This window comes from Rutidosis leptorrhynchoides, chromosome 2 (genome assembly GCF_046630445.1).
Source record: "Rutidosis leptorrhynchoides isolate AG116_Rl617_1_P2 chromosome 2, CSIRO_AGI_Rlap_v1, whole genome shotgun sequence".
Lineage (NCBI taxonomy): Eukaryota > Viridiplantae > Streptophyta > Magnoliopsida > Asterales > Asteraceae > Rutidosis > Rutidosis leptorrhynchoides.
The window spans coordinates 698,084,066-698,156,154 of NC_092334.1; the positions used below are offsets into that span (position 1 = coordinate 698,084,066).

The following is a 72,089-nucleotide window of genomic DNA, read 5'->3' on the forward strand; positions in this document are numbered from 1 at the left end:
CAGATCCCCAGAAAGGATAATCTCCTTAAAGATTAAAAATCAGCTTTTAAGACTGATATTACTCAATCCTTGAGATTGACCTTAAAGATTGAGAATTCAAACTCATGGAATTCAATGATATCTAAACTCGAGCTTGAACGAGAAAATATTTTGATCAAAATTATAAACCGATTGGTTTTCTGAAAACCCATTTTCAATGCGTTCATTACCATTGAACGTAAAATCCTAGGAATTCACCTGGAATTCATTAGGTCACCTGAACCAAATCGGGTGTCAACCGTAAGAACGGTGGTTGCATAGCATGGTCGAAGACATGACCTTGTGCCAGACCGAAAAATTCCTAGGGTGAGCTTTACTATTGCTCCTACAAAGGATAGTAATTGCGTCCGACACGTTATAGACCATAATTAAAAGCATGTCAGGGGACATTGCCTTAACAGTTGCTTGTTCAACGCTTTCCTTTACAACCGGACGGTAGTTTATCGAAAGGTAATATACGGAGCAAGTATACTGGACGTGTTGCTTTCCTAATACAAGGTTAGCAAGTGGGTGACACAAAACCACAAGTGTTGAGCTAAAATTTTCAAATCTGAAACCCACACAACCCACAAAAATATTTTGCAAACACCGGTGAAGGGTTATTCCGAAAAACGTGTCTAGGGTAAAAGCTAGATTGAATTTTTAAAAGATCAAATGTTTTCATAAAGATCCAATTTCCTAACGGATCTAAATTTTCATAGTCATGTGGGACTGTAAACCGCCTTTCAAATGTGCACTTTGCTTTGGGAACCGAAAGTAAATCGGCTATTTGATTGCAAGTGTCGTTGACCTAAACCCGAGGCAACTGTGGATGACACACCCACCTTTAACCATGGTTCTATCGTTACTATCATTGTTTATACCACCATATCAAAATCACTGATGTACAAAGTGTGATGAATAAAAAAGTGATTCATGTATGTTTTTATTTCAAATTCTGTATTGCTTGAGGACAAGCAACGCTCAAGTGTGGGGATGTTTGATAAGGCTAAAAAGGAACATATATTTCATAGCAATATCCCTCCTAAATAATAGGTTTTCATATGTAATTGTATTATATTTTCATTGTAATTGTTTAAATAAATAAGTGCGAAGACAAAAGGCGAAAACGAAGATTTGAAGACACAAACGTCCAAAAAGCTCAAATGTTCAATATACAATTCAAAAGGTTCAATTTATTGATGAAAAACGTCTAAAAATGACAAGAGTACAAGTTACAAAACGCAAAGTACAAGATATTAAATTGTACGCAAGGACGTTCGAAAATCCGGAACCGGGACATGAGTCAACTATCAACGCCCGACGCAACGGACCAAAAATTACAAGTCAACTATGCACAAGAATATAATATAATATTTAAATAATTATATAAATTATTTATATATTATATATATTTAAAAATTATGTCGACAAGCTATGAGACAAATGATCCTGAGCTGGATTTTCAAACTTCGCGACTCGCGGAGTTTGAAGGCTAAAAACTCCACGACTCGCGGAGCTGTCAGAAATCAAAACTCCTATAAAAGGTCACGAATTCAACGAGTAAAAATAACATAATAATAATAATACTCCGTAGTATAATATAAATAAATATATATATAATATATATATATATATATATATATATATATATATATATATATATATATATATATATATATATATATATATATATATATATAGTATAGATTAGTGTTATATTAGATTAGTTAGGGTTATGTAAAAGTTATTTTTACGGGTTTTGAAGTCGAAGTTCTGTCCGTGTAAACACTACGCGATAAATACTCAATGTAAGTTATGTTCTTTTTTTTTAAAATTAATGTCTCGTAACTAAGTTATTATTATGCTTATTTGAGCCGAAGTAATCATGATGTTAAGCTAAATATTAAAGACGGGGTAATTGGGTTTTGTACCATAATTGGGGTTTGGACAAAAGAACGACACTTGTGGAAATTAGACTATGGGCTATTAATGGGCTTTATATTAAATTAACGATACCTCGTTAATTTAATATAAAGGTTATGATTTGACGTATCTATATATAACCACATACGTTTAATCGGACAAGATGGGCGGGATATTTATAAGTACGAATTATTGTTCATTTGACCGGACACGGGGATGGATTAATAGTCAATGGACTCATTAAAACAGGGGTGGATTACATTCAAGGGTAATTGGTGTAATTGTTAACAAAGTATTAAAACCTTGGTTTACACACAGTCGATAACCTGGTGTATTCATTAAGCAAAGTATTAAGACCTTGTTACAGTTCGAATCCCCAGTTAGTTGGAATATTTGACTTCGGGTATAAGGTTAAATATGCCGAGCAGTTTATAATTATGACCGATGAACTATTATGGGCAAAAACCAGCTAGGTTTCAAATACATCCAGGACAAAGGACAATTAACCCAGGACAATAAATTAAAATCAAAACGTCAAACATCATGGTTACGGAAGCTTAAATAAGCATAATATATTTTATTTCATATTTCCTCGTACTTTTATTTATTGTCATTTTAATTATTGTTATTTATTTTATATTGTTATTTAAATATCGTCATTTACTATACGCTTCGCTTAAAATATAAATCGACAAACCGGTCATTAAACGGTAAACCCCCTTTTATATATTATTATATATAATTATATATATTTTGTACAAATATAGTTGTTTAAAAATATAGTGTGCAATAAGCCCGCTCCCTGTGGAACGAACCGGACTTACTAAAAACTATACTACTCTACGATTAGGTACACTGCCTATAGTGTTGTAGCAAGGTTTAGGTATATCCCATTTGTAAATAAATAATTAAAACTTGTGTAATTTGTATCGCTTTTCGTATCAAAAATATATAGTATTTCACGTACACCTCGCACGACATCACCACTTATCATCCATTTAGATAATCCATATCAACTTAAATGGATCGGATCAGATGGATAGCCGGTAAATCGGATATCCATTGCCATCCTACCCCATAGCGGATAAACCTCGTGTAATCAAGCCCCCGAGCGAGACCTGGTACCGAGTGAATTGCGTATTACGCGCCCTCTTGTCACACTCCCTATTCTGAACGATGTTGCATAGCCAGAAATCGAACCGGGGGTGGTGTGCTTCATTGGGCAACTCCTGGCCACTCAGGCAAGCTTGTATGGTTCCATTTTTTATTTTTATTTTTGACAAAAATAACGAGAACTATATAACTAAAGTCCTTCATCGAAAGATGAAAGAGACAAACAAGAATACTAATTAAACGACTAAGCTCGGAACGGAAATAGTAAAGCCACCCTAACGAATAAGCTAACACTGTCGACTATCGAGCCCATTCATCCAAACATACACAAGAAAGCAACTAAAACACCGCTCATATGCTACACAAAACAACACCTAACATGGAAACCAAGAGCACCAAACAAACACTACAACAACACTAAACACACAAGAGGCTACCGAACTCTACATATTCTTGTCAATGACGTTCTTACATTTCCGAGTCTTGATAACCAATTTAACCACATACCATCAACTGTATGTCGATTTATATTTTTACCCGAACGATTTCCAAATTTATTGGACAACGCGTTTAACGAAACATATCTAATAACTGAATTTCCCATTTCTCATATATACTATCTCTAGACACTTCACGAATAGCAACTACGTATTTAATTATATATCGTACATGTTAAGATGGATACAATAAATTGTACATTGTACAAATATACTATTTCTAAACACTTGATGAACTATAAAATGATAGATGTTGCGATGGCATCATTATGGCATCATCATCCATAACTTTTTTAGAAAGAAAAATTATGAATATAACGACTGGTTATTATTTTTGATGGAAAATTTACATGTTACTTATGTCAAATTGTTCAGCAAGGGAGTGTGACTAGAAGGTGAGCGTTATGCGCAATTAATCTAATACCAGGTTTCGTGCTCTGGAGGCTTGATTATCTAAGGTTTTTTCTTCATGAGAGAGCCAGTGTGTTTGTTCATAGGAGAGTTTCTTTGCTAATCTAAAAAAATTTACATGTTACAAATGATTATTACTGATAAGAGTTTTTTTTTTTTAAATCAGTTTATCCATAATTCTATCTGTACCGATAATAATAATATGCATGTCATTTTATTTTCTTGTGTTCATTAACATGAAACCATTAATAAGTTTTATGTCATATTGATGATATGTGTTAGTTATCATGTTTCTAATTATTAAACTGGATTTTTTTTTATAAAGATTAATTAACGTAAAAAAGAAGAAGGTAAAACCGACCCTCTGGCAGCCCCACACCGACCGGTCCCACTGCCAACGTGTGAGAGGAAAATCACGTAACTCATGCTTAAAAGGACATGGGGCAGGGATTGAACCCATGACCACCGCTTTATGCTGCATGTCCCTCAACCACTAAGCTACCATCGCGAAAACAATTAACGTAAGTTAGCGTATACTCTGATTGGTCATTTGATAATAATGTTAGTCAATGTACACTCTGATTGGTCATTTGATAGTGAATTATTGTATTATTAAGTCTATTTGTCGATTTATATATCATCATTTTATCTTAAAAGTTACAAAAAAAAGTTGATTTCGTTTTGTTTTGCGGCTTGTATTGTTTCATGGTCTATTGATGTAATAGTTGGTTTCGTTCTTAGTTTTCGCTTTACATCCATAGGTGTATATATGTCGAGTTAGTTGTGAGTTGTATATGGAGCTTCATAGGCTTCATTGTATGTAATCTTTGAGTTGTTAATAAAATTTGTTTGCCTTAAAAAAAAAAAAAAAAAAAAAAAGTTGATTACTAGTTCACCATAGGTAATATGATCTTGTTGATGTATAAATTTGCCAAAATAGTAAAACAAGGTATCCATTTTGTTACGATTTTTCATTGAGAATCTGACCAAATTAAAAGTGAAAGGGACATATTGGAAGTAAGGTAATATTGTAGGGGGCCAGTTATAATTTACTCGAACTAAAGAATATACTCCTGGTGTTCTTAAATTCCCTAAATCATGCGCTTTCCTCGTGTCCCTTTGTTATCGCTCTAGTTACGCGCTTTCCTTGTGTTGACTTGACAGGGTCTTCTCCTTTAACACAGTCTAGGCTTTCTGACTTTGTCCCTGGACGTGCTGTGGTTGATGCGGCTCGTCGGAAGCGGGTCAAGTACGAATCTAGCTGTCAGGCGATTGGTTATGGTTTCATTCCTTTCTCATTTTCTTCCCTTGGGGAATTAGAAAAGGATTCTGTTTCTTTGCTAAAGCGGGTTCAGAAGAGTTCGATGGCGCAAGATATTGGTGCCGGTGCTGCTGCTCATATTTTTACTAGGATAGGTTTTGCTATTGCTAGAGGTGTGGGGGCCCAGATTGTCTCTAGGCTTCCCACTAATTTTTTGTAAGTTTTAATACTTTTAAGTTTATAATAATAATAATAATAATAATAATAATAATAATAATAATAATTCTCATTTAATATGTGATAACAAAAATCGTCCTAAAGAATTTGTTTATTTGGTTCATGTTCTTATTCTTATGGTAATGGGTAGATGAATATAAGGGTGTTGACGTGTTGTATAATCGAACTTATATTAATATGAATAAGACAAATTTAGTATATGTACAACTAATAAATTTCCTTATTATTTAGGCTGAAAAAAATTAAAGATAAATGAGAGTTGATGACTTGAGCTACTAGTTAGGGTTCAGACAATCATAAAATAATTTTTGTAAATCGTAATATGCAAATTAGCTAATTACGAGTACAATTTAAAATTCCCTCTTCCAACAATATTTCGCTACCGTAATTAAATACATGCATTAATATTTTCCAAATTTCTGAGCTTCTCTAAAATATCGAATCTTGTTCGAAAGGACCTCAATTCTCATTAGGAGGTCCTTCTTTGCCCGTGTCCTTCCTGCTACTACAATAGAGATTGTACGTTTTACACATGTACCAAATACGTTTCTGAGTCCTACTTTAAGTAACTACATTTTCATTTGGAATGTTCAAAATCAAGTGTTCATTTTGCTTTTCAACCTATGAAAAAGTCTACAAGAGTAGTTTGTTAAGCGGCAAATACAACATGTAGGCTATGGGATCTAATGATCCGGATTTTTTTTTTATCATAAAGGTCGACAACAATTGTATAAAATACCAGTAAATTTAAATATAGGATCCTTTATTACAATAATTATATCAGCCCAAGACCGCATTGTCGTTCGCTGTTTACTCTTTTGCCGTTTTTAAATAAGGAATAGGGTTGGACCAATTGTGGCAGCTTCCTATTTGTTATTATAGCATCGGAATTACTGTTCCTTCCTTACCTACTGCTTACTTAATTATTTTACTCCGTATAACATCCACCTCACCGCTTCTTCTCTCTTTGTTCATGCGATTAGGGTTTTCCTTTTTTGGGTATGAGCGACGATTGGGGTTTTTTTCGTTTGGGGCACCGATTAGAAAGATATATTAGGGTTAAATCCTTATATTTTACCCTTTTCGTATCACATACGTTTTTTGTTTCTTCGATTATCATTACAAGTTAGGGTTTTCGGACTCTTGCGGCTGCTGTCGTGGCCGCTATGACATCCATCCACGTTATTGTTTTCATCTATTTGCGATGGTTTTGGGAACTCATTGAGATTGTTTTGATGCGGTCATGGCTCCATCCGTTCAGGTATGTTCTTTTTGGAATTGGTAATTATTAAAAAAAATGTTAGCTTTTTGATTTACTATTTAAAATTTGCAAATTTGTTTCGAATTCATGTCCTGGTAGTTGTATTTATTTTTATTAAGTTATTTGTTAGTATATGCTGAATTGTAGAGGTTGAATACAAGAATAGAAGAAGAGAATGTTGTAGCCTGTGTTTTTTGATGCCACGACTGTTGTGAAAGCAAGTTTTTAAGGAAAAAAATTGTATTTGCATCTCGCTAATTATTCTGTAGTTCGTAGCTATCATGAACCGTCTTTTAACCTGACTTTATGCATATACGGTAAAAAAAATGTGGCAATGATGATCAATTTGTATGTGTTGGGTGGTATAGTTAACAAAACTGAAACGCATACTGGCGAGGATACGATTTCATATTTTCTCAGTTGAGTTTTTATATTGATCTGAGCTTCAGTTTGTTTACTAATTGTTTTGCTTCGGTGCTGTGATCAAATGTGTTGTATGAAAAGTTAATCAAAAGAGGCGATGATGATCAATATGTATGTCACAGCCATAACTTTTAACAAAAAGAAAAACTTACACTGCGAGGCAATCTATGGATTGCAGCCATGTACTTCTATGGTTTCTTAATTGATTTTATACATTGTTATAAATAATGAGCAATTGTGATTTTGTATCTTGGCGCGACAATCTACGGATTGCAGCCATGACAATTCATGCCCTCTTGCTCGATTTTAAACGTATATTTGAGCCTCATTTCATGATGTATACTTTTTCTAATATTGGTATAAAAAGAAGGCTGCTAAACAGTTTCATGGAATTGATTCATATTTTGGCGACACAACATGCCGGTTGCAGCCATTATGTTTCATGTAGTGTAAACTTTTGCGTTTGTCGTTTGGTGGTTGGTCGTTGGCATGTTGTTGAATGTGCAGGTGACGGTCATGGTTTTATCGATGGTCACTATGATGATCGCTATCATTCATGGAATAGGGCCACACTATGGCAAGACAACCTATCAGTTGCAGCCATTATGACTCATATAATGTTGTTTAGAACTACATATGTATACGAACCTCACAACTGTATAGGTGACGGTCAATATGTGTTTGTTCTTTTTATATACCATATGTATTGCTTAACAACTTGACCTATGGTATCTTAACAACCTAGCTGTAGTCATTGGGCGTCTTAGTCTTCAACAACTGTATGCTTTGCCATGATTACCATTTTTGTTATCCACAATTTCAATGTTTTAAAAAGTTTTAAAATGAGAGGTTGTGATGATGCATATCTAGAACCTTGATTGAGTAATGAAAAAAATGCAGACAAAACTTGGCGGGGCAACCTATAAGTTGTAGCCATGGTGTTTCACATTTTCTTCTTGATTGAGAAATGAGAAACATGGATACATATCCTGGCGAGGCAACGTATAAATTGCAGCCATGTCAGTCCATGACCTCTTGCTTAAACATATATACACACCTGAGCCTTATTTTTCTTCATTACGTATGCATTAAGTTTTTTCGTGTTGCAACCGCCTAAATCTTGGATAACTTAGCTCAAGTGCAGTCTATTTCAGGTCTCTAGATCGATATACAACTGCTTTACCACGAGAATTTGCTACTCATATAAAAAAGGTACCATTTTTACTGTTACCAACCCGTCTACCTGTAGCTATATATGTGTATTTTGTGTATATGCAGTCGGGGATTGTGAATCTTTAAAAAGGCGACCACAATTGCTAATGTTTATTTTATTTAGTGTTGATTGTTTTACTTTTTTTTTTTTTATTAAATTGTGATTTATAACAGTATGCATATGTATATATATATATATATATATATATATATATATATATATATGCGTGTGTGTACATATATACATCCATTGTATTCTTATGCAAATGCCATCCATCAGCATTCGGTGGTTTGGACCTTCATCTTTTCAGTTCTTATACGCAACCATACTTCAATTCATCATTTCCCTTTGTGACTATGTATATATATGTATATGTATATACATATACATATACATATATATGTATATATATGTACATATAAATATATGTGCATATATATATATATATATATATATATATATATATACAAAACAGTATGTGTATATGTGTACATATATATACATAACAGTATGCATATATATGTATATACAAGTGTTTTCTTAATTTGCTATACTTTTGGAGATGAATTCATAAAATGAAGAGAAATCTGGGTTAGAACTATTTGAACACTTTGGCCCGGTTAGGCTAAAAAGGTGTCAACATTTGGTAACAATCAATGTTCATTTAAGCGAATTTACAAGTTGTGGCCTCTTGAAATGAATCTTGGGTACATGTTGATTGAAATAGGAAACTATGACCAAAATGGAGAAAAGTGTTGGTTGAAACTATTTGAACAGTTCATTCGTTTGGGCCAAAAGTGTCAAAGTAAATCAATAGCTTTTATACATTTTGAAAAAATTGTTTCTATAAAGTTAGAAAGAACATTTAATAAAAGAAAATGTGCATATACACTGTTATAATATTTTAGTGTCTTTTTATTTTATTTTATTACGGAATGCTATGTTGTAAAGATATTAATCATATCGTTTCTTTTGGTATAGGTATAAGTAGATATTATCGAGTTACATCTCAACATATGAGGAATCGATCTCAACATATGAGGAATCGTTTGCTGCGGCAGGTGTAATTTTTGTGGGTTCTTGCACGCGTTAGCGATGGTATGGCAGCTGAAACGGAAATTGGACAGCAGGCACCCTACTGTAACTTTCAAATTGATAGAACATTGTTATGAAGTTACCTTGCCTCTACGCCATTTTTATCTAATGACAATGTTGACTAGAATAAAAAAGCTAAGAAAAAGTCTACAACTACTCGCAATACGGTGTGTAGGTTGGGATGAAATTTGAAGAAAACTTCAGCGCATTGATTATTTATAAATTATATTGTGCCTCTCTATACATTTTTGAAAGTTGATCTAACAACGTTTAACGTAAACTCAAAACCAAATGCATTACTTTTGTTATGTAACTGGTGAAAACGAGTTTATGTATATATTTCGTCTATTAAAAAGTTCCCAAATACGCAGCAACGCGCGTACCGGACCTCCTACTAGTTTTTTTAGAAATGCATGGGTTTATGGATGTAAACGTGGGTGGACGTAAGTGGGTGCAAGTGGAGTTAGCTGACCACTATGACCCAAATATTGAGCTTTTTCTGAACCTGCCCTCTGTCCCAAGACTTAAATGACCCCATTGATAGGACTCCTCCATGTAAAAAAGAAAAAAGAAAAAAGAAAAAAGAAAAAAGAAAAAAAAGACTAATCTTTACCGAGCTTGGAGTTTTAACTTATAATTATTCTCTTCTATCTAACAGTTTATATCTCAAGGATGTAGGAAGTGGTCAAGTAGGTATAGAATATAAATTCTTATACTCCATTATTTATGGCTCTCTACCTAAATACTGTATTACTGTGTATAATTTTATTAAAATATAATATAAGTATACAAGAAAACTGGATGAAATTTTATATTTATACTCCTTTAATTAACTTGCAAATAAAAATAATATCAAAGTTTTAATGTTTGAATATTTTAAACTAGAGCTATATTCTTTAATACAAAAATGCTACACGTTTAAAGTCACTGGTTTAAATATGTGTCTAACCACATAATGTTAAGGTGATTGGTGAATATACAGAAAAAAAATTCGTATAGTTTATATGTAATACGAGTAGTGTGTTGTTTTTTTAGGTCGTTTTTCTTGTGTTGTTCGTGTTGTTTTTTTTAGGTCGTTTTTCTTGTGTTGTTCGTGTATTATCTAGTTTCTTGTTAGTTTTTTTTTTATATAAAATTCTTGCCTTCAAAAAAAAAAAAAAAAAAAAAAAAAAAAGTAAATGAATTATACATAATTTTGAATCGAAACCTTTAGTACATATATGGCAATAATCATAACGTCAACTTAGGGTAAAACATTATTCATTTAGTTGTCTTTTTATACTATAATCATTTAGTTGACATAATAAATGATACTATATTACTATGAATATCCATCATTTTTGTAAGAAAATATAACTAAAATATTCAAATTGAACGACTCTGACTTTGAAATCTTCGACGTACATAATCTAGCAATTTGTCTAAATAATGAGCAATAGTTTTACGGGTCCATGTAACCCGACCCGTTTTGCCTCATGCCGTAAAATAGTAGTGATCGGCAAATTTTTGTCCCTAGTGATAAGATCTTATGGATCTGCCACTGGATATAAACAATAGGAAAAACTTTGTATACGTGACAATTTTAAAATATCATCCCGTCAACTTGTTATTTCAATTGTAATGTTGACTTGTTGAGTGTAGACCAACATATGGATCTTTTACTTCATTTTATCATCGATTGATTTAAAAGAAACTTTTGGATTCGAGAACACGGTCATTGTCTTTTGGTGGACGATTAGTACTCATCAAGTCGGTTCTCTCTATCTCACATTCTACTATTTTTCGATGTTTCGTGCCCCTCCATGTGTGATTAAATTATTAGAGCGTGTGAGACATTTTTTTTGGGATGAGTCGGGTTCGGGTTGAAATCTCTTGGGTAAAATGGGAAATTGTCTTCTCTCCATATGAAAAGGGTGGGTTAAATATTGGGTCATTAAAAGAAAAAAGTCTTGCACGGACAAATGGTGGTGGAGGTTCAAAACCGAAACCAAATCTTTACGGGTAAATGTAATACAAAGTTTATATGGTTCGAATGGTGGTTTGGATCCAAACTCTAATCCACCATCCGGTGGAGTGTGGAACAATATTATTCGTGGAGGGATGGAAATCGAAGAGCTAGGGATCAACTACATGTCATCATTCGAAAGAGTAATTGGTGATGGCAAAGAAACAGCTTTTTGGACGGATCAATGGATTGCTGGAGATAAACTTTGTAATCTTTATAATCGCTTATTCAAGTTAGAGACGAATCAAGAAGCACGCATCTGTGTGACCGAGTGGATATATCTGAAGGTGCACCTATCGTGAAGTGGAGCTGGTGCGGGTCGCCAATGGGTCGTGCTGTTGGGGAAGAGCAGGAGATTACTAACCTTATTCATTCGTTTATGTTTTGACAACAGGAAAAACGACACGTGGAAATGGTCTCCCTCCAACGATGGAATCTTGACTGTAAAAAAACTTGCTTCAATTATTGATGAAAAGAAAATGGAATTCGGAAGTTCGCAAAGTCAAACTAATCGAAACAATTTAGTTCCAAAAAAGAATGAACTGTTTGTCTGGAGAGCATCGAAGAAAAGGCTACTGATTAGAATCGAGCTTGATAAGAGAGGAATTGATCTTGATAGTGTCCGATGTCCTATTTGCGACGATGGTTTGGAATCAATCGAGCATGTTTTGATCTTCTGTAAACATACGTTTAATGTTTGGACGCAAGTGTTCAAGTGGTGGAATTTTGGGACATTCACAAATTTTAGCATGAATGAAATTCTCCGTGGAAATGCCCCGAAACAGTTATCGAAACAAGGAATAAAGATTTGGAGTGCGGTGAAATGGTCATGTGCTTATATGTTGTACAAAAACCGTAATAACAAAGTATTTCGTGGGAAATCTTGGACGGCCCTGATGATCGTCAGTGAGATTCAAACCATCTCGTATGACTGGATCTCGAGAAGATTAAAGTCCAAAAAACTCAACTGGCAAGTTTGGATATCGAAACCGAGGGAATACTATTTTTGACTCGTGTAAAATTACTTACGAACATGATCAGTGACCTGGGTTGTTATATCTGCAACTCTTGTAACTTGATCCATTCTTGTAGGCATTTTCTGTAATTGTTCGTGTATCTTGTATCAATCCCAGACATCTACGGGTTCAACCTTGTAGGATTTTTGTGGATATTTTATAAAATCTTATTGCTTAAAAAAAAAAAAAAAAGAAAGAAAGAAAGAACAAAACGTGATGGTGAAATGTTTCTATTTGGGCTGATACGATATCTGAGTATAAATAAAAAAATTTAAGCAAAACAAACCGAAAACTTAAAATTCTTATTTTATAGTTTTAAATCTCGCAATACTCATTTTAAAAAATACAAACAGTTAAATGCATGTACTGCTTGCACAATCTTGTTTACATAGTTAAGTAGATTCCTCCTTTAACCACATCAAACTATAATGTTAACTTCCCAAAATATTTCAAGTATACGGTTAACCAATATAACTAAAATAAAATCTAACCCATCGTCCCATCGTACCACATTGGATTAGCAACTAATTTCCCACAAGAAATCTTGCAGCAATTTCAACCCCATTTCGTTATAATGAGTTCGCCCGGGTCTTATTTCATCAAAACAAGATAATTAGCTGAATTAGAAAACAATATAGACGTGCAGTATGGGTTAACACCGGTACAAGAATCGCCCAAAGTGTACTTTTATTTTATTTATTTTTTTGAAAGGCAAATTTTCGCATCGAATACTCTCATTTACGACACACACGCTAGGTAGGAAACTCCAAGGATTGACCCGGGTTGCTTGGCAACTAATGGGGGTTCCGGGTTGCTTGGCAACTAATCGCGGAAAAATCCTGGAGAAAACCTCCCCCTTTATCGGAATTGAACCCGGGTTACTTGGCAACTAATCGCGGGTCCCCCTACTAGGGCTTGAAAACCACTCAGGCAATGCCTCGGTGGTCCAAAGTGGACTTTTATGAATATACTTTTAGGAATATACACCGGTTTCACTATTCTACATTTGTTTGAACACGTTTTCTTTTCGAAAATGTTTTTTGTTTTTATATAGGCTTTCGTTATTTTTGCCAAAAAAATAATCGGAAAAGCTACAATCAAAAAAGTATTCAAGACAACTGGACAAGTGTTCAAAACGAACTTATTCCGACCCGCACCAATTATCACCCGTTTAGAGCCATAACCCAACCCTCTATATACAGGCACAACACAATTAAGTAATAGCAAAAGCCACGAATATCCCACTTCATCAGAGTTATGGCATTATAGGAACAATGAAGGGCTATGATCATGTAAGCCTTTTAGAGACCATATGGCCGATATCAAAAACAGAGTTATGGCATCATATTTCAGTTTCCTTACATGTAGATACATACCCTATCCCTAACCCCTTTCAATCTATCTGTTACTTTGCATATATGTATATTATATCCGAAAAAACCCACCAAAAATAGGGTTAGAGATGAGACCTAATTTTCACCAATGGCACAAGGAATGCAAGGAGGCTCTTTCGCCTGGTCTTGAGGAGTGATATTCTGCAAGCATTGATCATGAAATGTATGACCGCAAGGAAGAACAGCGACAGGTGGCGGTACAGTAGGTTGGTACACGTCGCCTTCTGAAGTTAAAGCAAGATCCCTCTTACACAGTAAACATTTGTATCCGCTCAATTTAGGAGTCGCATCAGGATCTGTGTATAATCAAAGTCATTATATACATGTTTCCTTTATGGTAAAATAAAAACCAATCAAACTGCACTAAATAATATAACAAGCATATATCATTGTAAAAGAATCAATCAAAGATTCAGATTATTAATATTATTATATAACAATTTTCCAATAACCACTAACACATTAACCATTACCCACTGCACCCATCTTGACAGCTCAGCACATGGTGCATTTCTTGATATTATAGCATCTGTTGTGTAGATAGGTGCTAATAGTTATAACAACATATCATATATGTGTTATAATATATAAATATATAAATATATATATAAATGGATAGTTAATTATTGATACACAAAAGTAATATTATTGTATTACCTAAACTTGTGATATTTTTGCTATAAATAGCCATGAATGCAAGCATTAAACTTGCACCATTTCTCACACTTACAAAGTATTTCTTTCTTTCTCTCCATTATCATCTTTGTTCTTACACTTCATTATTAGCATTCTTAATCAAGAATCAAACCACTAAAGGTAGTTATAAGCCTACTGAATTATAACATCAAGAATCAAACCACTAAAGGTAGTTATAAGCCTACTGAATTATAACACGTTATCAGCACGATAATCTTAATACTAATTATGGTTGGCTCTGCCACCTAAATGATATATGGTCGGTTATAACACCTGAATAATATATGGTCGACACTGTCGCCTAATTATCATTTATGTTACTAACATTTATATTTCTATTATCTAACATTTATATGGTCGACACTGTCACCTAATTATCATTTATGTTATATAACATTTATTTATGATTGCTTACATATGGTCGACACTGTCGCCTACTTATCATTTATGTTATATTAAATTTATGTTTAATGTTTATATACTTATGAATATAAATTGACTCTAATTTATCATGTTGTTTGTTTTAATTTTTGATAATAGAAAATGTCGAATCTGGAAAAGCTTAAATTTACTCCTTTAGAATCAACGGGAAACAACTACATGCCATGGGTTATAAAAGTAAAAATGCATCTTAAATCAATGGGCATTCTTGAAACCATAAATGAAAACAACACTTGTTCTGAAAAAGAACAAGCAACGGCATGTTGCTTTATTCATCAACATATTGATGAATGCTTACAAAATAATTATGTGACTGTAGAAGATCCCCATGTTTTATGGGAAGGTCTCAAAAGCAGATTCAATAATCAAAGAGAAATTTTACTTCCAGCTGCTATGGATCAATGGAGAACATTAAGGTTCCAAGACTTTAAGAAAGTAAATGAATAAAGCTCAGCTCTGTATAATACAGTCTCACAACTTAAATTCTGTGGACATGAAATAAGTGATGCAGACATGTTGGAGAAAACTTTCTCCACAATGAATGCTGCCAACATCCAAGGTTGTAAAACTCGCGACTCGGGGAGTACTCGGCCGGAGGTTTTTGAGGAGTAATCGGCGACTCGGGGAGTACTCGGAGGAGTACTCGGATGTTGACTTTTGTTGACTTTTCTAATATAACTAAATATTTTCAATATATTATAGATATATAATATATATATTAGCTATAAACAAACATTTTTAAGAATATATATATGTTAAATATATAAAATTTATAAATATATATGTTAAATATGTAAAGTTTAGTTACATATAAATATTTATTTTAATTGGAGGGGTTAGATTTGTATATATTTAATAATGAAGTTGAAAGAAAAACTAAACTTGAGGTGTTAAAATAAATAACAGTTAAACTTTAGGGGGTTTGAATGTAAGTTAAAAAATAATAAAATGACTCAGAAACCCTAGCAGTAGCAGTCACGCTACCCACTTCTTCTTCTTCAACCGCTCAGTCACCAAACCCTAAATTGTTTGTTCTCTTCATGGATGGAAATCGAGACATTACAGGTATGTTCCTTCAATTTGTTCTATCTAAACAAACAAACACATCAAATCGATTCAGAACTCTTAATTTCAATTCTGAAAAAAGTTGGACGAGAAAGTTGTTGGAGAAATTAGGGAGTTGGACGTCGATCAAAACCTTATTGAACTCAGATTAATCGTCTCCTGTTTTCCTTCATCTTTTCACTGAGTTTTCCGACGCCGTTGACCGGCATTGACCGGTGTTGACCGGTGTTGACCGAGTAAATGGACGAGTTAGACATCGATTACTCGTTTTGTTCTTCCAGAGGAGTAATCGCCGATTACTCGGCCGAGTTGGCCGAGTTTTGCAACCATGCCAACATCACAGTGCAAAGAAATTTGAGAATGCTAAAGTTCAACACATATCCTGAACTTAATTCATATCTCTTGGTTGCAGAGCAAAATGATGAGCTATTAATGAAAAATCAGCAATCCCGTCCTACTGGTACACTTGCAATCCCTGAAGCAAATACTGCAAATAATTATAAACAGGGACAAGGACGCGGGCAAGGTCGTGGTTATAATAACCATCGCCATCATCATGCCAAAAGCCATAACTATGGTAGAAACCATCCTTATGGTAATGGGAATGGGCGTGGACGTGGCCGTGGTCGTGGCCGTGGTGGTCAAAGAAATAATAATCCACGAAAATATAAATATCAACCACAAAACAAGCCCACTAAACAAGATGTTGAAGAAAATTCTTCTAAAAATTCTGAAGAATCTTGTTACAGATGTGGTAGAATGGGCCACTGGGCTAATACTTGCCGAACATCTAAACATCTTGTTAAGATGTATCAGGATTCGCTGAAAGGTAAAGAAAAGGAAGTAAATTTTGTGGATAATATTGATCCAACAGTCACTGAGCAACCATCTGATTTATATGAAGATTTCTTGAATTAAATTAATATGTTTCTTTTATAAATAAAACGATTTAACCTTTGTCATCATGTTTTCTCAAATGTTTCAGTTCTATATGTTTTATCAAATGTTCCAGTTCTATGTTTGATGTTTCAATTCTATGTATGTCAAATGTTTCAGTTTTATTTATTTGTGTGTAATAAACATTTTGTGTAACATTTATATACTTACTGTTTGTTTCTTATATATGAAGTTTAATATGAATTCTGCTTGAACACAACATCAATCAAGTAGTGGAGATCTCTGTATAGCAAATAGTGGTACTACACACACTATACTTAAATCTGAAAAATATTTCATTGATTTGAAACCAACGGAAGGAACTATACATACAATATCAGGTGCTGCTAACTTGATAGAAGGGATAGGAAAGGCAAAATTCATATTACTAAACGGTACAACATTTTTAATTAATAATGCCTTATTCTCTCCTAAGTCAAGCAGAAATTTATTGAGTTTTTCTGACATATACCTTAATGGATATGATTATCAGTCAGTAACGGCAGAAAATGAGAAATATTTAAGTATCACTAACAAGAATCACGTGATTGAAAAACTGCCAAGACTTAATTCTAGATTACATTATACACATATAAATGTACCAGAAGCACATATGGTGATTAAAGAAAAGTATATTGATCCTGGTGTATTTAATTTATGGCATAACAGATTGGGCCATCCAGGATCAACAATGATGAAAAGAATTATTGAATGTACACATGGACATCCACTGAAGGATAGAAAAATCCTTCATGATACAATGGTTCCATGTATATCTTGCTCTCTTGGAAAATTGATAACTAGACCCTCACCACTTAAGGTTGAGAAAGAATCACCAATGTTTCTTGAAAGAATTCAAGGTGATATTTGTGGACCAATTCATCCACCATGTGGACCATTTAGATATTTCATGGTCCTAATAGACGCATCTAGTAGATGGTCTCATGTTTGTCTGTTATCAAGCCGTAATGTGGCATTTGCAAAATTTCTTGCCGAAATTATTAAATTGAGAGCACATTTTCCTGATTACATCATTAAAAAGGTGAGACTTGATAATGCTGGTGAGTTTACATCTCAAGCATTTAATGACTATTGCATGTCTATAGGAATTGTTGTTGAACATTCTGTTGCTCATGTGCATACACAAAATGGTTTAGCCGAGTCACTGATTAAACGTTTACAGTTAATCGCTAGACCATTGATAATGAGAACAAAATTCCCTGTATCTATATGGGGTCATGCAATTTTACATGCTGCTGCATTGATTCGCATCAGACCAAGTGCAAGTCATAAATATTCCCCCCTACAACTTGCTTTTGGTCAAGAGCCAAATATTTCCCACCTTAAAACATTTGGTTGTGCAGTATATGTTCCAATTGCGCCACCACAACGTACAAAAATGGGTCCTCAAAGGAGGTTGGGAATATATGTTGGATATGAAACATCTTCAATCATAAGGTATATTGAACCTATGACAAGTGATGTTTTTACAGCACGTTTTGCTGATTGTCATTTTAATGAAACATTGTTTCCTAGATTAGGGGGAGAAATAAAAAATAAAGAAAATGATGTTTCATGGTGTGAACCTCAATTAAAGTATCTTGATCCTCGCACAAAAGAATGCGAGATAGAAGTTCAAAAGATAATGCATATACAAGAACTTGCAAATCAATTGCCTGATGCATTCACAGATACAAAAAGAGTGACTAAATCATATATAGCAGCAGTTAATACTCCAGCTCGAGTTGAGATTCCAAATCGGAAAACTGATAATGTAGTCACTCAAGAATCTATGCCACGTCTGAAACGTGGGAGACCAGTTGGTTCCAAAGATAAAAATCCTCGAAAAAGAAAATCAGCTGATAATAAGGTAAAAGAAAGTGTTCAAGAAGAACCACAAATCAGTACTCCTACTGCAGAGGAGATTGATGATGTCAATACAGAAATTGCAATCAATTATGCACATTCAAAAATATTATGGAACCGAAATGAAATGAAAAATCTTGATGAGAAATTTTCATTTAATGTTGCATATGACATCATGAATAATGATGATGATCCAGAACCAACATCTATGGTTGAATGTCAAAATAGACATGATTGGGCTCAATGGAAAGAAGCAATACGAGCTGAATTAGAATCACTCAATAAAAGAAAAGTTTTCGGATCCATCATTCTCACTCTTAAAGATGTGAAACCTGTAGGATACAGATGGATTTTTGTCCGAAAAAGAAATGAGAAAAATGAAGTTACAAGGTATAAAGCTAGACTTGTAGCTCAAGGTTTTTCTCAAAGACCGGAAATTGATTATGAAGAAACTTATTCCCCTGTTATGGATGCAATTACTTTTAGATACTTAATCAGCCTGGCAGTTTCTAAAAATTTAGAAATGCATCTCATGGATGTTGTGACTGCTTATCTATATGGATCACTTGATAGTGATATATATATGAAGATACCTGAAGGATTTAAGGTACCAGAAGCATCAAATGCAAAACCCAAAGAAATGTATTCAATTAAATTACAAAGATCTTTATATGGGTTAAAACAATCGGGACGTATGTGGTATAACCGATTAAGTGATTACTTGATAAGCAAAGGGTATACAAATAACCTTACTTGTCCTTGTGTTTTCATTAAGAAAACAACATCCGGATATGTGATCATAGCTGTTTATGTTGATGATCTTAACATCATAGGTACAAATAAAGAGATCCATGAAGCCATTCAACTTCTAAAGAAAGAATTTGAAATGAAAGATATCGGAAAAACCAAGTATTGCCTTGGTTTACAAATTGAGCATATGCCTAATGGTTTACTTGTACATCAAACAACATATACTGAAAAGATTCTGAAACGTTTCAATATGGACAAGGCAAAACCATTGAGTACTCCTATGGTTGTTAGATCACTCAATGTTGAAACTGATTCATTTCGTCCATGTGAAGATCATGAAGATATTCTTGGACCAGAAGTACCATATCTTAGTGCAATTGGAGCTCTTATGTATCTTACAAATTGTACAAGACCTGACATTTCTTTTGCAGTTAATTTGTTGGCAAGGTTCAGCTCTGCTCCTACCAAAAGACACTGGAATGGGATCAAACACATATTTCGATACCTTCGAGGAACTACTGATTTAGGATTATTTTATTCTAACGAATCAAAACAAGATTTGGTTGGTTATGCTGATGCAGGTTATTTATCTGATCCACATAAAGCTAAATCTCAAACTGGATATGTATTCCTAAATGGAGGTACTGCAATATCATGGCGTTCTCAAAAACAAACACTTGTTGCTACATCATCAAATCATGCCGAAGTGATTGCATTACATGAAGCTACTCGGGGATGTTTTTGGTTGAGATCAATGACACAAATCATTACTGATTCTTGTGGACTAGAACGCGATAAAAGTCCAACAATTATCTATGAAGATAATGCAGCTTGCATAGCACAGATGAAAGAAGGGTATATCAAAAATGACCGAACCAAACACATACCTCCTAGATTCTTCTCATACACTCAAAATCTCATTAAGGACAACGAGATTGAAATGAGATATGTTCAATCCAGCAAAAACTCTGCTGATCTTTTCACGAAAGCACTTCCAACTGCTATTTTCAGAACACACGTTCATAACATTGGCATGAGACATGTTCAAAAGATGTAACAACTGAAGCGATGTCTACTTGAGGGGGAGTCAACTCCATGCTGCACTCTTTTTCCCTTAGCTAAAGTTTTTTTCCCACTGGGTTTTCTTTAGCAAGGTTTTTAACGAGGCAGTAACTTACAATTGATCTTAAACAAACAAAATTGCTATCCAAGGGGGAGTGTTATAATATATAAATATATATATAAATGGATAGTCAATTATTGATGCACAAAAGTAATATTATTGTATTACCTAAACTTAGTGATATTTTTGCTATAAATAGCCATGAATGCAAGCATTAAACTTGCACCATTTCTCACACTTACAAAGTATTTCTTTCTTTCTCTCCATTATCATCTTTGTTCTTACACTTCATTATTAGCATTCTTAATCAAGAATCAAACCACTAAAGGTAGTTATAAGCCTACTGAATTATAACATCAAGAATCAAACCACTAAAGGTAGTTATAAGCCTACTGAATTATAACAATATGGAGTTTTTCACTGTTCGTATATCATATACTAGAGAACCTCAAAATGAAGAATAATATAATCAAAGTTATCGATATATAAATCACATAGGAGCGTTTATAAGTGGGAGACAATAGAGATACCTTTCCAAGTAATATGAGAAGCATTAGAAGCAGTTATCACAGGTATACGAGGTCTACTATGTGGCATAGAAGGACGTATCTGAGCAGTACCAGGAAGAGCTACAGGACGAAAAGCTTGTGTCTGTGGCGCAACTGGTATAGAACGTTGATGAAGAGGTGTACCTACAGGTATAGCTCGCATTGAGGGTAATCTGTTTCGCGTAGAAAGAGCAGGCATAAGATGAGCAGGTATAGAGCGTATTGCAGGGGATGCGTTTTGCATAGATTGAGCAGGTATTTCTCGCATTGCGGGTGATGTACTTGGCATAGAATGATGAGTAGTTGGACGCAGTGTCCTCTGTCGCTGAACCCACTGGGTAGATAGATGGGGTGGTATGACTGCAGTTCTAGTTGGATACGGCCTATTAAGTGAAGCTGAACAAATATGAAGTGAAAAACGAGAGTCAGGTATATATAATTACAATCTGAGATGTTTCAGAAACGTTTAAAAGCTGATGACATTCAGGTTCTTGTTGTATCAAAATGAAACTACACACACACACACACACACACACACACACACACAGAGAGAGAGAGAGAGAGAGAGAGAGAGAGAGAGAGAGAGAGATTCAGAGTTTTAAATACCATTGGTGGAAGCTGCTACTCGAGGATCCTTAAGAAGCTGAACCACTGCATCTTGAGAGTTGCCTAGATAAGACAAATACAAACATCAAATACATAACGTTTAAAGCACAGAGTAGTATTGGGGCATACAGGTGACGATTTCAACCCATTCATGACCAGTCATGTTACGCTTTATTTCTAATGGGTTGAGTGGGTAAGATAAAAAGATAGCTTAGAAAGAAACAGGGTGAAATGGGTCAAACTAGAACAAAGTCACTCAATATGCCTTACTAATGCATAACCTATTAAATCATTTTATTCAAACTTAGATTCATGCTTGAAAGCTAGTTATTTACGATTTATATTTATAACTGTATATAACAAAAGATAAAATGCATAAAAACAAGTTGGGAAAACCCAAACCGTTTCCATGTGCACAATGAAATGTATGTCCTAACAGCTTATCCAACTGGCCCAACCCACATATTATTCTACCTCTAGCATGGTCTTTGGACTATTACCAAAAGAAAGTATGATTCATGATAATTTGACTCGAAACTATTAGGTGCTTGATCAAATACTAATTCATCCCAAAAGAATTGAGAAAAAAGATCAAATAACTCATACCGACAGAAGGTCGAACAACACGCTCTGGAAGGCAAGAGGCACCTTGATCTAGAAATTGATGAATCTGACCTGAATATATACAACATAAATTACTAAATGCCACCATACAAATATAAGTGAAGAAAAAAAAAACCTAGAGTAATGCTAAACCTTGTTCACTTTGTTATTCATCATGGGAGAGGGATAGGTTTGTCACTATTGCAAATGCAAGATACAAATCACTAAGTTAAAACTTAAGACTAAGCTAAAAACTCATATAGGTTTGTCACATCAGAAAATAATCCTAACGACACGAGCTATATTACATTTCCTAAGACCTGTATATTGTTTCAATAAGCAAGAATTTACATAGCAGTCATTATAACTATATAGAATGGTAGGTGTCAGGATACCTCTACTAGTTGCCTGCAAGTTTGTTCCCATTAGCGATGGATGCCTTTGAGAAGCTTGAGGGGCATTTCTGCCGTTATACTCAACTCCAAGCCTTTTGGGAAACGGTGCATTGCTGGAAGCTGGCCCACAACCAACCCAAGATACTTGCGGGGCTGTTGTCCTCTGGGAAAGCAGAACACCTCCAGGATTCTGAGTAGGCATTGCATTTAGTGATCCAAGATGTCCTGAAAGAATATCATAAAGACAACTATTTGCTTCATAAACATGATTTATAAATCTGGCATTTGGAAAGTTTTTTATAAAAGGAAACAACCACCTTGTTTACCTTCATAATTCTGCCTAGTAGAATATCTTCCAAGTCCAAGAGAAGGAGAATTTATGGAAGACTCGGAATGTAGATTGCTGTCTGTTCTGTAACGAATATTGTCTAGCTGCCCTGTAGGCGTGCTGGAGGCGAATAATGAAGGCTTAGAAAATTCTGAAACTAAATTGTTCAGGTTATGTTGTTGGGAGTTCAAGAGCTGAGCAGAATTAACTCCTAGTGTTCCTGGATACACAGATTGGGATCTAGAATGATCTGAATAACCAAATTGTGTGTTCCTGCTACTAAAATCATGCCTAGGGATTCCAAGTTGCATATCATTTTGTTGCATTTGTAAAACATGATAAGGGCTAGAACTTGGTCCACTATTTAGAGTACAGTGAACTCCAACCTCATTTTTATTTGAAGCCACTCTATCCACTTGAGTTAATTGATTAGAGATGCCACTACTGTTTCTCTGAAAATCCATAAAGTCAACATCCATAGTTTGACCAAAAGTTTGATTCATAGCTCTTCGAGCAGAAGCTATCTTTAACTCGGCTGAAGCTGCTTCTCTTAACTTGTCACATACCTCTCTGTTATTCGGCTGATATCCAGATACGGCTTCTTGAGTACCCCCAATACCAAGACTCAAGAAACTATCCTCAACTTTTCCTTGAACACCACATTGATTGGTATTGAAATTGACACTGTCTCGAGTATGAACTGGAGCAATCCCTTGAGGTTGAAATACAAAAGATGAAGTGACAAGATCTCTATTTACTTGTGGTCTGTTAAAAGAAGAAAAATTTGACTGTCCACCAATGGTACTAATACCAGCAGAAGATATTGTGTTGTGCCCTTGATTCATAAACTTTTGATCCCACCCAATGTTCCATTCAGGTAATAATGGAGCTTCTTGAAGACATGTGTTTACAGTATTGGAACTCGTGTTAATTTGGGGATTATTATTGCAATTAGGGTTAGGAAAAGGATGACCAGAATTTTCAGCTATCCCTTGGGCAACAGGTTGATGAACATCCTCCCAACCGGCAAGCGAGAATGGCATATCTATATCATCTAGCAGGAAATCAAATTCACCTACATCAGGTATACTCGGAACAATGTTCTTCGCATTATCGTCATTTACTTCTGTAAACGGATTAACAAACGCAGGTGCCTTGCCCTTTTCGTTCATTCCGCTACTTCCCATCATCAAATCAATCTTATCAATAATTCCCCTATAAAATAAACACACCAAAATTCAAAACCCTAATTTAGGTCAATCAAAAAATTTCACTAATACAAATCAATCACCAAAACAATCAATCTTTTCGATAAACACATAATGCAGCAATCACCATTCTAATAGAACAAACAATCAAACAAATGATAAAACCACAGAAACCCTAAGATCGTCAATCTTAAATAAAAACCTAAAATGCTTAAAGTATGAGCCCTCAATTACCCACCGAGTCACATGATACTGATGAATGTGAACAAATTACATCAGCAGTTAGCTTATTAATCACGAAACCTAACAATAGACGGTCAATCAAAATCATCGAACAACAATAACAATATAACTACAATCAGTTACTAAATAATCAATCTATTAGACAAACAATCGACAATCGGAACAAGATATAGATGAAATTTTGATAATTAGTCATACAATTTACAGATAAAATTAAAAATCGATAAATACCGATATATACACATATAAATCGATTATAGATATTTAGATAAGTGAATATATTCATACTTCCCGAGTGATGTGAGCGACTTCGTAATCGAGAGAGAGAGAGAGAGAGGTGCTTTTTTGGCGCTTAGGGTTGAATGAGAGTTTTAAAGGGTTCGGTGTGGGGGCCACAATCAGCTGATGTCATTAAACACGTGGGTTTATTAGGGGCCCTGTGATGACGTGTCAAAGGTTCTTATTTCATGACAAACGGTAGAGATTTGAGTCATGAGATCGCAAAACGACGCGCGTTTTGTTGGGTGGCGAAATTGTAATTTTTGTAGAGTAGGATAAATGAATATGTTGACTTAGATTGATTGTAAGTTTGTAACCGTCACTTCTGCCTCCTTCAACTTCAACCGAGTTGGCTTGGCGAAGTTGAAAATCCTGAATCTATTAACGCGGCATCAGACTTTGACAGATGTGAGTGTCAGTTGAAAAATTAACGGACATAAGAGGATCGTCAGGGCATGATTAGTTGGCGGTTGTTAACTCACTTCCAACAAATATAAATTCGTCGTAATCTTTTTTTTCTTTTTCTTTTTTTTAATTTAAATTCTTTATCTTTATCTATTATCTATATAAACATAACATATACGTATATTCTTAAACTGTCCATAATCAAAAATTCGTATCTCATAAGCCAACGATCCGATCATCACTAAATTTTTTTCACACATAGATCTCTGCGTGTAATGTTGCCAGTCCACATATAAAATCGATCCAACGGTAGACGAACCCAAAAGGAATTTTGTCTCACAGCAAACCCCGAAGGGTTTTCAACGACGCCTGCCAAATTCGAAAAAACATTACTCCAAATTGAACCGTTCGATTGCTACCAAATTTTGATACAATTTAGACATACGTGTCTAGCACCTACAATACAAATTTCAAGACGATCCAACAGTTAACGAAACCATTGCGAATTTTCTTATACATCAGCTGCTGAACCTTTATCAATCCTTCGCACGGGATAGCGAGGAACAAGAACCAAGATCCAACACCTGGATCTCTCAAAAACATATCCGCACCGAACCCATCAACCCGATCCCTGATTTCGTAATTCTTCGCGGGAAAAAAATACCATATCAATGTAACTGGCGCGCCCCTTTACACCATAACTTGCCAAACCGAGTCCTGGTGTGGTCAACACCCTGGATACATAGACATATCCTAAGTTTACCGGGACCAACTGAATCACTTGGTCTCGATAAATGTTGCAAACAAAATGTGACGCCCCGTACAAAACCATCATGTACGAATCGTCAACAACATGTCTATTACACGGTATAATACTACATGTTGTTTTAAAACAAGTTTTGCATTCATGAAAAGATAACGCTTTATAAAAGATAACGTGACACAAAGGTCGTTACAAAGCCATTATTCAAAATAACATAAGTTGCGAATGCAAAATAAAAGTTCCATGATTGAGACATCTCTAAGTAATGCAGCGGAAGTCTAACACAGCGAGTCTGTAACAGCAAGTCTATAACACCAAGACAACAAGTCTAACAGCGGAAGCAACAACGTCTAAGCACCTGAAAAATACACGCTTAGAAGGTCAACGCGAATGTTGGTGAGCTATAGTTTGTTTGTATTCAGTAATGTAATGTAGACCACGAGATTTCGTATTCAAAACAGTATGAAAAGTATATGCTTAACCGTGGGCACCCGGTAACTAACTTAACGTAATAATACCCCCTAAAAGCACTTGGCGAGTGCGTATGTTCTCGAAGTATCAAACACCCGTTAAATACTAGCGCGACTAGCCCGCGTGGGGATGTCAAACCCTATAGATCCATATCTAAGATTCGCGTTCACCGGTTCATAAACCAATGACTAAACGTTACCGAGCTAAGGGGAATATTTGTGCCGTTATGTCACCCCACACATATATAAAGTTTAAGTACTCGTGTCTAGTATGTAAAACATAAAAAGCGCATGTATTCTCAGTCCCAAAAATAGTAAAGTAAAAAAGGGAAGCTATAACTCACAGTGAATGTGCGGTAAAAGTCGATATGAAAAGTATGCAAGTAGTAAGTCGGTTCGAAAGGTCTTCAACCTAAGTCAAAGGTCACTAAGTCAGTATATTGTCCCCAAAAGTTTAAAAGTGAATAAATTAAGTCTTAAGTATCATCATCATCATCATTCGTAAAAGCTAGAGTAAGTTTTCAACAAGAATAGAGATCGAAACAAAAGGCTGACTTCGGACAGCTGCTACGACCTCTATACAAAACAAAAAGACGCGTAGTCAGCGGCCAAGGCTCCGTATGTGAGTCCTCTAATCGCTATCCAATTTTCAGATCCTAACTCGATGTTGTTTGACCGTGGCGACGGTTCAAGCGCGAGTAGGTCACAATTTTCAGAACGTCGTTATAACGGCGTAGTGACTTTTGGAAGGCTATAAATCCTAAACCGTATATCGGATTTGAAATGTCCCGTTCTTATTGATTAAAAACGTTCCATATTAATTGATTTCGTTGCGAGGTTTTGACCTCTATATGAGACGTTTTTCAAAGACTGCATTCATTTTTAAAGCCAACCATAACCTTTATTTCATAGATAAAGGTTTTAAAAAGCTTTACTTAGATTATCAAATAATGATAATCTAAAATATCCTGTTTACACACGACCATTACATAATGGTTTACAATACAAATATGTTACAACAAAATAAGTTTCTTGAATGCAGTTTTTACACAATATCATACAAGCATGGACTCCAAATCTCGTCCTTATTTAAGTATGCGATAGCGGAAGCTCTTAATAATCACCTGAGAATAAACATGCTTAAAACGTCAACAAAAATGTTGGTGAGTTATAGGTTTAACCTATATATATCAAATCATAATAATAGACCACAAGATTTCATATTTCAATACACATCCCATACATAGAGATAAAAATCATTCATATGGTGAACACCTAGTAACCGACATTAACAAGATGCATATATAAGAATATCCCCATCATTCCGGGACACCCTTCGGATATGATATAAATTTCGAAGTACTAAAGCATCCGGTACTTTGGATGGGGCTTGTTGGGCCCAATAGATCTATCTTTAGGATTTGTGTCAATTAGGGTGTCTGTTCCCTAATTCTTAGATTACCAGACTTAATAAAAAGGGGCATATTCGATTTAGATAATTCAACCATAGAATGTGGTTTCACGTACTTGTGTCTATTTTGTAAATCATTTATAAAACCTGCATGTATTCTCATCCCAAAAATATTAGATTTTAAAAGTGGGACTATAACTCACTTTCACAGATTTTTACTTCGTCGGAAAGTAAGACTTGGCCACTGGTTGATTCACGAACCTATAACAATATATACATATATATCAAAGTATGTTCAAAATATATTTACAACACTTTTAATATATTTTGATGTTTTAAGTTTATTAAGTCAGCTGTCCTCGTTAGTAACCTACAACTAGTTGTCCACAGTTAGATGTACAGAAATAAATTGATAAATATTATCTTGAATCAATCCACGACCCAGTGTATACGTATCTCAGTATTGATCACAACTCAAACTATATATATTTTGGAATCAACCTCAACCCTGTATAGCTAACTCCAACATTCACATATAGAGTGTCTATGGTTGTTCCGAAATATATATAGATGTGTCGACATGATAGGTCGAAACATTGTATACGTGTCTATGGTATCTAAAGATTATATAATATACAATACAAGTTGATTAAGTTATGATTGGAATAGATTTGTTACCAATTTTCACGTAGCTAAAATGAGAAAAATTATCCAATCTTGTTTTACCCATAACTTCTTCATTTTAAATCCGTTTTGAGTGAATCAAATTGCTATGGTTTCATATTGAACTCTATTTTATGAATCTAAACAGAAAAAGTATAGGTTTATAGTCGGAAAAATAAGTTACAAGTCGTTTTTGTAAAGGTAGTCATTTCAGTCGAAAGAACGACGTCTAGATGACCATTTTAGAAAACATACTTCCACTTTGAGTTTAACCATAATTTTTGGATATAGTTTCATGTTCATAATAAAAATTATTTTCTCAGAATAACAACTTTTAAATCAAAGTTTATCATAGTTTTTAATTAACTAACCCAAAACAGCCCGCGGTGTTACTACGACGGCGTAAATCTGGTTTTACGGTGTTTTTCGTGTTTCCAGGTTTTAAATCATTAAGTTAGCATATCATATAGATATAGAACATGTGTTTAGTTGATTTTAAAAGTCAAGTTAGAAGGATTAACTTTTGTTTGCGAACAAGTTTAGAATTAACTAAACTATGTTCTAGTGATTACAAGTTTAAACCTTCGAATAAGATAGCTTTATATGTATGAATCGAATGATGTTATGAACATCATTACTACCTTAAGTTCCTTGGATAAACCTACTGGAAAATAGAAAAATGGATCTAGCTTCAACGGATCCTTGGATGGCTCGAAGTTCTTGAAGCAGAATCATGACACGAAAACAAGTTCAAGTAAGATCATCACTTGAAATAAGATTGTTATAGTTATAGAAATTGAACCAAAGTTTGAATATGATTATTACCTTGTATTAGAATGATAACCTACTGTAAGAAATAAAGATTTCTTGAGGTTGGATGATCACCTTACAAGATTGGAAGTGAGCTAGCAAACTTGAAAGTATTCTTGATTTTATGTAACTAGAACTTGTAGAATTTATGAAGAACACTTAGAACTTGAAGATAGAACTTGAGAGAGATCAATTAGATGAAGAAAATTGAAGAATGAAAGTGTTTGTAGGTGTTTTTGGTCGTTGGTGTATGGATTAGATATAAAGGATATGTAATTTTGTTTTCATGTAAATAAGTCATGAATGATTACTCATATTTTTGTAATTTTATGAGATATTTCATGCTAGTTGCCAAATGATGGTTCCCACATGTGTTAGGTGACTCACATGGGCTGCTAAGAGCTGATCATTGGAGTGTATATACCAATAGTACATACATCTAAAAGCTGTGTATTGTACGAGTACGAATACGGGTGCATACGAGTAGAATTGTTGATGAAACTGAACGAGGATGTAATTGTAAGTATTTTTGATAAGTAGAAGTATTTTGATAAGTGTATTGAAGTCTTTCAAAAGTGTATAAATACATATTAAAACACTACATGTATATACATTTTAACTGAGTCGTTAAGTCATCGTTAGTCATTACATGTAAGTGTTGTTTTGAAACCTTTAGGTTAACGATCTTGTTAAATATTGTTAACCCAATGTTTATAATATCAAATGAGATTTTAAATTATTATATTATCATGATATTATCATGTATGAATATATCTTAATATGATATATATACATTAAATGTCTTTACAACGATAATCGTTACATATATGTCTCGTTTAAAAATCATTAAGTTAGTAGTCTTGTTTTTACATATGTAGTTCATTGTTAATATACTTAATGATATGTTTACTTATCATAGTATCATGTTAACTATATATATATCCATATATATGTCATCATATAGTTTTTACAAGTTTTAACGTTCGTGAATCACCGGTCAACTTAGGTGGTCAATTGTCTATATGAAACATATTTCAATTAATCAAGTCTTAACAAGTTTGATTGCTTAATATGTTGGAAACATTTAATCATGTAAATATCAATCTCAATTAATATATATAAACATGGAAAAGTTCGGGTCACTACAGTACCTACCCGTTAAATAAATTTCGTCCCGAAATTTTAAGATGTTGAAGGTGTTGACGAATCTTCTGGAAATAGATGCGGGTATTTCTTCTTCATCTGATCTTCACGCTCCCAGGTGAACTCGGGTCCTCTACGAGCATTCCATCGAACCTTAACAATTGGTATCTTGTTTTGCTTAAGTCTTTTAACCTCACGATCCATTATTTCGACGGGTTCTTCGATGAATTGAAGTTTTTCGTTGATTTGGATTTCATCTAACGGAATAGTTAGATCTTCTTTAGCAAAACATTTCTTCAAATTCGAGACGTGGAAAGTGTTATGTACAGCCGCGAGTTGTTGAGGTAACTCAAGTCGGTAAGCTACTGGTCCGACACGATCAATAATCTTGAATGGTCCAATATACCTTGGATTTAATTTCCCTCGTTTACCAAATCGAACAACGCCTTTCCAAGGTGCAACTTTAAGCATGACCATCTCTCCAATTTCAAATTCTATATCTTTTCTTTTAATGTCAGCGTAGCTCTTTTGTCGACTTTGGGCGGTTTTCAACCGTTGTTGAATTTGGATGATCTTCTCGGTAGTTTCTTGTATAATCTCCGGACCCGTAATCTGTCTATCCCCCACTTCACTCCAACAAAATCGGAGACCTGCACTTTCTACCATAAAGTGCTTCAAACGGCGCCATCTCAATGCTTGAATGGTAGCTGTTGTTGTAGGAAAATTCTGCTAACGGTAGATGTCGATCCCAACTGTTTCCGAAATCAATAACACATGCTCGTAGCATGTATTCAAGCGTTTGTATCGTCCTTTCACTTTGCCCATCAGTTTGTGGATGATAGGCAGTACTCATGTCTAGACGAGTTCCTAATGCTTGCTGTAATGTCTGCCAGAATCTTGAAATAAATCTGCCATCCCTATCAGAGATAATAGAGATTGGTATTCCATGTCTGGAGATGACTTCCTTCAAATACAGTCGTGCTAACTTCTCCATCTTGTCATCTTCTCTTATTGGCAGGAAGTGTGCTGATTTGGTGAGAGGATCAACTATTACCCAAATAGTATCAAAACCACTTGCAGTCCTTGGCAATTTAGTGATGAAATCTATGGTAATGTTTTCCCATTTCCATTCCGGAATTTCGGGTTGTTGAAGTAGACCTGATGGTTTCTGATGCTCAGCTTTGACCTTAGAACACGTCAAACATTCTCCTACATATTTAGCAACATCGACTTTTATACCCGGCCACCAAAAATGTTTCTTGAGATCCTTGTACATCTTCCCCGTTCCAGGATGTATTGAGTATCTGGTTTTATGAGCTTCTCTAAGTACCATTTCTCTCATATCTCCAAATTTTGGTACCCAAATCCTTTCAGCCCTATACCGGGTTCCGTCTTCCCGAATATTAAGATGCTTCTCCGATCATTTGGGTATTTCATCCTTTAAATTTCCCTCTTTTAAAACTCCTTGTTGCGCCTCCTTTATTTGAGTAGTAAGGTTATTATGAATCATTATATTCATAGATTTTACTCGAATGGGTTCTCTGTCCTTCCTGCTCAAGGCGTCGGCTACCACATTTGCCTTCCCCGGGTGGTAACGAATCTCAAAGTCGTAATCATTCAACAATTCAATCCACCTACGCTGCCTCATATTCAGTTATTTCTGATTAAATATGTGTTGAAGACTTTTGTGGTCGGTATATATAATACTTTTGACCCCATATAAGTAGTGCCTCCAAGTCTTTAATGCAAAAACAACCGTGCCTAATTCCAAATCATGCGTCGTATAATTTTGCTCGTGAATCTTCAATTGTCTAGACGCATAAGCAATCACCTTCGTCCGTTGCATTAATACACAACCGAGACCTTGCTTTGATGCATCACAATAAATCACAAAATCATCATTCCCTTCAGGCAATGACAATATAGGTACCGTAGTTAGCTTTTTCTTCAATAATTGAAACGCCTTCTCTTGTTCATCTTTCCATTCAAATTTCTTCCCTTTATGCGTTAATGCAGTCAAGGGTTTTGCTATTTTGGAGAAATCTTGGATGAATCTTCTGTAGTAACCAGCCAATCCTAAAAACTGGCGTATGTGTTTCGGAGTTTTCGGGGTTTCCCACTTTTCAACAGTTTCTATCTTTGCCGGATCCACCTTAATACCTTCTTTGTTCACTATGTGACCGAGGAATTGAACTTCTTCCAACCAAAATGCACACTTTGAAAACTTAGCGTACAATTCTTCCTTCCTCAATACTTCTAACACCTTTCTCAAATGTTCACCGTGTTCTTGGTCATTCTTTGAGTAAATAAGTATGTCATCAATGAAAACAATGACAAACTTGTCAAGGTATGGTCCACACACTCGGTTCATAAGGTCCATGAACATAGCTGGTGCATTAGTTAAACCAAACGGCATGACCATAAACTCGTAATGACCGTAACGTGTTCTGAAAGCAGTCTTTGGAATATCATCTTCTTTCACCCGCATTTGATGATACCCGGAACGTAAGTCAATCTTTGAATAAACAGACGAACCTTGTAGTTGATCAAATAAGTCGTCGATTCTCGGTAGTGGGTAGCGGTTCTTGATGGTAAGTTTGTTCAACTCTCGGTAGTCGATACACAACCTGAATGTACCATCTTTCTTCTTGACAAACAAAACAGGAGCTCCCCACGGTGATGTGCTTGGTCGAATGAAACCATGCTCTAAAAGTTCTTGTAATTGGCTTTGCAGTTCTTTCATCTCGTTGGGTGCGAGTCTGTAAGGAGCACGAGCTATTGGTGCAGCTCCTGGTACAAGATCTATTTGAAATTCAACAGATCGATGTGGGGGTAATCCCGGTAATTCTTTCGGAAATACATCGGGAAATTCTTTTGCAATGGGAACATCATTGATGCTCTTTTCTTCAGTTTGTACTTTCTCGACGTGTGCTAGAACAGCGTAGCAACCTTTTCTTATTAGTTTTTGTGCCTTCAAATTACTAATAAGATGTAGCTTCGTGTTGCCCTTTTCTCCGTACACCATTAAGGGTTTTCCTTTTTCTCGTATAATGCGAATTGCATTTTTGTAACAAACGATCTCTGCTTTCACTTCTTTCAACCAGTCCATACCGATTATCACATCAAAACTCCCTAACTCTACTGGTATCAAATCAATCTTAAATGTTTCGCTAACCAGTTTAATTTCTCGATTCTGACATATATTATCTGCTGAAATTAATTTACCATTTGATAATTCGAGTAAAAATTTACTATCCAAAGGCGTCAATGGACAACTTAATTTAGCACAAAAATCTCTACTCATATAGCTTCTATCCGCACCCGAATCAAATAAAACGTAAGCAGATTTATTGTCAATAAGAAACGTACCCGTAACAAGCTCCGGGTCTTCCTGTGCCTCTGCCGCATTAATATTGAAAACTCTTCCGCGGCCTTGTCCATTCGTGTTCTCCTGGTTCGGGCAATTTCTAATAATGTGGCCCGGTTTTCCACATTTATAACAAGCTACATTGGCATAACTTGCTCCGACACTACTCGTTCCGACACCATTTGTTCCTTTCGTTCTATTAACCCCTGGTCCGTAGACCTCACACTTCGCCGAGCTATGACCATTTCTTTTACACTTGTTGCAAAATTTGGTGCAGAACCCCGAGTGATACTTTTCACACCTTTGGCATAGCTGCTTCTGATTGTTGTTGTTGTTGCGGTTATTATTGTTGTTGGGATGATTGTTGTAGTTGCTGTTGTTGTTGTTGTTATTGTTGTTGTTGTTGTTGGGCCGTTTGTTGTAGTTGCGATTGATGTTGCGATTGTTGGGATAATTGTTGCGATTATTGTTGTAATTGCTGTTGTTGTTGTATTGGTGATTCTTATCACCATTTTCCTCCCACTTTCTTTTGACTTGCTTCACATTGGCCTCTTCAGCAGTCTGTTCTTTAATTCTTTCTTCAATCTGGTTCACTAGTTTGTGAGCCATTCTACATGCCTGTTGTATGGAGGCGGGCTCGTGTGAACTTATATCTTCTTGGATTCTTTCCGGTAATCCTTTCACAAACGCGTCGATCTTCTCTTCCTCATCTTCGAATGCTCCCGGACACAATAGGCACAATTCTGTGAATCGTCTTTCGTACGTGGTAATATCAAATCCTTGGGTTCGTAACCCTCTAAGTTCTGTCTTGAGCATATTGACCTCGGTTCTGGGACGGTACTTCTCGTTCATCAAGTGCTTGAATGCTGACCATGGTAGTGCGTACGCATCGTCTTGTCCCACTTGCTCTAGATAGGTATTCCACCATGTTAACGCAGAACATGTGAAGGTATGCGTAGCGTACTTCACTTTGTCCTCTTCAGTACACTTACTTATGGCAAACACCGATTCGACCTTCTCGGTCCACCGTTTCAATCCGATCGGTCCTTCGGTTCCATCAAATTCTAAAGGTTTGCAGGCAGTGAATTCTTTGTAGGTGCATCCTACACGATTTCCTGTACTGCTAGATCCAAGGTTATTGTTGGTATGTAGCGCAGCCTGTACTGCGGCTATGTTTGAAGCTAGAAAAGTATGGAATTCCTCTTCATTCATATTCACGGTGTGTCGAGTAGTCGGTGCCATTTCCTTCAAAATAGTCAAATGGAACAAGTTAATCATACAGAATATTAAGAGTAGTTAATAGTATTTCGTAGCATAATATGAACTCATTTATAAAAGCTTTTTCTTCATATTAGTGTTTTATAAGTTTAAATTCGGGTAGTACCTACCCGTTAAGTTCATACTTAGTAGCTAATATACAATTCAACTACTACAATTCTATATGAAAAACTGATTATAATAATATTTCGCATTCAAACTTTTACACAATATTTTACAAACTTACAATACCGCTTATTTTACATATAGCATGAAATATAGCACACAATAAATTTAATACAAGATGGTTGTGAAGATAATTCTAGCTAGTACACAAGTCGTTCAGCAAAGGCAATAAAGACACGTAATTCATACGTCCAGAAACAAGTCATGCATTCTGGTTTTACTAGGATTACTTCCCATCCTTGGTCTTGTGGAACATAACTGTTATGGCCATTAATAAGACAGCGTGTTGTAACGTCGTCAAAGGGACGAGGGTTACGTAATGTCCAACAGTCCCGTAACAATCTAAAAACCTCATTTCTTACCCCAATTACCGACTCCATCACTTGTGGGAACGTTTTGTTTAATAGTTGTAGCCCGATGTTCTTGTTCTCACTTTGGTGAGAAGCGAACATTACTAATCCGTAAGCATAACATGCTTCTTTATGTTGCATGTTAGCCGCTTTTTCTAAATCACGAAGTCCAATATTCGGATATATTGAGTCAAAATAATTTCTTAACCCATTGCGTAAAATAGCATTTGGGTTCCCCGCAATATATGCGTCAAAGTAAACACATCGTAACTTATGGATTTCCCAATGTGATATCCCCCATCTTTCGACGGAAAGCCTTTTATAAACCAAGGCATTCTTGAAACGTTCTTCGAATGTCTTACAAACTGATCTCGCCTTAAATAGTTGTGCCGAAGAATTCTGACCGACTCTAGACAAGATTTCATCAATCATGTCTCCGGGTAGGTCTCTTAAAATATTGGGTTGTCTATCCATTTTGTGTTTTTATACTGTAAAATAGACAAGAGTTAGATTCATAAAAAAAAATACTTATTAATACAAGCAATTTTTACATATATCATAAAGCATAAGCACACTATATTACATATATTACACCACACGAATACAACTATCTTATTCCGACTCGCTTGTTTCTTCTTCTTCGGTTTTGGTTCGTTTTGACAAGTTTCTAGGGATATATGATGTTCCCCTAATACGAGCCGTCATTTTCCACATTGGTTTAGAAAAACCTGGTGGTTTAGAGGTTCCCGGGTCATTGTTACAACTTAAGGACTTCGGGGGTTGACGATACATATAAAGTTCATCGGGATTGGAAATAGATTTCTTTATTTTTATGCCCTTTCCCTTATTATTTTCTTTTGCCTTTTTAAATTCAGTTGGGGTAATTTCTATAACATCATCGGAATTCTCGTCGGAATCCGATTCATCGGAGAATTGATAATCCTCCCAATATTTTGCTTTCTTGACGGAAACACCATTGACCATAATTAACCTTGGTCGGTTGGTTGAGGATTTTCTTTTACTTAACCGTTTTATTATTTCCCCCACCGGTTCTATTTCTTCATCCGGTTCCGATTCTTCTTCCGGTTCCGATTCTTCTTCCGGTTCCGACTCTTCTTCCGGTTCCTCTTCGGGAACTTGTGAATCAATCCACGAATCATTCCAATTTACATTTGACTCTTCGTTATTATTAGGTGAGTCAATGGGACTTGTTCTAGAGGTAGACATCTATCACATAATATCAAACGCGTTAAGAGATTAATATATCACATAATATTCACATGTTAAAAATATATAGTTTCCAACAAAATTTGTTAAGCAATCATTTTTCAAGTAAACACGATCGAAGTCCAGACTCACTAATGCATCCTAACAAACTCGATAAGACACACTAATGCAAAATTTTGGTTCTCTAAGACCAACGCTCGGATACCAACTGAAATGTCCCGTTCTTATTGATTAAAAAAGTTCCATATTAATTGATTTCGTTGCGAGGTTTTGACCTCTATATGAGACGTTTTTCAAAGACTGCATTCATTTTTAAAACCAACCATAACCTTTATTTCATAGATAAAGGTTTTAAAAAGCTTTACTTAGATTATCAAATAATGATAATCTAAAATATCCTGTTTACACACGACCATTACATAATGGTTTACAATACAAATATGTTACAACAAAATAAGTTTCTTGAATGCAGTTTTTACACAATATCATACAAGCATGGACTCCAAATCTTGTCCTTATTTAAGTATGCGATAGCGGAAGCTCTTAATAATCACCTGAGAATAAACATGCTTAAAACGTCAACAAAAATGTTGGTGAGTTATAGGTTTAACCTATATATATCAAATCATAATAATAGACCACAAGATTTCATATTTCAATACACATCCCATACATAGAGATAAAAATCATTCATATGGTGAACACCTGGTAACCGACATTAACAAGATGCATATATAAGAATATCCCCATCATTCCGGGACACCCTTCGGATATGATATAAATTTCGAAGTACTAAAGCATCCGGTACTTTGGATGGGGCTTGTTGGGCCCAATAGATCTATCTTTAGGATTCGTGTCAATTAGGGTGTCTGTTCCCTAATTCTTAGATTACCAGACTTAATAAAAAGGAGCATATTCGATTTAGATAATTCAACCATAGAATGTGGTTTCACGTACTTGTGTCTATTTTGTAAATCATTTATAAAACCTGCATGTATTCTCATCCCAAAAATATTAGATTTTAAAAGTGGGACTATAACTCACTTTCACAGATTTTTACTTTGTCAAAAAGTAAGACTTGGCCACTGGTTGATTCACGAACCTATAACAATATATACATATATATCAAAGTATGTTCAAAATATATTTACAACACTTTTAATATATTTTGATGTTTTAAGTTTATTAAGTCAGCTGTCCTCGTTAGTAACCTACAACTAGTTGTCCACAGTTAGATGTACATAAATAAATTGATAAATATTATCTTGAATCAATCCACGACCCAGTGTATACGTATCTCAGTATTGATCACAACTCAAACTATATATATTTTGGAATCAACCTCAACCCTGTATAGCTAACTCCAATATTCACATATAGAGTGTCTATGGTTGTTCCGAAATATATATAGATGTGTCGACATGATAGGTCGAAACATTGTATACGTGTCTATGGTATCTCAAGATTATATAATATACAATACAAGTTGATTAAGTTATGATTGGAATAGATTTGTTACCAATTTTCACGTAGCTAAAATGAGAAAAATTATCCAATCTTGTTTTACCCATAACTTCTTCATTTTAAATCCGTTTTGAGTGAATCAAATTGCTATGGTTTCATATTGAACTATATTTTATGAATCTAAACAGAAAAAGTATAGGTTTATAGTCGGAAAAATAAGTTACAAGTCGTTTTTGTAAAGGTAGTCATTTCAGTCGAAAGAACGACGTCTAGATGACCATTTTAGAAAACATACTTCCACTTTGAGTTTAACCATAATTTTTGGATATAGTTTCATGTTCATAATAAACATTATTTTCTCAGAATAACAACTTTTAAATCAAAGTTTATCATAGTTTTTAATTAACTAACCCAAAACAGCCCGCGGTGTTACTACGACGGCGTAAATCCGGTTTTACGGTGTTTTTCGTGTTTCCAGGTTTTAAATCATTAAGTTAGCATATCATATAGATATAGAACATGCGTTTAGTTGATTTTAAAAGTCAAGTTAGAAGGATTAACTTTTGTTTGTGAACAAGTTTAGAATTAACTAAACTATGTTCTAGTGATTACAAGTTTAAACCTTCGAATAAGATAGCTTTATATGTATGAATCGAATGATGTTATGAACATCATTACTACCTTAAGTTCCTTGGATAAACCTACTGGAAAATAGAAAAATGGATCTAGCTTCAACGGATCCTTGGATGGCTTGAAGTTCTTGAAGCAGAATCATGACACGAAAACAAGTTCAAGTAAGATCATCACTTGAAATAAGATTGTTATAGTTATAGAAATTGAACCAAAGTTTGAATATGATTATTACCTTGTATTAGAATGATAACCTACTGTAATAAACAAAGATTTCTTGAGGTTGGATGATCACCTTACAAGATTGGAAGTGAGCTAGCAAACTTGAAAGTATTCTTGATTTTATGTAACTAGAACTTGTAGAATTTATGAAGAACACTTAGAACTTGAAGATAGAACTTGAGAGAGATCAATTAGATGAAGAAAATTGAAGAATGAAAGTGTTTGTAGGTGTTTTTAGTCGTTGGTGTATGGATTAGATATAAAGGATATGTAATTTTGTTTTCATGTAAATAAGTCATGAATGATTACTCATATTTTTGTAATTTTATGAGATATTTCATGCTAGTTGCCAAATGATGGTTCCCACATGTGTTAGGTGACTCACATGGGCTGCTAAGAGCTGATCATTGGAGTGTATATACCAATAGTACATACATCTAAAAGCTGTGTATTGTACAAGTACGAATACGGGTGCATACGAGTAGAATTGTTGATGAAACTGAACGAGGATGTAATTGTAAGCATTTTTGTTAAGTAGAAGTATTTTGATAAGTGTATTGAAGTCTTTCAAAAGTGTATAAATACATATTAAAACACTACATGTATATACATTTTAACTGAGTCGTTAAGTCATCGTTAGTCATTACATGTAAGTGTTGTTTTGAAACCTTTAGGTTAACGATCTTGTTAAATATTGTTAACCCAATGTTTATAATATCAAATGAGATTTTAAATTATTATATTATCATGATATTATCATGTATGAATATCTCTTAATATGATATATATACATTAAATGTCTTTACAACGATAATCGTTACATATATGTCTCGTTTAAAAATCATTAAGTTAGTAGTCTTGTTTTTACATATGTAGTTCATTGTTAATATACTTAATGATATGTTTACTTATCATAGTATCATGTTAACTATATATATATCCATATATATGTCATCATATAGTTTTTACAAGTTTTAACGTTCGTGAATCACCGGTCAACTTGGGTGGTCAATTGTCTATATGAAACATATTTCAATTAATCAAGTCTTAACAAGTTTGATTGCTTAATATGTTGGAAACATTTAATCATGTAAATATCAATCTCAATTAATATATATAAACATGGAAAAGTTTGGGTCACTACAGGATTTAGGCGAGTCCTAAACGAAAAGTCATCTACTAGAACCGAAATATCTGAAAATCAATTTTCAGAAGTCCTAGGAGTTTGATCAGACCCTGAAAAACAGCAAACAAGTACTCTGGTGGGTTTCTCTGTGCTTGATGCTCATCATGGTTCTCATCCTTGATGCATGTAAGCTTCAAGTGTACAACTCTTTGAAGTTTTAGCATCACTTTGATCAAGTTTCAACCATCAATACACAACTAAGAGTAAAAGCTAGCATTCTACAAGTTTTGAACATCAAGATTGCCTCTTTATTGCATAAACACAATAAAGTTTCAACCTTTGTCCTTTTTACACAAGTTTATGCATCTTCATCATATGAGATGATGAAGACTTGATTTTTATCACCATAAAAATCATAAAAAGGTTCCAAGCAAGTGAGATCTACAATAATAACTTAGATCTTCAAATATTAAGAAACCCTAAGCTAAAAAGCTTGGATCTTTACAAGATTAATGAGACCATAAGCTAAAAAGCTAAGATCTAGTAAAAGTAATGAGACCATAAGCTAAAAAGCTAAGATCTTTAACAAAATAATGAAACCCTAAGCTAGAAAGCTTGGATGTTTAATGTCCTTGAATATCCTTAAAGCAAAAGGCTAGATCTTTAAGTTTCATGAAGATCATAAACACAAGTTTTGATCTTTTTAACAAAATAAAGGGATCATAAGCTAGAAAACTTAGATCCAACAAAGTAATGAAGATTCAAAGCTAGAAAGCTTGAATCTTTCATGTTCTTGAAGGATTCAAATCAAAGTTTGAATCTTCAAAATAATACAAGATCAAGAAGCTAAAAAGCTTGATCCTTGATGATGATGATGATGTCGATGCTATGAAGAAGAAAAGAAGAAGAAAAAAATTTAAAACTTACACTTTTTAGAGTGAGAAAGACTAGAGAGAGAATTAGAGAGTAAGTGTGTGTAAAATATGAATGAGATCAAGTGTAAAATGGGTGAGATTTGCTTGGAATTTATAGTGAGGATTGGTGGTGGTAGCCGTGGGGTTTAGGGGGGACAAGGGGGACACATTTTTGCTTTTTGGTTAGTGGTGGTCTAAAGGTGATGCTTATTGTTAGGATCCCATGCAACATTTTTTATTATGGTGAACAAAAATACTAGTATGTTGGCCCTTATAAATGGGTATTTGTCTTACATTTATATAGGTCATAAAATTATTAAAATTGGGCTAATTAAATAGTCCATTAGCTAGAGTAGGGTGGGCTAAAATTCAACAAGGTAGAAAGTCCAACAAGACTAACTAGTGAGCATAAGTAAGTTACTGAGCGTAATTAAGCAACCAAAAACCCAAGTAATTGTTATTAGGAAATAACAATTAGTATTACGTAGTCGTAATATTCCAATTACGACAAAGGTTAAACGTGTACCAAAACACATAGCTCGTTCTAAACGTCAAGTGACACTAACGGTCATAAAAGCATTCGGGGATCAAGTTAAGTAACTAAGTACTTAATGGCACGTTGTATGGTATTAATGAAAGTAATTAATCATGAAATGAGATCCCAGTTTATAAACCAACACAGTACGCACAAATACGTAGTTTCGCAGAAAGTAACAAGCACAGAAGTAAGTCGAAAAAGTCGGGTCGTTACATTACCCACCTGTTAATGAAAATTTCGTCCCGAAATTTTAAGCTGAGGTAGACGGTAGAGTTGTGAAGAGGTGAGGATACTTCTGCATCATCTGTTCCTCTCGTTCCGAAGTAAACTCGGGTCCTCGTTTAGCATTCCAACGGACTCGGACAATTGGAATTTTGTTGCGTTTCAAGGTCTTGACCTCACGGTCCATAACTGTGATGACCAGGAAATTTCTGACCAAATTTAAACTTAATCTTTAACATTTCTGACACGATAAGCAAAGTCTGTAAAACTGAATCTCAAAATTTTTGAACTACTTTCATATATTCAAATACCTTTCGGTTGTTCTTGACGATTCGCGAACAATTATATGTATATAGATACATATATATATATACTATAATTTGAAAACGTAACAATGTATTAATTGTTTGATACCTTACATTAAACTTATTGGTTTAAATATTTATTTGAATATATATGATAAGTTGGAATATTAATTGTATGAATAACTTGTGACGAATATTTAAAACGTGTTTATGAATGTTGAAAATATATATTAACTTGGTCATAAAATGATTTGTTATATATCAACAAATAGCGAGACAATGATTTATAGAAGTAAATGACCAAAACACTCAAAAGTTTAAGATACACTTTGAATGATATAGTTTATTGATAATTTAAGACTATATTTTGACAAAGGTACGAGTCACAAAACGTAAATTGCGAGTTTTCTAAGCGTACGAAAATGCGTTCGAGAAACCAGAACCGGGACATAAGTCGAGTGACAACGTACGAGTCATTGGAACGAAAATTACAAGTCAACTATGCACATGAATTTAATATAATATATAATTAATTATTTAAATTAAATATATTATATATATATTATATTTAATTATGTCGACAAACAAGAAAACAAAAAAAATGTGAGCTGGATCTGACGGCCATGCGATCGCATGGGAAATAGGCATAAAACCCATGCGAGTGCATGAGCTCATGCAAGTGCATGAGATTTGCACTAAAATCCCATGCACTCGCATGGGCATCAGAATCAGGAATTATGCCTATAAATACCAGGTTTCTGCTCGAGTTTATTTACACATATATTACTCCATAAGTTATTTATTTATTTAAATTGTTATTATTATTATTATTATTATTATTATTATTATTATTATTATTATTATTATTATTATTATTATTATTATTATTAATAGTATTATTATTATTATTAATTATATCACTTAAAATACTACGACGAGGTTATGAGCGTGTCACTTTAAAAATGGGTTTTCAAGCGGGATAGAGCTAAGGAAACTATGGGTTACTACTAAGGAGGTTATGGATATTGTTCGAGGGTATTTCTCGTAAGTCAAACTAGTGTTTATCATCTTCGTTGCGTCTACGTACTTTTCTGAAATATTGAATCACAATATTGATACGTAAGCATTTATATTTTATCTTTTATAAATTAATAGTGTATCCATGTCTAATGCTCGAGTATATATGTTTATGCATGCTTGTATACTAAATTTCGTCGTTAAATAGTTTATAATGAATCACTAATTAAATACATATACTATGTAGCGACCCGACCAAATCGTCATTGACGGCGCCGTCTACTTAGGTCCCGTTACGTGGTCATAAGTCTTTAAAACAACGTTTGACCAAAAGATATGTCGCATTCATTTCAAATGTAAAGGTTGTTCAAGTTTTACAAGAATAGTTCCACCACAAGTTACGATACAAAGTTTTAAGTACAAATGAAACTTATGCGACACAATTTAAAAGTATCCAAAAGACGCTCCATGTATGCATATATACTCGACATCCAATGCAAGTATCAAAATAATGAGCGGAAGCATGTATCATGTATCGTTCAAGGACCTGAGAAAAACATAGAAATCTGTCAACGAAAACGTTGGTGAAATCATAGGTTTAAGTAAGTAAGTACAAGTGAACCACAAGATTTGCATCAATGAAATAATAGTAATACATTCCAAAAGTTTGTTTCACGAGCACCCAATTATCAAAGCTTAACATTCCATCCATTGTATACCCCATCCATAGTGCTAGAACAAACACTGATTCTCGAAAATATATTTCATCCGTAGACGGTAGCGAACCGTCAAAGATGAGGGTTGTCAACCCATATGGCCATATAACATAAGTTCTCGCTTACACCCGGCAAGTGTAACTAATGATAATCGAATTGAGGATTTTTGTTCTAACTCGTATGTAGAATGTTTGTTTTCCCGTTCTTGTGTTCACTTAGTTCAAAAGAATCGTTTATGTTTTCTCATCCCAAATATAAGTTCAAAAAGAGTAAAAGTGGGACTATGATCTCACCTTGAGTGCACGTACGAAAAGTACTTCACAAAATAACGTGTGCGAAGGATAGTGCTAGTCTTGACCTAAACAAATAGGTCGTATCAATAACGGTAAACACGATAGGTCAAGATGTTCAATTAGTCCTATGGCTCGTTACGACTCGATTATGTAGCATGTGAAATCAAATTGTCAAGTTTCATGCAAGGTACAAGTATATAAACAAGTTAGGAAGGTTGCATACTCATTTGGTTAAGTTTGACAAAAAGTCAAACTTTGGTCGGTCAAAGTCAACGAAAAAGTCAACACGTTCGGGTCGTGTCCCGAACTATTTTTCTGAGGTTTTTAATCATGTATGAGCATGTTAGGACAAGTTACATGTGAATCGGAGGTGCGTAGCATAGCAAACATTATTCGAAAATTGACCAAGTTGAACAGACCCAAATGGCGCGCCGCGCGGGTATATGGCGCGCCGCGCCATTACCTGTGCAGAGAATTCGGGCAGTTTTTAAGTTTTATGCACGAACCTAACTTCAAACAATCACCATTTATGATCCGCAAACAATCAAGACAAGTATCTTATACCGTTGGGAAGGTAATTTGACGAGGAAAACAACTAAACACATTTCATCAATCAATCTACCTATTACAACAACCAAAACTGCATCTAATGCTTAACATTAACCGCATACAAGTTCATAAATGCAATTCAATGATTCGGGCAACCAATTTACATGAATGATATGCCGTTTCGAAGGTAATCAAGCATACAATCCAACTAAACACTTACCAATAATAATCCATGGCATTCAATGCATCAAAAGTCCATTTCAAGTTCATCAAACCCTAACTCAAATTCACCAAAATCAATAATCAAGTTCATGAAGTTTTCTAAGGCAACCTACACATCAAATTGAAGCTAGTGATGCTAGTAACACAATTAAAACATCAACTTTTAACATCTAACAACATATGATCATCCAAAATTCAAGAACAACACACCAAAATTCAAGTTCATGCTAGTTACACTAAAACAACGAGATCGAGCATATAAATCATATATTCATGTTAGACTTGAGCCATAGACACTAATTAACACTTTTATAAGTTAAAAACATCAAGAACACAAAATCTAGTGATTTTAGAAAGTTACCCAAATGAGATGAAGTTGGTACCAAAATGAAGAGGATGAAGAGAGGATCACGAATATGTAATTTATTTTGTTGTAAGCCTCCTAGATCGAATTTAGATGATGATTGAATGAATTTGGTAAATGGGTGTGTGTTCTTGCTAGAGAGAAAGAGAGAGAGATGGAGATGATAATGAATGGGTGAAAGGGGTTTGACCCTTTGACCTAGTCAAGGGTTTGATCCCTTGTCAAGTTTAGTCCCTCAACTTTCGTTCGGGTGCGGGAATTACCTAAACGAGATAATTTAAAACGCGTATCAACGGGAGATGTTATAAACATATAACGGACTTTATATTAGTATAACGGAAAAGTAAATGGAAAAAGGCGGGATGTTACATTACCTACTCCTTAAAAGAAATTTCGTCCCGAAATTTAAGTAGGCGTAGTAGTCGTTGTTTCTTCCTCGAGATCTTGCGTTTCCGAATTCACGAATAGATGAGGATACTTCCCTTGCATTTGATCTTGTCTTTCCCAAGTAAACTCGGGTCCTCTTTTGGCATTCCAACGAACCTTGACAATCGGGATTCGGCTTTGTTTCAATGCCTTGACGGAGGTGTCCACAATTTCAACCGGTTCCTCCACAAAATGAAGTTTGTCATCAATAGTAAGTTCTTCGTGAGGGATGACGATATCGGGTTCGGCAAGACACTTTTTCAAGTTAGATACATGGAAGGTAGGATGAACGGAGTTCAATTGAGGCGGAAGATCTAAACGATAAGCAACGGTTCCAATACGCTCCAAGATTTCGAAAGGACCAATATACCGCGGATTTAGCTTCCCGCGTTTCCCAAAACGGATTACACCCTTCCAAGGTGCGACTTTTAACATTACTCGGTCACCGACTTGAAATTCAAGATCGTTGCGTCGTTTGTCGGTATAGCTCTTTTGACGACTTCGGGCCGTCCTAAGCCTATCTCGGATTTGAACGATTTTCTCGGTGGTTTCGTGAATGAGTTCGGGTCCGGTGATTTGCACGTCGCCTACCTCGGCCCAACAAAGAGGTGAACGACATTTGCGGCCATATAGCGCTTCAAAAGGTGCGGCTTTAATACTCGCGTGATAACTATTGTTGTAAGAGAACTCGGCGAGAGGTAAGTGCTTGTCCCAAGCTTTTCCGAAATCAACCACGCAAGCTCGTAACATGTCCTCTAAGGTTTGAATTGTACGTTCGCTTTGTCCATCAGTTTGAGGATGATATGCGGTGCTCATGTCTAAACGCGTTCCCAACGCTTCTTGCAATGTACGCCAAAATCTAGAAACAAAACGGCCATCTCGGTCGGAGATAATCGATAAAGGTACACCGTGTCGGGCTACGATCTCCTTAATGTAAAGTTGTGCAAGTTTCTCCATTTTGTCCGTTTCTTTCATGGCCAGGAAGTGTGCGGATTTGGTGAGACGGTCAACAATAACCCAAATGGTATCATAACCGCCCGTCGTTTTTGGTAGTTTGGTGATAAAATCCATCGTTATTCTTTCCCACTTCCATTGCGGGATCTCGGGTTGTCGAAGTAGTCCGGACGGTCTTTGGTGTTCGGCTTTGACTTTGGAACATGTCAAACACTTGGAAACATAAGTAGCTACGTCCCTTTTGATGTTCGGCCACCAATATAGCTGTTTAAGGTCGTGGTACATCTTATTGGCACCGGGGTGAATCGAGTATCGTGACTTATGGGCTTCATCTAAAATAAGGCTTCGTAGGTCCCCATAACTAGGCACCCAAATCCTTCCGGCGAAATATCGGAGTCCGGTTTCTTTAACTTCGAATCGAGAGGTGAGGACGTTCAAGTGTTCGAGAGAGATGTTTTCATCCTTGAGAGCCTCATCTTGGGCTACCCGAATTTGGCTATTAAGGTTTGTGTGGATGGTGATGTTTAAGGCTCGGACACGAAGAGGCACCGCTCTTTATTTTCGACTTAAGGCATCGGCTACTACATTTGCCTTCCCGGGATGGTAACGAAGCTCGCAATCGTAATCGTTTAAGGTTTCAATCCACCTTCGTTGTCTCATGTTTAGTTGCTTTTGATCGAAAATGTGTTGGAGGCTTTTGTGGTCGGTAAAGATAGTACTCTTGGTCCCGTAAAGATAGTGTCTCCACATTTTAAGTGCAAAGACAACGGCTCCGAGTTCGAGATCATGTGTCGTATAGTTTCGTTCATGAATTTTGAGTTGTCGAGAAGCATAAGCAATGACTTTCGTTCGTTGCATCAATACACACCCAAAACCATGTTTCGAGGCATCACAATATACAACAAAGTCATCATTGCCTTCGGGAAGTGACAAGATAGGAGCGGTGGTTAGCTTCGTTTTCAAGATTTGGAATGCGGATTCATGTTCGGTCGCCCAAATGAATTTCTTTCCCTTGTGAGTCAATGCGGTTAGAGGACGTGCAACCAAAGAGAAGTTTTCGATGAATCTACGATAGTACCCGGCGAGACCCAAAAATTGACGAATGTGAGTAGGAGTAGTAGGAGTCTCCCATTTGCTAATGGCTTCGATTTTCGTTGGATCGACTTTAATACCTTGGTCACTTACAACATGACCAAGAAATTGAACTTCCTTTAACCAAAATTCACACTTGGAGAATTTGGCATAGAGTTGTTCTTGTCTTAAAAGTTCAAGCACAAGTCGGAGATGTTGTTCGTGCTCTTCTTCATTTTTAGAATAGATCAATATGTCATCGATGAACACAATAACGAATTTATCGAGATACGGTTTGCACACGCGGTTCATAAGATCCATGAACACCACCGGTGCGTTAGTGAGACCAAATGGCATGACAAGGAATTCATAACTACCATAACAAGTTCGGAAAGCGGTTTTGGGGACATCTTCCCCCTTAACCCTCAATTGATGATAACCCGAGCGGAGATCGATTTTCGAATATACACAAGACCCTTGTAGTTGATCAAAGAGGTCATCGATGCGAGGAAGAGGATATCGGTTCTTAACCGTCAATTTATTTAGTTCACGATAATCAATGCACATTCGTAGGGATCTGTCTTTCTTTTTAACAAACAAAATCGGAGCGCCCCAAGGTGAATGGCTAGGTTGGATAAAACCACGATCAAGTAGTTCTTGGATTTGACTTTTCAATTCTTGCATTTCAGATGGAGCGAGTCTATATGGTGCACGCGCTACGGGTGCGGCTCCCGGAATAAGATCGATTTGGAATTCAACCGGTCGATGAGGCGGAAGACCCGGCAATTCGTCGGGAAATACATCGGAATAGTCACTAACAATTGGCACATCATCGATGTGCTTCTCATCGGACTCGACTTTCTTAACGTGAGCAAGGATCGCAAAACAACCCTTACGGAGTAGTTTTCTAACTTTAACACACGAAACGAGGTTGAGTCCGGTGCAACTCTTATCGCCATAGACGATCAAAGGTTCACCATTCTCGATAGGAATTCGGATTGCGTTAAGATCACAAAGAATGTGAGATTTCGTTTTGACTAACCAATTCATACCGATTATTACATCAAAGCTTCCTAGTTCCATGGGTATTAAATCAATTTCAAATTCCTTACCCAAAATGTTTATCGTACACCCCCGGTAATATGTGTCGGCACTTAATAGTTTCCCGTTAGCCACTTCAATGGTATAAGTGGTATCTAATGGAAGAGGTGGAGTGCTAAAAGAATGAGTCAAAGTCTTGGATACAAAGCATTTATCGGCACCTGAATCGAATAAGCAAGAGACATAAGAATTGTTGAGAAGAAACGTACCCGTGACTAGTTCAGTGTCATCCCGGGCTTCCTCGGCGTTTATGTTGAAAGCTCGGCCGCGCGTATTGGGGTTATCTTTATTCTTTGGGCATGCATTTCTAAAATGACCCGTTTGGCCACATTCGTAACAAGTGCCCGTCTTTGGTGCATTGGGCCACTTTCGAGCGACGGGAGTGGCACTTTTACAATCGTTGGCCTTATGACCAACTCCTTGGCACCGGTGGCAAATTAACTTACTACATTCGCCAAAGTGATGTTTGTTGCATTTGTTGCAAAGAGGTAGGTTCCCGGCATAACCTTTCTTGCCGTCGGAGGTGTAAGGCTTCTTAGCAAAGTTGTTGTTGCTTGATTGGGAGGGTTCCCACTTTCTTTTGTTGCCGCCCGATTTATCCTCGGCCTTAGGTGCCGGAACTACGATTTCGTCAACCGTTTCAATTAGTTGGCGAGCCATGTTCATAGCGGCTTGATGAGTAGTGGGTTTGGATGACATCACCCCTTGTTTGATGCTTTTTGGAAGACCGAGCATGTAGAGCTCAATCCTTTGAGATTCGGGGTTAACAAGATTAGGACACATCAAGGATAGTTCAGCGAAACGTTGATTATAAGCTTTAAGATCGTTTCCGACCGCTTTCAAAGCTCTTAGTTCTTCCTCAAGCTTTCGGGTTTTTTCGCGCGGAAAATATTCAACAATCATCTTTTCCTTTAGATCGGCCCAAGAGAGGGCATGAGCTTCATCGGTACCCACCGATTGAACATAGGTGTTCCACCATGTTAGAGCAATTCCGGAGAAAGTGTGAGTGGAGTATTTGACCTTGTCTTGATCCCGGCAACCGCTTATGCTAAAGACGGCCTCGGTTTGTTCAAACCAACGAGTAAGCACAACCGGTCCCCCGGTTCCATCGTAAGTGTGGGGTTTGCACCCCATGAAAGCTTTGTAGGAGCACCCTTCGCTAGAGTTACCGGCTCCTTGGTTGTTGTTGTTGTTGTTATTGTGGTTGTTATTATTATTGTTGTTGGATGAGTGACCGGCCATGGCCGCATCTACGGCGGTGGCTATCATCCGTTCGAGAGCTTGTTCGGGAGTTTCATTGCGGCGTACACGACGAGGAGCCATTGTTCCTTCAAGACACAAGAATATCATTGATTAGTATTCTCAATAATACTAACCGTGATATAGAATAAAGATAAAGAGAAGTTTTTCCTCGACTCGCCTTAAATTCTTTATGCCATAATGTCGGAACGTTCATATGAGTCACCGCAATATAATCCCGGAAATTATATTACCCTGATTCATATGTGCATTCGACATTATTCTATAAAGTCAAGGTGGCGTGTCAATCAAATTAAACAACGTGAGATTAAGATGAACTAAGAGTAGATATGAGTAGAAGCGTTCGAGTATAAATGCACAAGTAGTCAAGTAATTCCTACTTCAAGTCTATATGCCGGTTGTAGTCTAGACTCATCAATGTACCCTATGACTCGAGGTTGACACCAATGAACTCTAAATCCCTACAACCAACGCTCTGATACCATCTGTAGCGACCCGACCAAATCGTCATTGACGGCGCCGTCTACTTAGGTCCCGTTACGTGGTCATAAGTCTTTAAAACAACGTTTGACCAAAAGATATGTCGCATTCATTTCAAATGTAAAGGTTGTTCAAGTTTTACAAGAATAGTTCCACCACAAGTTACGATACAAAGTTTTAAGTACAAATGAAACTTATGCGACACAATTTAAAAGTATCCAAAAGACGCTCCATGTATGCATATATACTCGACATCCAATACAAGTATCAAAATAATGAGCGGAAGCATGTATCATGTATCGTTCAAGGACCTGAGAAAAACATAGAAATCTGTCAACGAAAACGTTGGTGAAATCATAGGTTTAAGTAAGTAAGTACAAGTGAACCACAAGATTTGCATCAATGAAATAATAGTAATACATTCCAAAAGTTTGTTTCACGAGCACCCAATTATCAAAGCTTAACATTCCATCCATTGTATACCCCATCCATAGTGCTAGAACAAACACTGATTCTCGAAAATATATTTCATCCGTAGACGGTAGCGAACCGTCAAAGATGAGGGTTGTCAACCCATATGGCCATATAACATAAGTTCTCGCTTACACCCGGCAAGTGTAACTAATGATAATCGAATTGAGGATTTTTGTTCTAACTCGTATGTAGAATGTTTGTTTTCCCGTTCTTGTGTTCACTTAGTTCAAAAGAATCGTTTATGTTTTCTCATCCCAAATATAAGTTCAAAAAGAGTAAAAGTGGGACTATGATCTCACCTTGAGTGCACGTACGAAAAGTACTTCACAAAATAACGTGTGCGAAGGATAGTGCTAGTCTTGACCTAAACAAATAGGTCGTATCAATAACGGTAAACACGATAGGTCAAGATGTTCAATTAGTCCTATGGCTCGTTACGACTCGATTATGTAGCATGTGAAATCAAATTGTCAAGTTTCATGCAAGGTACAAGTATATAAACAAGTTAGGAAGGTTGCATACTCATTTGGTTAAGTTTGACAAAAAGTCAAACTTTGGTCGGTCAAAGTCAACGAAAAAGTCAACACGTTCGGGTCGTGTCCCGAACTATTTTTCTGAGGTTTTTAATCATGTATGAGCATGTTAGGACAAGTTACATGTGAATCGGAGGTGCGTAGCATAGCAAACATTATTCGAAAATTGACCAAGTTGGACAGACCCAAATGGCGCGCCGCGCGGGTATATGGCGCGCCGCGCCATTACCTGTGCAGAGAATTCTGGCAGTTTTTAAGTTTTATGCACGAACCTAACTTCAAACAATCACCATTTATGATCCGCAAACAATCAAGACAAGTATCTTATACCGTTGGGAAGGAAATTTGACGAGGAAAACAACAAAACACATTTCATCAATCAATCTACCTATTACAACAACCAAAAACGCATCTAATGCTTAACATTAACCGCATACAAGTTCATAAATGCAATTCAATGATTCGGGCAACCAATTTACATGAATGATATGCCGTTTCGAAGGTAATCAAGCATACAATCCAACTAAACACTTACCAATAATAATCCATGGCATTCAATGCATCAAAAGTCCATTTCAAGTTCATCAAACCCTAACTCAAATTCACCAAAATCAATAATCAAGTTCATGAAGTTTTCTAAGGCAACCTACACATCAAATTGAAGCTAGTGATGCTAGTAACACAATTAAAACATCAACTTTTAACATCTAACAACATATGATCATCCAAAATTCAAGAACAACACACCAAAATTCAAGTTCATGCTAGTTACACTAAAACAACGAGATCGAGCATATAAATCATATATTCATGTTAGACTTGAGCCATAGACACTAATTAACACTTTTATAAGTTAAAAACATCAAGAACACAAAATCTAGTGATTTTAGAAAGTTACCCAAATGAGATGAAGTTGGTACCAAAATGAAGAGGATGAAGAGAGGATCACGAATATGTAATTTATTTTGTTGTAAGCCTCCTAGATCGAATTTAGATGATGATTGAATGAATTTGGTAAATGGGTGTGTGTTCTTGCTAGAGAGAAAGAGAGAGAGATGGAGATGATAATGAATGGGTGAAAGGGGTTTGACCCTTTGACCTAGTCAAGGGTTTGATCCCTTGTCAAGTTTAGTCCCTCAACTTTCGTTCGGGTGCGGGAATTACCTAAACGAGATAATTTAAAACGCGTATCAACGGGAGATGTTATAAACATATAACGGACTTTATATTAGTATAACGGAAAAGTAAATGGAAAAAGGCGGGATGTTACATACTACTGGTAAAAGGTATATGATATACATGTTTTTGGAAAGCTGGCGAAAAATCAATAACTTTTCATTTAGATATCGAATAGTTTCGATGAACGGATTAAAAGATATGATCAACTGAATTATGATTGACGTTAATTGAAATTGCTTTTGAATCTGCAATTAAGATTTAAACAACTTGTTTACGAGATTGATAAAGTGAACTTTTAACTATTACCAACCGAGTAAATGAATCCTTATATAAGGTACGTCTCGTTTGTTGAACTATTGTAAAAATTGACTTTTTGAAACGACTTTGGATAACTTTTGTATGTCGATCTCGAGCATTAGGATTGTGATACACTATGACTTGACCTAGCTTGATAGACATTTATTGACCAACATATGTTCTCTAGGTTGAGATCTACGATTATTTGATATTCCGAGTTTCGGTCACATTACGATGAACAACTTTATGTGCTGCTAAGGTGAGTTTCATTGCTCCCTTTTTAATTGCTTTTGCAATATATATTTTTGGGCTGAGAATACATGCAATTTATTTTAAACGCAATGGATACAAGTACATACTTAATTCTATAATGAGTTTGAACCGAAAATCCCTTATCTTTGGTAACTAGTAACTGCCAGTACATAGGAAATGGACTGGTGGGCGCGAATAACAGTATATGGATCCATAGGGCTTGACATCCCCGTCTGAGCTAGAGCGCTAGCCTTTTAATGGACGTGTGTTATTTGAGTTTAGGACACGTTGGTTTGCGTGTATTAAAACGAATGGGGTATTTATCATTATAACGTTAAAGCTTAGTTACCAGGGTGCTCTGTTACGTAGAATCTATTGATAAACGTTTCTGGATGAAACAACTGAAATCTTGTGATCCATTTTTATATAATCTATTGATAAATGTTTATGGATGAAACAACTGAAATCTTGTGATCCACTTTTATATACAGATTATATGAAACAATAAAACTATGAACTCACCAACCTTTGTGTTGACACTTGTTAGCATGTTTATTCTCAGGTTTCCTAGAAGTCTTCTGCTGTTTGCTTATATGTTAGACAAGCTATGTGCATGGAGTCTTACATGACATACTTTTCAAGGAAACGTTGCATTCACCAAATCATCACCATGTATCTTATTTTAACTGCATTGTCAACGGAAGTATCATTGTAAACTATTATATGACGATGATTGTCTATATGTAGAAATCATCAGATGTCGAAAACCTTTGATTTAAATATTCATTTATGGTGTGCCTTTTCAAAAGAATGCAATTTTTACAAAACGTATCATATAGAGGTCAAATACCTCGCAATGAAATCGATGAATGACGTATTGTCCATATGGATTTGGAGCGATCGTCACAATAACTTCAACAGGTTCTTCCACGAAGTGGAGTTTGTCATCAATCGTAAGCTCTTCAAGTGGTATGACAAGTTTTGGTTCAGCAAGACATTTCTTCATATTCGACACGTGGAAAGTGGGATGAACTGCACTCAACTGAGTCGGAAGGTCCAAACGGTAAGCAACGGGTCCAAAACACTCAAAGACTTCAAAAGGACCAATATATCGTGGATTTAGCTTCCCACGCTTTTCGAAATAGATTACACCTTTCTAAGGTGCGACTTTCAACATCACTCGGTCACCTATTTGGAATTCACGATCTTTATGCTTAAGGTCGGCATAGCTCTTTTGACGATCACGAGCCGTCTTGAGCCTTGCTTGAATTTGGACAATCTTCTCGGTTGTTTCATGGACGAGTTTGGGTCCGGTGAGTTGCTTTTCACCTACTTCGGCCAAATAGATAGGAGAACGACAGCTGCGGCCATACAAGGCTTTAAAAGGTGCAGCCTTAATGCTTGCATGATAGCTATTGTTGTAAGAGAATTTGGCCAGTGGCAAATGCTTTTCCCAAGCTTTCCCAAAATCAATAACACAAGCTCGTAACATGTCCTCCAAGGTTTGAATCGTGCGTTCGCTTTGTCCGTCGGTTTGTGGGTGATATGCGGTACTCATATCTAAACATGTTCCCAAAGCTTCTTGCAAAGAACGCCAAAATCTAGAAGCGAAACGGGCATTTCGGTCTGAAATAATCGATAAGGGTACACCGTTTCGAGATAAAACTTCCTTTATGTGTAGTTGTGCGAGTTTCTCCATCGTATCAGTTTCCTTCACGGCTAGAAAGTGTGCAGATTTGGTAAGACGGTCAATGATAACGCAGATGGTATCATAACCGCCTACCGTCTTCGGTAGCTTCGTAATGAAGTCCATTGTTATTCCTTCCCACTTCCATTGCGGGATTTCGGGTTGCTGAAGTAACCTGGATGGCCTCTGATGTTCGGCTTTGATCTTAGAACAAGTTAAACACATTCCAACATACGTAGCAACATCCCTTTTAAGGTTTGGCCACCAATATTGAACCTTGAGGTCGTGGTACATCTTACCAGCTCCTGGATGAATCGAATACCTTGACTTGTGAGCTTCATCTTGAATAAGGCTTCGTAAATCTCCATAACTGGGCACCCAATTTTTTCTGGAAAATATCGAAGTCCAGTTTCCTTATCCTCGAATCGAGAGACGAGAATGTTCAAGTGCTCTTGAGCAATATTCTTCTCCTTAAGAGCTTCCTCTTAGGCTACACGGATCTGGCTATTGAGATTTGTGTGGATGGTGATGTTTAGAGCTCGGACACGAAGATGTACCATTCTTTCCTTTCGACTCAAGGCATCGGCTACAACATTTGCCTTGCCAGGGTGGTTACGAAGTTCACAATCATAGTCGTTCAATGTCTCGATCCATCGACGCTGTCTCATATTCAGTTGCTTCTGATCGAATATGTGTTGGAGGCTTTTGTGGTCGGTGAAGATAGTGCTCTTGGTTCCATACAGATAGTGTCTCCATAGTTTGAGTGCAAAGACAACGGCTCCAAGCTCGAGATCGTGAGTCGTGTAGTTTCGCTCGTGAATCTTCAGTTGTTGAGAGGCGTAAGCAATAACCTTCTTCCGTTGCATCAATACACACCCAAAACCTTGTCGGGAGGCATCGCAATACACAACGAAATTATCACTGCCTTCGGAAGGGACAGAATAGGAGCGGTGGTCAACTTCTGCTTTAGGGTTTGGAATGCCGACTCTTGCTCGATTTCCCAAACAAACTTCTTCCCCTTGTGAGTTAATGCGGTCAAAGGATGCGCAATCAAAGAGAAACCTTCAATGAACCTACGATAGTAACTGGCGAGGCCTAAAAATTGACAGATATGAGTAGGAGTAGTGGGAGTTTCCCACTTGCTGATGGCTTCGATCTTTGCGGGATCGACTTTGATACCCGGATCGCTCATAATATGACCAAGAAATTGGACTTCCTTCAACCAAAATTCACACTTGGAGAATTTGGCATACAGTTGCTCTTGTCTCAAGAGTTCAAGCATGAGTCGAAGATGTTGCTCATGTTCTTCTTGGCTTTTGGAATAGATTAGGATATCGTCTATGAATACGATGATGAATTTGTCCAGGTACGGCTTGCATACGCGATTCATGAGATCTATAAACACGGCATGTGCATTAGTTAACCCGAATGACATCACCAGAAACTCATAGTGGTCATAACGAGTTCGAAACGCAGTCTTTAGCACATCGCTCTCCTTCACCCTCAACTGGTGATAACCTGATCGTAAATCAATCTTGGAGTAAACTCTATATCCTTGCAGCTGATCGAAAAGATCGTCAATCCTGGGAAGGGGATACCGATTCTTGATTGTCAACTTGTTCGGTTCACGATAATCGATACACATGCAGAAAGATCAGTCCTTCTTCTTCACTAGCAAAATAGGTGCTCCCCAAGGCGATGAACTCGGTTGGATAAATCTACGGTCTAGCAGTTCTTGCAGTTGACTCTGCAACTCTTGCAGTTCGGAAGGTGCAAGTCGATAAGGTGCGCGAGCTACAGGTGCAGCTCCTGGCACTAGATCGATCTGAAACTCCACCGATCTCGGCAGTGGTAATCCTGGAAATTCTTCTGGAAAGACGTCAGAAAATTCGTTCACAATTCGTATATCATCCACGCTTTTCTCCTCAGTTTCAAGTTTCTTTACATGTGCTAAAATAGCAAAACACCCATTTTTCATAACCTTTTGTGCCTTCATGCAACTAATAAGGTTCAGCTTCGGGCTACATCTCTCTCTGTAAACAATCAGTGGCTTACCATCTATGCGAGGTATACGAAGAATCTTCTCTCCATAAATAACTTCTGCTTTCACCTTGGACAGCCAGTCCATACCGACTATCACATCAAAGCTCCCCAACTTAATGGGTATCAAATCAATCTCAAAATCCACACCAGCTAAGTTTATTATACCTCCTCGGCCAATTTGGTCAACTTTCTCAAGCTTTCCATTGGCTACCTCAACAAGTATACTCTCATCCAAAGGCACTAACGACCAATATATCTTAGAGCAAAAGTGTCTACATACATAACTCCTATCGGCACCGGTATCAAATAGGACATAAGCTAATAGTTTATTGATAGTGAATGTACCTGTAACCAAGTCAAGATCCTCGCGGGCATCTCTGACGTTCATTTTGAAGACTCTTCCATGTGCTGGCCCGCCATCCTTCTTCTTGTTAGGACATTCATTCTTGAAGTGGCCCTGCTAACCGCACTCAAAACACTTTCTTGGTCCATTTGGGTTTGTCCTTACTGCTGGGGCGTTGATCTTACAATCTCTGCCGATGTGTCCAGTCCTTTTACACCTCTTACACACAACGTTGCAGTATCCAGTATGATGCTTGGAGCATCTCTTACACTGAGGAAGGGTACCTTTGTAGTTAGGGTTAGAGCTAGGGTTCGGGTTAAGGTTCCTCCAGTCGTTGTTTTCCTTAAAATTCTGATACCTCTTAGCTGGGTTTTGATCAAAACTTTTTCCCTTATTTTCGTCCCACTTACATTTCAAATTACTAGCTCCCGATTCTGATTTCGCCTTCTCTGGCTCTTAACGGGTAATTTGATTTATCAGGGTGTGCGCCATGCGCATAGCTTCCGGGATATTTGCTGGTTTCGAAGAAGTGACATTTCCCTGAATGTCCTTGGGGAGTCCCCACAGATACCTCTCCATTGGTTTGTACTTCGGAGTAACCATTGTGGGGCACATCAAAGCTAACTCCAAGTACCTTCGGTTGTAGCCATCAAGGTCAGTTCCTACAACTTTCAGTTCCCAAAATTTCGCTTCCATTTTTTGAATTTCGGTTCTGGGGCAGTACTCCTCGATCATAGCCCTCTTAAACTCCTCCCATGGTGTAGCATAAGCTTCATCAATTCCTTGCGCCTGGGCGAGCGTGTTCCACCAAGTCAAAGTGCCATCCGACAAAGTGCAGGATTGATAATGCTAAAAACGAACATATATTTCATAGCATTATCCCTCAAGAAAGACAAGCTTTTAGTTGCAATTTTTCTATTTACAAGTGATATTCGTTTAAATAATAAAAGGTGAAGACAAAAGACAGATTCGACGATTTGAAGACGCAAACGACCAAAAAGCTAAAAAGTACAAAGTACAATCAAAGTGGTTCAAATTATTGATGAGAAACGTCTCAAAATTACAAGAGTACATGTGACGATCGCTCTAAATCCATATGGACGAACACGTCATTCATTGATTTCATTGCGAGGTATTTGACCTCTATATGATACGTTTTGTATACATTGCATTCTTTTGAAAAGGCACACCATAAATGAATATTTAAATCAACGGTTTTCGACATCTGATGACTTCTACATATAGACAATCACCGTATATAATAGTTTACAATAGTACTTCCGTTGATAATGCAGTCAAAATAAGGTACATGATGATGAATTGGTGAATGCAACGTTTTCTTGAAAAATATGCCATATAAGACTACATGCACATAGATTGTCTATCATATAAGCAAACAGTAGAAGACTTCTAGGGAACCTGAGAATAAACATGCTAACAAGTGTCAACACAAAGGTTGGTGAGTTCACAGTTTGTATGTTTCGCATAATCTGTATATAAAGATGGATCACAAGATTTCAGTTGTTTCATCCAGAAACGTTTATCAAAATATTCTACGAAATTGAGCACCCTGGTAACTAAACTTAACGTATATATAATTTGTACCCTTTGTATAATCATCTTAATAATACACGCAAACCAACGTGTACGCTTCTCAAATAGCATACGTCTGTTAAAAGGCTAGTGCTCTAGCTCGGACGGGGATATCAAGCCCTATGGATCCATATACTACTACTCGCGCTCACCAGTTCTTATAACCTGCAGATACTAGTTACCAAAGCTAAGGGATTTTCGGTTCAAACTCAGTGTAGAATTTAGTATGTACTTGTATCCATTGTGTTTAAAATAAATTGCATGTATTCTCAGTCTAAAAATATATATTGCAAAAGCAATTAAAAGGGATCAATGAAACTCACCTTATCAGCACATAAAGTTGTTCATCGTAATGTGACCGAAACTCTGTATATCAAATAATCGTAGATCTCAACCTAGAGAACATATGTTGGTCAATAAATGTCTATCAAGCTAGGTCAGGTCATAGTGTATCACAATCCTAATGCTCGAAATTGACATACAAAAGTTATTCAAAGTTGTTTCAAAAAGTCAATTTTGACAATAGTTCAACAAACGAGACGTACCTTATATAAGGATTCATTTACTCGGTTGGTAATATTCAAAAATTTATTTTATCAATCTCGTAAACAAGTTGTTTAAGTATTAATTGCAGATTCAAAAAGCAATTCTAATTAATGTCAATTATAATTCAGTTGACCATATCTTTTGATTCGTTCCTCGAAACTATTCGATATCTAAATGAAAAGTTATTGATTTTTCGCCAGCTTTCTGAAAACATGTATATCATATACCTTTTACCCGTAATATATGTATTTAATTCGTGATTTATTATAAACTGTTTAACGACGAAATTTAGCATACAAGCATGTATAAATATATACACTCGAGCACTAGTATGTATACACTATTAATTTATAAAATATAAAATATAAATGCTTATGTATTAATATTGAGATTCAATATTGTAGAAAAGTACGTAGACGTAACGGAGATGATAAACACTAAGTTTGATTCACAATTATACCCCCGAACATTACCCATAACCTCCTTGGCAATAACCCATAATTTCCTTAGCTTTAATTCACTCGAAAATCATTTTTGAAATCGTTTGAACATGACCTCGTCGTAGTATTTTATGTATAATACTAATAAAAATAATATTAATACTACTGATAATAATAAGATTAATATTAATATTAATCTTTAATAATAATAATTATAATAATTATATTAATAATAATAATAATAATAATATAAATAATATAAATATTACGGAGTATATATCTATATCTGTGTAAGTGTGTGTGATGTTCGAGCAAACAATTGAATTTATAGTACCTTTTCTGAAAAAGCACCCCATGCGATCGCATGAGATTTGTGCTTCAAGGCCATGCGATCGCATGGCCCTCTGATCCAGCTCACAAACTTTTAACTTTTTGTTTGTCGACATAATTTTATATAATATATATAATATATTTAATTTATATAATTAATTATATATTATATTAAATTCACATGCATAGTTGACTTGTAATTTTTGTTCCGATAAGTCGTACGTCATCACTCGACTTATGTCCCGGTTCCGGTTTTTCAAATGTCCTTTCGTACGCTGAGAAAACTTGTATTTTACATTTCGTGTCACGTACCTTTGTCAAAATATAGCCTTAAATTATCCCTAAACTATACCACTCAAAGTATATCTTAAACTTTCGAGTATTTTGATCATTTACTTCTATAAATTATCATCTCGCTATTTGTTAATATATATAATAACAATTCGTTTTTATGACCAAGTTAATATTATATTTTATCGTATTGTTAAATATATATTTTCGATATTAATAAACACGTTTTAAAATACATATCGCAAGTTATTCATATATCTAATTCCAACAGTTGATATTCCTTATTATTGTATGTGTCCAAATTACGTTATTTAAACAAACACTTTACCATTTATTCCGAATACCGTTAAGAATGAATGATTTCCCAAATCAACGTGGACCTTACAACAGAGACCCGTAATAATATCATAATCCTTAAGGGACTCAATAATTATCTTTTAATTCAATCGTTTGGCATAATCTTTTAACTCTGTATCTAAATATATCAATCAGATAATCAAACCAATAAGTTTAATGCACAGTATCATATACTCAACACTTTGTTACGTTTTCAAGTTATGGTATATATATGTATCTATTTACCTATAATTGTTCGCGAATCGTTGAGAACAATCGAAAGGTAATTGAATAGTTCAAAAATTTTGAGATTCAACTTTACAGACTTTGCTTATCATGTCGGAAACGTTAAAGATTAAGTTTAAATTCGGTCAAAAATTTTCGGGTCATCACAGTACCTACCCGTTAAATAAATTTCATCCCGAAATTTGAGTGAGGTCATCATGGCTGACAATAAAAATGTTTTCATGACGAATATGAGTTGGTAAATAGAATTTTATCACCATTGAATAATACGGATAAAACAATCCGATTACTCGAAGCGTATGAGAGAAGTTATCGTAATAGAGTGAAATGGAGAATATAGATTCGTCTTATCTCTTGATGTAGTAACGATTGATTTCCGGAATTTAAGAAATAGAAAAGCTTCATAATTTAAATAAGATTTGATTCTTCAGAATTTAAGGAAATTAGGATTTCCTTTGATTAAATGCGTAATCTGCCTCGATTGCTATGTCTGATATTTTGCTATAAATTAACCTCTTCCGTTTCATTTATTTTCACCACTCCTATAATCTTCTTTCTTATTTCATACTTACAAAAGATTTGTGAAAATGCTTCATCCAGTTCTGATTCTTGATATTTTCTTGGCTATCATATCATTCATTCTTCTTTTTCATCTGCCACCAGAGGAGGTTATTTTCTTCTACTATTACCTTGGGGTTATATTGTTTTTCATTCTCCCGTGTCTTTATATTGCTATACGCATTGATATACACGGTTTGTAATTTCGGAGTTGTTTTCGGGCTTTATATTTTTCATTATATTTTGGAGCTTCATGCTTTCGTTTTCTCTTCCCGACTTTAAGTCAAGCGAATAATGGTCCAAAATTCGTAGGTATGGATTTTGAAATGAACATAATTAATGTTCTAAGAAAGAAACGGTAATGGCACAATCTGACTTGTCAAATTACCAGAATACCTCGAAAAAGACCGAATCATCAAGAAAAATATTTTCTTAATATGTTTAGAGGTTAAATAGAATAAAAGAGTTATGTAACATGGTTCATGATGAGGGTATGATCTGTGAACCTTTATCACGTTCCATTAGAAACTCAGCATGACTTACTGTAATATAATCAAGTTGATCAAGTGTCATTATATTATACTAACTCATGCTTCAATTCCCAACACTACTTCAAAAACATCCATTTTCGAAATTTTCAGAAATTAGAAACTAAAATAGTTTCTTTTATGATGTAACACAGATAGCGTGAAGAGATAAATGATTTCAAATAAGAATAGTTATGAAAATATCTTCAGAAATATGGAGGATATTTATAATGGAAGATACGATGATATCTTAGAATTTCTAATATCAGAGGATGATGCGGAAAATCTGTCTGTGAAGGTTTAGAATAAGAAGTAAGATTCTTACTAATGGTTTCAGCAGACACTGAATCATTTGGATTCTTTGAAGGTAGATTTCGTCCTTGTGATTTGTCTACAGCTTCCTTCATACTTTGCTCAACCCGTTTTCCAGTTTCAAACCTTCTCTTTTTCTGTGCTTTTCCAACACACTACTCTTTATCATCAAACTTTCGACTGTTAAAGTCGTTTATAGTTTTTGCTGCTTCATCAGCATTTTTCCAAAATTCGTAGAACTAGTTTCGTAGTTTGGGGTGTTTTTTAGAAACTTCACATTCGAAGTATGTAAGTCTAGAAGATAGATGTTATATATATATAACTGTTGTCGTAGAAAATGCTGCGAGATTCAAAATACTGATTACTAATTCCCGGTGGTTGGTATGAAAATTATTGTTACAAGATGTGGATGAGTACATGATAGGGTTTCAATGAGTATAAGAATTTTTCGAAAGGTCAAGGATTAATAAAGTTGTTTGGTAAATTTACTGCTAATGTGGCGGAACATGAAAAGTTCCCCAGTAACAAAACGTATATATCAAGGTTACAATAAGGCTTAATCTGAAAAGTTGAAGTTGACTGGTTGGAAGTGTGATAAAACTGGATACTTTGAAAAGAAATTGCAAGATTATTTTCGGCAATAACAATGCTAAAGGATCTTTCACCGTTTTGAAGTCAAAGTATAGCTTTGAAAGATGTAGAGATCTAAGAATGATGTCACTTGTTAAATCTTGACTTGGATTCTGCTCTGTCAATATCAGAATATGTAATTGAATTTGTATGGAAATGACTGTATATCGCTGTGAGCATAGTTAATAATTTTTGAATCAAAGTTGAAGAATGTACAGTGTAACATATTAATTGAGAACTTATATATTTCCCGGGTATTACCTACCCGTTAAAGATTTCACAATTAATACTTTGTACAAAAGAATTTTTATTACCGTCTTTATGAAAATATATGTATGTATATTTTCTTCAGATGTAACACAGATTTAATGAGTTAATATCATATTAAGCTCATTTAATTTTCAGCTTGACTTAGAAATGATTAATCTCTAAAACATTAAAGATTACATAATCTTTGCGGAGTATTTCGCTAATGTAATTGATACTTCATTATTTATTCTTATTGATATTCCTCGGTGAAGGATGTTGGTGCTCGTGGAATTTTTGTGAAGCTTACAAGGCACAGATGATGTTTTCTAAAAAGTTTCGAGTATATTGAAATTGAAAATGTAAAATCAATTATGTAATTGATTAATACACTTGGTTTATTATGAAATTGAATTCATGGAGTTGAAACGGAGATTGTAGTTAACAATGGTTAAGTTGTTAAGGAAGGATGTACATCATTGCATATTAGTAATATGAACTAACCGAGTAGTACCTACCAGTTAAGATTCACACGTAATAGCTTAGTACGAAAATATTTATTTTGATTTCAAAATTCATATATATTAAATATACATAAAATTTCTTCAGGGGAAATGAGTTAATACTTCATCGGTAATTGTTGCTGGTATTTCTTGGTAAATACGGTGCGTATGACGTTGATGCTCGTGGAACAGATTGTGAAGTTGAGGTTTGCGATGCGGATGTTGTTGGTGGTGGTAATGGTACTGTTGGTGTTGTTGTCGGTGGTACTGTTGATGCCGGTGATGATGCTGGTGTTTGTAACCTTTGCACCATATTCTCCAAAGCCACTACCCGAGCACGAAGCTCGTTGACTTCTTCTACTACACCGGGATGATTGGCGGTTCGGACGAGTGGATGAATAAGATCCAAAATTTGAGATAGTATATTATCGTGACGAGATACTCTGGAAATGAGAGAGAAAATAGTGTCTCGAACAGGTTCGCCGGTAAGTGCTTCAGGTTCTTCGCCAAGATGGCAATGTGGTGGATGAAAGGGATCGCCTTCTTCTTGTCTCCAATAATTAAATAGGCTACGAACCCATCCCCAATTCATCCAGAATAGATGATGGCTAATTGGTTGATCCATTCCGGTTACACTGTCTTCGGAATTCAGGTGAATATCCATATCGGAATAGCTGTCAGAGTTTGAACTAGATACGGGATCCATCTTGTATAATTAGGGAGATGATTTTTGATATGAATTAGATTATAGAATTTAGTTTGGTATTCTTCAATACATAATTTACATATGTATATATAATACCAAATTCCATAAATCACGGAGAAATTTTCGGAAGATATCAGGAAAAGTTTACAGTAACAGATACGCTAAGATATGAATTTTTGTCTATACACTATTTATGCAATAAATGCAGGAAAACGTGTCTAGACTTAAGAATGATAAGCATGTAATTTCTGACAAGAAATGATAAGCAAAACTTTTAACATGCAGACACGGTCGAAGTCCAGACTTACTAATGCATCTTAACAACTATCAGTTAGACACATTCATGCAAGACCTGGTTCGCTAGGACCAACGCTCTGATACCAACTGTGACGATTGCTCCAAATCCATATGGACGAACACGTCATTCATTGATTTCATTGCGAGGTATTTGACCTCTATATGATACGTTTTGTAAACATTGCATTCTTTTGAAAAGGCACACCATAAATGAATATTTAAATCAAAGGTTTTCGACATCTGATGATTTCTACATATAGACAATCACCGTATATAATAGTTTACAATAGTACTTCCGTTGACAATGCAGTCAAAATAAGGTACATGATGATGAATTGGTGAATGCAACGTTTTCTTGAAAAATATGCCATATAAGACTCCATGCACATAGCTTGTCTATCATATAAGCAAACAGCGGAAGACTTCTAGGGAACCTGAGAATAAACATGCTAACAAGTGTCAACACAAAGGTTAGTGAGTTCATAGTTTGTATGTTTCGCATAATCTGTATATAAAGATGGATCACAAGATTTCAGTTGTTTCATCCAGAAACGTTTATCAAAATATTCTACGAAATTGAGCACCCTGGTAACTAAACTTAACGTATATATAATTTGTACCCTTTGTATAATCATCTTAATAATACACGCAAACCAACGTGTACGCTTCTCAGATAGCATACGTCCATTAAAAGGCTAGTGCTCTAGCTCGGACGGGGATATCAAGCCATATGGATCCATATACTACTACTCGCGCCCACCAGTTCTTATAACCGGCAGTTACTAGTTACCAAAGCTAAGGGATTTTCGGTTCAAACTAAGTGTAGAATTTAGTATGTACTTGTATCCATTGTGTTTAAAATAAATTGCATGTATTCTCAGTCCAAAAATATATATTGCAAAAGCAATTAAAAGGGATCAATGAAACTCACCTTAGCATCACATAAAGTTGTTCATCGTAATGTGACCGAAACTCGGTATACCAAATAATCGTAGATCTCAACCTAGAGAACATATGTTGGTCAATAAATGTCTATCAAGCTAGGTCAGGTCATAGTGTATCACAATCCTAATGTTCGAAATTGACATACAAAAGTTATTCAAAGTTGTTTCAAAAAGTCAATTTTGACAATAGTTCAACAAACGAGACGTACCTTATATAAGGATTCATTTACTCGGTTGGTAATATTCAAAAATCCATTTTATCAATCTCGTAAACAAGTTGTTTAAGTATTAATTGCAGATTCAAAAAGCAATTCCAATTAATGTCAATTATAATTCAGTTGACCGTATCTTTTGATTCGTTCCTCGAAACTATTCGATATCTAAATGAAAAGTTATTGATTTTTCGCCAGCTTTCCGAAAACATGTATATCATATACCTTTTACCCGTAATATATGTATTTAATTCGTGATTTATTATAAACTGTTTAACGATGAAATTTAGCATACAAGCATGTATAAATATATACACTCGAGCACTAATATGTATACACTATTAATTTATAAAATATAAAATATAAATGCTTACGTATTAATATTGAGATTCAATATTGTAGAAAAGTATGTAGACGTAACGGAGATGATAAACACTAAGTTTGATTCACAATTATATCCCCGAACATTACCCATAACCTCCTTGGCAATAACCCATAATTTCCTTAGCTTTAATTCACTCGAAAATCATTTTTGAAATCGTTTGAACATGACCTCGTCGTAGTATTTTATGTATAATACTAATAAAAATAATATTAATACTACTGATAATAATAAGATTAATATTAATATTAATCTTTAATAATAATAATTATAATAATTATAATAATAATATTATTAATAATTAATAATAATAATAATAATATAAATAATATAAATATTACGGAGTATATATCTATATCTGTGTAAGTGTGTGTGATGTTCGAGCAAAATAATTGAATTTATAGTACCTTTTCTGAAAAAGCACCCCATGCGATCGCATGGCCCTCTGATCCAGCTCACAAACTTTTAACTTTTTGTTTGTCGACATAATTTTATATAATATATATAATATATTTAATTTATATAATTAATTATATATTATATTAAATTCACATGCATAGTTGACTTGTAATTTTTGTTCCGATAAGTCGTACGTCATCACTCGACTTATGTCCCGGTTCCGGTTTTTCAAATGTCCTTTCGTACGCTGAGAAAACTTGTATTTTACATTTCGTGTCACGTACCTTTGTCAAAATATAGCCTTAAATTATCCCTAAACTATACCACTCAAAGTATATCTTAGACTTTCGAGTATTTTGATCATTTACTTCTATAAATTATCGTCTCGCTATTTGTTAATATATATATATAATAACAATTCGTTTTTATGACCAAGTTAATATTATATTTTATCGTATTGTTAAATATATAGTTTCGATATTAATAAACACGTTTTAAAATACATATCGCAAGTTATTCATATATCTAATTCCAACAGTTGATATTCCTTATTATTGTATGTGTCCAAATTACGTTATTTAAACAAACACTTTACCATTTATTCCGAATACCGTTAAGAATGAATGATTTCCCAAATCAACGTGGACCTTACAACAGAGACCCGTAATAATATCATAATCCTTAAGGGACTCAATAATTATCTTTTAATTCAATCGTTTGGCATAATCTTTTAACTCTGTATCTAAATATATCAATCAGATAATCAAACCAATAAGTTTAATGCACAGTATCATATACTCAACACTTTGTTACGTTTTCCAGTTATGGTATATATATGTATCTATTTACCTATAATTGTTCGCGAATCGTTGAGAACAATCGAAAGGTAATTGAATAGTTCAAAAATTTTGAGATTCAACTTTACAGACTTTGCTTATCATGTCGGAAACGTTAAAGATTATGTTTAAATTTGGTCAAAAATTTTTGGGTCATCACAGTACAAGACGCAAAACGCAAAGTACAAGATATTAAATAGTACGAAAGGACGTTCGAAAATCCAGAACCGGGACCAGAGTCAACTCTCAACGCTCGACGCAACGAACTAAAAATCACAAGTCAACTATGCACATGCATATAATATAATATATAATTAATTCTTAAAATTATATATATATATATTATATTATTTAATAAAACCATCGGCAAATAAACAAACAAAAGATCCTGAGCTGTAAAAAGTCGCCATGCGAACGCATGGCCAGAAGGCACAAGATCCATGCGATCACATGGATCACTGTAGCACGCCACATTCTATAAAAAGTCAGTTTTTCGGACGAATGGAGTACTCTATCATCTATCTCTCACTCCTCTCATATATATATTTATATTTATATTTTAATTATAATTTTAATATTAAAGTTTAATAATAAGGGTATGTTAGCGAATGTTGTAAGTGTGTAAGTCGAAATTCTGTCCGTGTAACGCTATGCTATTATTAATCATTGTAAGTTATGTTCAACCTTTTTAAATTAATGTCTCGTAGCTAAGTTATTATTATGCTTATTTAAGCCAAAGTAATCGTGATGTTGGGCTAAAATATTAAAGACGGGGTAATTGGGCTTTGTACCATAATTGGGGTTTGGACAAAAGAACGACACTTGTGGAAATTAGACTATGGACTATTAATGGGCTTTATATTTGTTTAATTGAATGATAGTTCGTTAATTTAATATAAAGATTTACAATTGAATGTACCTATAAATAACCATATACACTCGATCGGACACGATGGGCGGGATATTTATAAGTACTAATAATCGTTCATTTAACCGGACACGGGAATGGATTAACAGTTAATGGACTTATTAAAACAAGGGTTAATTACATACAAGGAAAATTGGTGTAATTATAGTTTAAGTCCCCAATTAGTTGGAATATTTGACTTCGGGTATAAGGATAATTTGACGAGGACACTCGCACTTTATATTTATGACTGATGGACTGTTATGGACAAAAACCAGATGGACATATTGAATAATTCAGGACAAAGGACAATTAACCCATGGGAATAAATTAAAATCAACACGTCAAACATCATGATTACGAAAGTTTAAATAAGTGTAATTCCTTTATTTCATATTTCATCGCACTTTTATTTACTGTCATTTTATTTAATTGCACTTTTAATTATCGTACTTTTTAATTATCGCACTTTTATTTATTGTCATTTTATTTATCGCATTTTAATTTATCGCAATTTCATTTATCGTTATTTACTTTACGCTTTAAATTAAGTTATATTTATTTTTAATATTTTACATTAGATTTTAACTGCGACTAAAGTTTTAAAATCGACAAACCGGTCATTAAACGGTAAAAACCCCCTTTTATAATAATAATACTACTTATATATATATATTTATATATATACAAATATAGTTTTTAAAAATATAGCGTTAAACTTGGCTAGATCCCTGTGGAACGAACCAGACTTACTAAAAACTACACTACTGTACGATTAGGTACACTGCCTATAAGTGTTGTAGCAAGGTTTAGGTATTTCCACTCTATAAATAAATAAATAACTTGTGTAAAATTGTATCGTATTTAATAGTATTTCCTAATAAAAATATAACTATTTCGTATACACCTCTACGCACATCAAGGATGCGAACTTAGTCTTATTCCCTTCGGAGCAGTTACTCACACAAATTTCAACTTCTCTAACCATCTCGTCAGCCCAACTGGCCCTTCTGTTCCACTGAAATTGTGGGGCTTACAACTCTAAAATTCCTTGAAAGTGCACCCATTCTGGATGTTCTGGTTAGCCGGTGGAGCTTGGGGGTTGGAATTTGCCATAGCTGCGGCTACTCTAGCGGCTATCATCTCTTCAATCTGTGCTGTTGTGGGCATTTCCCTTGGACCTCTTCCGTTAGCCATTGATCTTCCAAACAAAATTTTTGACTTAAGTCAAAATCCATTAACCAACAACGTCACGGCATACGGTAAATAACATGGAAATAACACACTACACGATAACTAAGCATGGCAACAAGCAGCAGATAGCACAAAAGCCAACATGTAATAAAACGCCGTACAATAAATCAACAGCATTAATTTCATTCATAGTAAGAAAATTGCATACAATAGCATAAGGTTCGTACAATACATAAATGAAAAACAGGAAACTACAAACGGAATACATAAAGAGATCTAATATAACAGTCCTAGGGCGAGGGTGGGTAAATGATGTCCATCAGGTGGGTCATCTGGTCCTCAAGCTCAGTTACCCGAGCACGGAGGGCATGCACTTCTCTCGTCAGTTCCTCGACTGTAGGAGATGCTGGTGGGGCGGGTGGTGCAGATGGTGCAGATGGTGCAGGTGGCGCCGGTGGTGCAGATGTAGCACTAGAAGTAGACGGCACAGTGCGGGCGACCTTACGCACAAGTGGATCGGCAGGATACGGTACAACCCTCTTACGGGCAGTGACCTTTAAAGGGAGAAGCCAAAGATTGGTTAGAATCGTTACCTGAAGGGGCGATTGATACATGGGATGTTTTAATTGAAAAATTTCTTAAACAATTCTTTCCAGCATCTAAAGCCGTGAGACTTCAAGGAGAAATTGTTACGTTCACGCAAAAGCCAAATGAAACTCTATATGAAGCGTGGACAAGATTTGGAAAGTTGTTGAGAGGATGTCCGCAACATGGTTTAGACACTTATCAAATATTACAAATATTCTACCAAGGATACGACATCACTACACGAAAAGACATAGATATAGCAGCTGGTGGTTCCATTATGAAGAAAACAGCAACTGAAGCTTACAAAATTATTGATAACACTGCTTCCCATTCACATGAGTGGCATCAAGAAAAAGATATCGTTAGATCATCTAAAGCGGCTAGAGCCGATTCTAGCCATGACTTTGATTCCATTTCCGCAAAGATAGATGCTGTCGAGAGACGAACGGAAAAGATGACTAAAGATATTCACTCAATACGAATTAGTTGTGAGCAGTGTGGAGGACCACATTTGACAAAAGATTGTCTCAGTATTGAACAAACAATGGAACAAAGAGAGAATGTTTCATACATGAATCAAAGGCCTGGAAATAATTATCAGAATAATTATCAACCGCCAAGACCAATCTACAATCAAAACCAGAATTATAACCGAAATGTTCCATACAACAACCAACAAGGTCCTAGCAATCAACAAGTATCCAATAATACTTATAATCAGCAAAGACCTATTTTTCAAAATAAACCACCACAAATCGATGATAAAAAGCCAAATTTAGAAGATATGATGTCAAAGCTAGTTGAATCTCAAACGCAATTTTTCACATCTCAGAAACAAACTAATGAACAAAATGCTCAAGCAATTAGAAATCAACAAACTTCTATTCAAAATTTGGAACAAGAAGTAAGTAACCTAGCAAGGTTGATAGGTGAAAGAAAACCGGAAAGTCTACCTAGTGATACAAATGCTAACCCCCGGAATGAAACAGCTAAAGCTATTACCACGAGAAGTGGTATTACACTTAAACCACCTGAAATACCTGTAATTTCTGATGATGCTATTCCTAATCCACAAGAACCACAATCTGAACAAGATAAGGAAACAGAACCGGTAGTTAAAAAGGTTAATGAAGATAACACGGTTAAGGCTAAACCTTATGTTAAACCATACCAACCACCACTTCCTTACCCTAGTAAAATGAGAAAAGAAAGTCTTGAAGCCGAGCAATCCAAATTCTTGGATATGTTTAAACAAATAAATGTAAATCTTCCTTTCATTGATGTGATTTCAGGAATGCCTAGATATGCTAAATTCTTGAAAGATCTAGTCACAAATAGAAAGAAAATGGAAGAACTTTCGGCTGTTACTATGAAT

General features: G+C 35.4%; 1 protein-coding gene and 1 long non-coding RNA gene across 3 annotated transcripts; one reads left to right on the forward strand and one right to left on the reverse strand.

The window, feature by feature from the left end:
• The first annotated feature begins 6,381 nt into the window (after positions 1-6,381).
• On the forward strand, positions 6,382-9,681 carry LOC139894111 (uncharacterized). 2 transcript variants are annotated; one of them, XR_011774805.1, is made up of 3 exons: positions 6,382-6,724; positions 8,292-8,359; positions 9,342-9,681. It is a non-coding gene; the product is annotated as an uncharacterized lncRNA (long non-coding RNA). The 2 variants fall into 2 exon arrangements; XR_011774806.1 differs by having other exon boundaries at positions 8,302-8,359.
• A 4,045-nt stretch (positions 9,682-13,726) lies between these two features.
• On the reverse strand, positions 13,727-24,990 carry LOC139894112 (uncharacterized). The gene is made up of 7 exons (XM_071877316.1): positions 24,967-24,990; positions 23,226-24,442; positions 22,900-23,124; positions 22,508-22,576; positions 21,902-21,964; positions 21,278-21,691; positions 13,727-14,166 (listed from the first exon to the last, which is right to left on the reverse strand). The coding sequence occupies exons 2-7, from the start codon at positions 24,415-24,417 to the stop codon at positions 13,946-13,948; spliced, it is 2,184 nt and encodes a 727-aa protein (XP_071733417.1). The 5' UTR covers positions 24,418-24,442; positions 24,967-24,990; the 3' UTR covers positions 13,727-13,945.
• Between the last annotated feature and the right edge of the window lie 47,099 nt (positions 24,991-72,089).

Excerpts from the sequence above, each read along its gene's own strand:
- LOC139894112 (XM_071877316.1), bottom strand. The coding sequence starts at position 24,417 with ATGATGGGAAGTAGCGGAATGAACGAAAAGGGCAAGGCACCTGCGTTT. Across the intron at positions 21,965-22,507 it reads TGTTGTTCGACCTTCTGTCG|GCAACTCTCAAGATGCAGTG; the intron begins GTATGAGTTATT and ends TGTCTTATCTAG. Across the intron at positions 14,167-21,277 it reads TTCTCATATTACTTGGAAAG|ATCCTGATGCGACTCCTAAA; the intron begins GTATCTCTATTG and ends GATTATACACAG.